Genomic DNA, 72,089 nt, shown 5'->3' with positions numbered 1-72,089 from the left:
AAGGCAAGGTGGGGATGTTTGAGAATTTCTATTCCTTGTTAAAATCCGAGTGTTGTTTCGGGTCGGAGGCGCGCGATGGTTAACTCCTCCCAACCCCCTCCCTCGGGGCATGCGAGCAGTGCTTTGATTTGTGATAGAACTAATGAAACTTTACAATAAGTATATGAGTTCTTCATGACTAATGTGAAACCATGGACATACGCAATCTCACCTCCTTATCTTTTGCTAGCCTCGTCGGTATCGTGCATTGACCATTCTCACCTCGAGGACCGGTGCAAACTTTGCCGGTGCGTCCAATTCCGGGGCATGATAAGCTCTGTCAAACATAAGACTTATTATATCTTCCTTTCCAAGAAAACAGCCATACCTACCTATTATGGAATTTCCATTTCCTTTCCAAGAAATATTGCCATGCAAATTCCATCGTTCATCACCATATTACTTTGCATTATCATACAGAGCTGACATAGTATTTGTGGCAAAGCCACTGTTCATCATATTGCTGATACATGTCATGCTAGATCATTGCACATCCTGGTACATGATACGTACATTTTGCATCATGTTTTCTTAGATATTTCCTCATTAGGAACTTTTCTTTTATTAGTGACAATATGTTTCATATACCTCGAGTACGGAGGCAACTTAATAGCATCGGTCAAAGGAATTTGAAGAAAAAGAGATTTCATCCATTCACAAATATTATTGTAATGCTCTTCTTCTTTGGTTTTGAAAGACGTACCTAGGAAGGGCATTGATTTTTGTACCCATGGTTCTCTTTCCTTCACATGTTTTCTTGCAACAAAATCTTCCCTAGTATACCTCTTGCGCTTGTCGGATGCTTCTTCTTCTCGAATCTCAGGAGGATCGATCTTCTCATTATCTTTATCAGGTTCAGCACCATCTTCAGTTTCAGCATCGAAAATAGATATACTATTAGGATCAACAATAGGTTCTTCCTCAGTTATGGGATCATTAGAGTTGTCAGCCTCCTTGTGTTTCTTCTTCTTCTTTGGGGAGCTCACAATGTCTTCTTTCTGCAATTGAGAATCTTGCTCGATCCTCTTTGGATGCCCCTCCGGATAAAGGGGGTCCTGGGTATGTGTACCTCCTCGGGTCTTTATACCATATGCCTACGTATCAACTTGTTTGGCATTGTTAGCAAGCAAATCTTTTTGCACATTAGAAATTTGTTCAAGCTGAGTTTGAACCATATGAAAGTGCTTAACAAGACCTTTAACATCATTAACAGTTCTAGTTAAAACATCAAGCAAACTTTTGATAGCAAGGGAATTATCATGCAATTGGCTTTGAATCCGCTCATTAAAGTGATTTTGCTTGACAATGAAATTATAAATCTCATCTAAACATCAGAGGCTTACCATGAGGGACGTCACTTGCATTGAATTCTAAAATAGAGTGTACCTCTACCATAGGTGGGTGAGTGGTAGGCTCACATAATTTCTCAATAGGAGGTAGATTCTTCACATCTTCAGTTTTAACACCTCTCTCTTTCATAGATTTCTTGGCTTCTTGCATAAGTTCTCAGCTCAAGAAAAGCATACCTCTCTTCTTGGGTGGTGGAGGTGGTTTAGGAACGGACCAATCATCATGATTCTTAGCTATCTTGCCCATGAATTCTTCGGCATCGTCCAGTGTTCTTTCCCCTGGAAACACAACTAGCAGAACTATCCAGATAGGTTCTAGATTCATCAGTTAGACCAGCATAAAATATATCAAGCAATTCATTCTTAGGAATTCCATGTACCGGTCTAGCCTTAATCAAAGTGCAATACCTCCCCCAAGCTTTAGGGAGGTGCTCATCCCGCAACTGTTTAAAGTTATAAATTCTTTGTAAACCAGCATGTTGCTTATGAGCAGGAAAATATTTAGCAACAAAAGATTGAGCTAAGTCTTGAGGAATCTTAATGGAACCACATGGTTAAATCTAAGAATGGTTTTATCTAAACCGGGTATTTTGGGTCAGTTTTGCCTCATAGTTTTGTTTGGTTCAGGTATAAATGGGTCCAGTTTGACAACAGGTGGGTTTAATTTGGTTTTTCATGAGAAACGGATGGTTATGGTCAGGTACGGGCACAAACAGGTACAATTCCATGTTAGTTAAACCTACAGTTCTCACCCAGTTGGGAAAATGATTCATAGGTCTCTCTCCCCAGATACTCCTATCTCTTAAAACAACCACAAGATGATAGGCCATGGTCTTGAGACCGCGACTGACGGCGCATGAGCATGCGGCCGCCGCCGGCCGGATCGGCCTGCTCCGGCCACCCATCGCGCCCGGATCCCCCCGGACTGCCGCGCCCGGATCTGCCCTGCTTCAACTCGTCCTTGGAGTCAGCACATGGGGCTCTCGTGGCGGTGCTGGTCACTATGTAGGCGGCGGCCGCTGGTCTCCGTGCTCCGGCTGCCTCCGGGGCCAACAAGCCCGGACCTAGCTCCCGCGTCGACTGCTATATCCTCTCTCTGGGTCTGCTGCTCTTGGATGGGCCCCATGCGTCGTAGCCCATGACGGATGGGTTCACGCCGCAGCCACTACGTTAGCTGGATCCCGGCGGCTCGCATCTCTCAGCACTATCCCGACGATGCCCGTCTCCCGGTGTCCCCTGCTGCCCCTCCCAGTGTTATCAGCTCAACCCAATGGGAGACCTGCCCGAGGCGTTGACCCATTGGAATGAATGGGCTTCTAGCCACTTCAGTAAATGGTTTAAACCCACCGATGGGCACTAGGTTTAGGTCGGTCTGGGTGCAAAGATTTGAGTGGTTTGGTTTTGGTTGGGGCGATGAAACTGTTGTATGGGTTTAGTTTGGGTTGGGCTGATAAAAATTTCATGCGGGTTCAGTTCGGTTATGGTGCATTTTATAAACCATTCTTAGGTTTACACATGGTAGTGCATCATGCCATGCTTTAGTGTCTTCCTTCAAAGAGAAAGGAAGTAGCTTAGTAACATAATAATTTATTTTCTTGTCCTCTGTAGTGAATAAGCCACTCAACTTGGTGAGTTTGGTAAGGTGTGTAATAGCATCATCATCTTCTTTGCCATGAAAAGGGTTAGCTTCAACTGTGGATATAAGTGAAAGATCAACAGAAAAATCGAAATCAGCATCCTCAATTCAAATAGGAGATGAAGCAAACTTAGGATCAGGAGTAAACTTGTTCTTCATAGAATGCTTTTCAAGCAGCTTCTTAACAGAAGCAGGGTCAGAGTCAGCACACTCTGTAAGTTCCCTGCGTAAATCATCATCAAGTTCAATATAATCATCATCAAGAATTCTTTCCTTGAGACCACTCAAGTGTGGGTAACCAAAAGATCTACCGATGGGGTAGCGTGTAACATGAAGTTCAATTCCAGACTGCTTAGCAGCCTTAGCAATCTAAGACTCGATAAAATAACCATGTAAACCAGGCTCATCAATAGAAGGGGAAGCATCATCAATAGTATCAGGCATAGTAACAGACTCAGTAGAAGCAGCATGTGGCGGTGTTGAAGCAAACTTACTTATAATGGAAGGTGAATGAAGTGTAGCGCTAGTGCTGAGAACAGTACCTTTTATCATAGTGGATGGTAAAATTGGAACCTTGGGGTCTCCTTTCTTACCCATAGTTAATAAATCGTAGGAAGCAAAAATAACTCCAAGTAGACTTGTAAATAAAGCTATGCTCCCCGGCAACGACGCCAGAAAAAGGTCTTGATAACCCACACGTGTAGGGGATCACAACAGTCTTCGCGGGTAAGTTAACCCAATTTATTGATTCGACACAAGGGGAGCCAAATAATATTTTTAAGCTTTAATAGTTGCGTTGTCAATTCAACCGCACCTGAAAGATACTTGCTTGGCAACGAAATATTAGTGGCAACGGTGATATGGAAGTGATGGTAGCAATGGAAATAATAGCGGCAAAGCAACAGAAGTAAAACAGCGAAATTAAAACTACTCGTGAACAGCAGGATTAAAACACTATAGGATAAGGGGATGGATGGTTGGTCATGGATGATCGATATCATGTATTTAACTTGGGGCAAGGCACATAGAGAAGTAATGATCATCTAGGAATATATCAAACATTAGGCATGTATCTCGAGGTAGTCGTACGTGCTTGCAATAAGAAATTGCACGACATCTTTTCTCCTACCATCCCGCTATCAAAGGGGGCAAACGGAACTGATGGATATTAAGGCGCTCCTATCAAAGAGCATCGGAACAAAGCATTAACAATCAATGGATACATGGAATCCTCAAACTATAGCCCATCCCCTTTGGTGTCCCAAGCTGCCACCATTGGGATCGCCGGTTCCGGACTATAATAGGTGCATACTACTGATAGGTAGGATCTAGAACACAAATATATTCATGAAAACATAAGGTATTCAGATCTGAAATCATGGCACTCGGGCCCAAAGTAACAAGCATTAAGAGTAACAAGTAGTAGCAAAGATGATAAACACCATAGTAGATGATAGACAACATGCCCTCAACAATCTGACGAACTATTACATGATCTAACTCATCCAATCTCTCCCATCCCCTTCACCTACAGCAGGGAATTACTTACACATGATGGGAGAAGCCATGGAAGGACGATGGAGTGGTGATGGTGATGACGATTTTCCCTCTCCAGAGGCCAAAACAGCCTCTAGATTACCTCTCCTGAAGAAGAACCGAGGGTGGCGGTGGCTCCGCATCGAGAACTTGCAAAACGACTTCTGTTCTGGAATTTCCTCATCACCGGTAAAAAGAGGAGCCAAAGTAGGGCACCATAGGGGATGGGACCCACCAAAGCAGCCTCCTGACGCGGCCAGGGGGCAGGCCGCGCCAGGAGGTCGTCTGGGGGCCCTGTGGCTCCCCTCTGGTCCATCTTCTGGCCCATGGTCCCTCCCGGTGCATGGATTTTCTCTATTTGTTATGGGAATTTTCCGGGACGTCTAAATATCCATTTTCCTGCACACAAGAAAACCATACACACAGCTATGCTGAAAACAGCGTCAGTTCGGGTTAGTTTCATTCAAATCATGCAAGAATGAGGCCAAAACAATAGCAAAAGTGTTTGGAAAAGTCGATACATTTGAGACGTATCAACCCTCCTCTGCCCCTCCTTCGTCCGTCTGGAGTCTTATGGAATGCTGATTTTTTATATATATTTTGTGGATTTTTTCAAGCACTGTAAATATGGGTATAAACCTGCAATTCACAGACATGAGCAGACAGAAACTTGCACTGGGTGCACTGAGTTACTAGGTTAGTCCAAATATGTTGAAGAAGGTATGAAAGTGTACAAAACACATAGCAATATCACCCAAAACTTACATCGAGCAAGCAGAAATTGTAGATACGTTTGGGAGGTATCAACAGGCGTCGAACGGCGCCGTCACTTGGTTTAATTATAGCGAGAGCGGCGACATCGCCCTCGGTAAAAACACATCAAAAAACATTTTTCTACCTGACATGTGGTCCCAATGGCCACATTTATTAGTAAAAGTATTACATTATTTGCTAAATATTTAAAATGAATAATATGATTATGTCTTTCCAAGAGCTGCTCTCGGTAATGCCCTCGGCACAAGGTGATCCAGGGTTGACTCTCTGAGCAACACTTAGAACAAGGTGGACCCTATATGTAGGATTTTACCTTTACCGAGAGCACCCCTTGGAAAATGTGAAGTTGAGATTTAGGGTTTTACCTTATCCGAGAGTCGCAGCAACAGACTCTCCGTAAAGGTATGCGGGATACTTAAGTTCCTTCCCCGTTGAGCTTTTCTCACTTTTGGTTCCATTTTCCACCGACCGACGACCTCCCTCCCCCCTCCCCGCCTGGTGACCTCCCTCCTCGCCGGCACCCCTACCCCCTCCGGGCGTTGCCATCATTTTTTTGGTTAGCTTGGATGAATTCTAGATATATATGTTAGATGTTATGAATGCTACATGTTGGATGAAATGTTTGATGAATGCTAGATGCATGTTAGATGAATATGCTAGATGAATGTATGCTACCAATCACCCAACTTTAGGAGAAGTGTAGTAAATGTACTTGTTGATGTGTAGCCTCGAAGTATAACTTGAATACAAATCATTAATGCTTATGTTGGCTATGTTTTGCTTGTGCTCTTCTAAACTTTTGTTGATTCTCCTGTTAAGCTTGTTCAAATCATATTCTTCTATTGGTAGATGAGGTGGTATGCGGTGTGTACAGGGAGGTCTCTTGGAGTGTACGATTCGTGGGAGAAATGTCGTGAACAGGTGAACGGTTACAAAAATACCGACTATAAAGGTTTTCCAACTAGGCTTCAGACAGAGGAATGTGAGCTTATATCCTGCTCGGCTTAGCCACACCACTAACTCACACGCGACCCATGACCCAACACAGTTCACACCAACTTAGACACTATGTTCTCCTTTGTCTTCATCTTGCGTCGACATGGCTCTGCAGCAACTAGCGATGGTGAGGTGTCGACAGTGTCCCCTCCTTGAGGAGCTTCTTGTCCCCATGCAACTGCTTAAGTAAATTGCTTTTGCAAGTCAGTATGATCCTCCCACAAAGCAAACTCAGCTGGTAATTCCCCCCACCTGACTAACACTTGTAACAGAGCTACATTTTCCTTCTTCACCAATCGTCTGTCTAAAATATCAGTGGGTTGCTGAAAGCATGATACGTCTCCAACGTATCTATAATTTTTGATGGTTTCATGCTATTATCTTGTCAAACTTTGGATGTTTTGTATGCCTTTTATATCTTTTTTGGGACTAACCTATTAACTCAGTGCCACGTGCCACTTCCTGTTTTTTCCGTGTTTTTAACCCTTTTTAGAGGAGGATTTTAAATGGAGTCCAAACGGAATAAAACTTCTGAAAAGATTTTTTCCGAAACAGAAGACGATCGGGAGACTTGAGAACTAAGGCAGAGGGTCACCAGGGACCCCACAAGCCCTCATGGCGCGTCCAGGGGGGCCCGCGCCTACCAGGTTTGTGGGCTCCCTGGGCCTCCTCTGCCCTAGGTCTTTCGCCTATATATTCCTTAAAATCCCAAAAAAAATCAGGAGAGCCACGAAAATACTTTTCCGCCGCCGCAAGCTTCTATCTCCACAAGATCCCATGTGGGGCACGTTCTGGTGCCCTGCCGGAGGGGGATTCAGATACAGAGGGCTTCTTCATCAGCACCATGACCTCTCCGATGATGCATGAGTAGTTCACCATAGACCTACGGGTCCATAGCTAGTAGCTAGATGGCTTCTTCTCTCTCTTGGATCTTCAATACAAAGTTCTCCATGATCTTCATGGAGATCTATCCGATGTAATCTTCTTTCGCGGTGCGTTTGTCGAGATCCAATGAATTGTGGATTTATGATCAGATTATCTATGAATCTTATTTGCGTTTCTTCTGATCTCTTATATGCATGATTTCATATCCTTGTAATTCTCTTCGAGTTGTGGGTTTTGTTTGGCGAGCTTGATCTATGATTCTTGCAATGGGAGAAGTGCTTGGTTTTGGGTTCATACCATGTGGTGACCTCACCCAGTGACAGAAGGGGTAGCAAGGCACGCATCGCGTTGTTGCCATCAAGGGTAAAAAGATGGGGTTTTCATCATTGGTTTGAGTTTATCCCTCTACATCATGTCATCTTGCTTAAGGTGTTACTCTGTTCTTCATGAACTCAATACACTAGATGCATGCTGGATAGCGGTCGATGTGTGGAGTAATAGTAGTAGATGCAGAAAGTACCGGTCTACTTGTCTCGGACGTGATGCCTATATTTATGATCATTGCCTTAGATATCGTCATGACTTTGCGCGGTTTTATCAATTGCTCGACAGTAATTTGTTCACCCACCGTAATATTTGCTATTTTGAGAGAAGACTCTAGTGAACAATATGGCCCCCGGGTCTACTTCACATCATATTTTCGGCCATATACTTTTACTTCGTTACACTTTCCGCCTTCAGATCTCACTTCGCAATCAATCTTCAAGGGATTGACAACCCCTTTATAGCGTTGGGTGCAAGCTCTTTTGTGTTTGCGCAGGTACTCTGGACTTGACGCGATTCTCCTACTCGATTGATACCTTGGTTCTCAAACTGAGGGAAATACTTACTGCTCCTGTGCTGCATCACCCTTTCCTCTTCAAGGGAAAAACCAGCGCAAGCCAAGTCTCCGTCAACGTGCCAATTTCTGGCGCTGTTGTGTGTTGCCGTAGCAGAAGAATTTCTGGCGCCGTTGCCGGGGAGGATCAAGTCAAGAACTCATCCAAGTAAGTGTCGCAAACTCATCTCTTGCATTTACTTTTTTGCCTCTCGTATTCCTCTCCCCCACTTCCGAAAAACAAAAATTTACAAAAATATTTGCCTTTTTCGTTTGCCTTTTTCATTTGCCTTTTTCGTTCGCTCTTTTCTCTCGCTTGCTTTCTGTTCACTTGTGTGCTTGCTTGTTTGCTGAAGTCACCATGACTGAAAACACTAAACTCTGTGACTTCTAGAATACTAATAATAATGATTTTATTAGTACTCCGATTGCTCCCGCCACTAGTGTGGAATCATACGAAATCAATGCTACTTTGTTGAATCTTGTTATGAAAGAGCAATACTCCAGCCTTCCTAGTGAAGATGACGCATCCCATCTTAATACCTTCATTGAGCTTTGCGATATGCAAAAGAAGAAAGATGTGGATAATGATGTGATTAAATTGAATCTTTTTCCTTTTTCGTTGCGAGATCGAGCAAAAACTTGGTTTTCATCTTTGCCCAAAAATATTATTGATTCTTGGAATAAGTGCAAAGATGCTTACATATCCAAGTATTTTCCACCGGCTCAGATTATCTCTCTCCGTAATGATATCATGAATTTTAAGCAACTTGATCATGAACATGTTGCACAATCTTGGGAGAGAATGAAATTGATGATTAGAAATTGTCCCGCTCATGGATTGAGTCTTTGGATGATTATACAAATCTTTTACGTTGGCTTCAATTTTTCTTCTAGAAATATCTTGGACTCCGCCTCAGGTGGAACGTTCATGGAAATCACGTTAGGATAAGCTACAAAACTCCTAGACAATATCATGACGAACTACTCTCAGTGGCACACTGAAAGGTCACCTACTAGTAAAAAGGTACACGCTATAGAAGAAATTAACTTGTTAAGTGCTAAGATGGATGAGTTAAAGAATTTGGTTGCTAGTAGAAGTGCTCCTTTAGATCCTAATGATATTACACCTTGTCTTCCTTGATTGAGAGTAGCAACGATAGCTTGGACGTTAATTTTGTTGGTAGGAATAATTTTGGCAACAACAATGCTTTTAGAGGAAACTATGTTCCTAGGCCTTTTCCTAGTAACCCCTTCAATAACTTTGGCAACTCCTACAACAATACTCATGGAAATTACAATAGATTACCCTTTGATCTAGAGAGTAATATCAAAGAGTTTATCAACTCGCAAAAGATTTTCAACGCGTCCATAGAGGAAAAACTACTCAAAATTGACGATTTGGCTAGGAGCGTTGATAGAATGTCTAGTGATATTGATGCTTTAAAAGTTAGATGTGCTCCTCCCAAGATCAATATGGATGAAACTTTGAAAGCTATGTGTGTTTCCATGAGTGAGAGCAAAGAAATAACCGCCCAAATTCATGCTAGACATGAATGGCTTAAAATGGCGTGTTCTCGTGATAAGAATCACGAAGATCTTAAAGTGCTTGGTGTGACTCCCATTGAATCTTTGTTTTCTTGTGTCAAACCTAATGATGACGGGGCTGGATATGAATCCAATTTGGTTGAAAAACGCCCCAATGATTCGGAGTCCATCTATCTTGATGCTAAAAGCATTGAAAGTGGAGTAGAAGATATTAAAACCTTGAGTAGTAATGAAATTACTACTTTGGATTTCAAGGAAGTCAATTATTATAGTTGCTCCTTGATTGAATGCATTTCCTTGATGCAATCCATGCTAAACTCTCCACATGCTTATAGCCAAAACAAGGCCTTTACCGATCACATCGTCGTCGAAGCTATGATAAAATCTCTTGAAGAGAAACATTAATTGGTAGTTTCTATCCCTAGAAAGATTCATGATGAGTGGGAACCAACTATGAAAATAAAAATCAAAATCAAAAACTATGAATGCAATTCTTTGTGTGATTTGGGTGCTAGTGTTTCCACGATTCCAAAGTCTTTATGTGATGTTCTGGGTTTTAATGAGATTGAGGAGTGTTCTCTTAATTTGCATCTTGCAGACTCTACTGTCAAGAAACCCATGGGAAGGATCAATGATGTTCTTATTATTGCAAATAGGAACTATGTACCCATGGATTTCATTGTGCTTGGCATTGATTGCAATCCTACATGCCCTATCATTCTTGGTAGACCTTTCCTAAGGACTATTGGTGCTATCATCGATATGAAGGAAGCGAATATTAGATTTCAATTTCCTTTAAAGAAGGGCATGGAGGACTTTCCTACAAAGAAAATAAGATTTCCTTATGAATCCATGATGAGGGCTACTTATGTTTTGAGCACCAAAGACGACGATGCGTGATTCTATCGCTTTATGCCTAGCTAAGGGCGTTAAACAATAGGGCTTGTTGGGCGGCAACCCAATGAATTTATCTTTTTCTTTCTATTTTGTAGCGTACACACCATCATAATTCTGTTATGATAGTGTCTTTTGTGTTTCTTTTTGTGTTTGAGCCAAGCAAAACCGTTATGACTAGTCTTGGTGATGGTTGTTTGATCCTGCTGGAAAAAGACAGAAAATTTTCGCTCATGATATTATTTTTCATTTTTATTCAGAAAGAGCTTTTGAGTTGATTCTTTTTGCTTCTGGTTGATATGCCTTTTGCCCAGGCAGTCGTAATTTGTTAGAATTTGTGAGGTAACATAAGTATACGAAGTATACAAATTGCTACAGAGTGGTCTGTTTTTGACAGATTCTGTTTTTGTTGAGTTGGTTGCTTGTTGTGATGAAACTGTGTATAGTATCGGGGGGTACTAGCCATGGGAAAGTGAGAATACAGTAATCTAACACCAATATAAATAGAAATCAAGATTGCTACAGTACCTAAAGAGGTGGTAGTTTGTTTTCTTGTCCTAATGATATCACGAGTTTCTGTTTAAGTTTTGTGTTGTGAAGTTTTCAAGTTTTGGGTGATGTTCTCATGGACAAAGTGATAAAGAGTGGAAAGAGCTCAAGCTTGGGGATGCCCAAGGCATTCCAAGTGAAATTCAAGGACACCAAAAAGCCTAAGCTTGGGTATGCCCCAGGAAGGCATCCCCTCTTTCGTCTTCAATCCATCGGTAACATTACTTGGAGCTATATTTTTATTCACCACATGATATGTGTTTTACTTGGAGCGTCTTGTATCGTAGGAGTCTTTTGTTTTGTGTCACAATCATCCTTGCTGCACACCTTTTGAGAGAGACATGCACTCATCGTGATTTTGCTAGAATGCTCATTGTGCTTCACTTATATCTTTTGAGCTAGATAATTTTGCTCTATGTGCTTCACTTAGATCTTTTAGAGCACGGCGGTGCGTAACTTGGTAGTTGGCTTGTGCTATGAAAGTAGTCCCAAAGGTGATAGGTACCCAAAGAGGATACAAAAACCTCCATCTTCATGTGCATTGAGTATAAAGAGAAGTTTGATTCCTCTCAATTAGTTTTGAGACGTGGATTTGGTAATACTAAGAGTTATGTTAGTAGGGTGTTGTGAATCTAGAAATACTTGTGTTGAAGTTAGTGATTCTCGTAACATGCATGTATGGTGAACCGGTATGTTAGCAGTCAGAGCATAATTGATCTATTGATTGTCATCCTTTGTGTTGCGGTCGGGATCGCGCAATGGTTAACACCTACCAACCCTTCCCCTAGGAGTACGCATTTAGCACTTTGTTTCGATTACTAATAAAAACTTTCGCAACATGTATGTGAGTTCTTCATGACTAATGTGAGTCCATGGTATAGATGCAACTTTCGCTGGTGCACAAACCCACCATATGCCTTCCTCAAAACAGCCACCATACCTACCTACAGTGGCATTTTCATAGCCATTCCGAGAATATTGCCATGCAACTCCCACCGTCCCGTCTCATGACTTGTGCCGTCACTCTATTCCATGATCGTAAGATAGATAGCGAGATATTTCCAACGTCATACGCAAAGCTAGATCGTTGCACATCCCGGTACACTGCCGGAGGCATTTCCTATAGAGTCATCATCGTTCTAAGCTTTGAGCTGTGAGTAAATAAAAGTGTGATGATCGTCATTATTAGAGCATTGTCCCATGTGAGGAAATAAAAAAAGGCCAAAGAGCCCAAATAAAAAAAAGAGAGAAAAAAGAGCCCAAATAAAAAAAAGAGAAAAAGAGAGAATGGATAATGCTACTATCTTTTTCCACACTTGTGCTTCATAATAGCACCATGTTCTTCATGATTGAGAGCTTCTTGCTTTGTCACCACCATATACTAGTGGTAATATTTATTATATAACTTGGCTTGTATATTCCAAGGATGGGCTTCCTCAAATTTCCCTAGGTCTTCGTGAGCAAGCAAGTTGGATGCACACCCACTAGTTCTCCTTTTTGAGCTTCCACATACTTATAGCTCTAGTGCATCCTTTGTATGGAAATCCCTACTCATTCACATTGATATGTATTAATGGGCATCTCCATAACCCTTTGATACGCCGAGTCAATGTGACCAACTCCTCCTTTTTTTGTCTCACAACCACCACCACACTCTATTCCACCTATAGTGCTATATCCATGGCTCACGCTCATGTATTACGTGATAGTTGAAAAAGGTTTGAGAAAGTAAGAGTGCGAAAACAATTACTTGGCCAATACCGGGGTTGTGCATGATTTAAATTAGTTGTGTGGGAATGATGGAGCATAGACAGACTATATGATTTTGTAGGGATAACTTTCTTTGGCCTTGTAATGTCAAAAGTTCATGATTACCTTGCTAGTTTGCTTGAAGTATTATTGTTTTCATGTCAATAGCAAACTATTGTTTTGAATCTTACGGATCTGAACATTCATGTCACATGAAAGAAGTTACAAAGGACAACTATGCTAGGTCGCATTCCACATCAAAAATTCAGTCTTTAACACTTCCCTACTCGAGGACGAGCATGAGTTAAGCTTGGGGATGCTTGATACGTCTCCAACATATATATAATTTTCGATGGTTTCATGTTATTATCTTGTCAAACTTTGGATGTTCTGTATGCCTTTTATATATTTTTTGGGACTAACCTATTAACTCAGTGCCAAGTGCTAGTTCCTAGTTTTTCCGTGTTTTTGACCCTTTTCAAAGGAGGATTTTAAACAGAGTCCAAATGGAATAAAACTTTCGAAAAGATTTTTTCGGAAACAGAAGACGATCGGGAGACTTGAGAACCAAGGCAGTGGGTCACCAATGACCCCACAAGCCCTCATGGTGCGGCCAGGGGGGCCCGCGCCTCCCAGGCTTGTGGGCTCCCTGGGCCTCCTCTGCCCTAGGTCTTTCACCTATATATTTCCTAAAATCCCAGAAAAATTAGGAGGGCCACGAAAATACTTTTCCGCCGCCGCAAGCTTCTGTCTCCGCAAGATCCCATCTGGGGCATGTTCTGGTGCCCTGCCGAAGGGAGATTCGGATACGGAGGGCTTCTTCATCAACACCATGACCTCTCTGATGATGCGTGAGTAGTTCACCATAGACCTACGGGTCCATAGCTAGTAGCTAGATGGCTTATTCTCTCTCTTGAATCTTCAATACAAAGTTCTCCATGACCTTCATGGAGATCTATCGGATGTAATCTTCTTTTGCGGTGTGTTTGTCGAGATCCAATGAATTGTGGATTTATGATCAGATTATCTATGAATCTTATTTGAGTTTCTTCTGATCTCTTATATGCATGATTTCATATTCTTGTAATTCTCTTCGAGTTGTGGGTTTTGTTTGGCCACCTTGATCTATGATTCTTGCAATGGGATAAGCGCTTCGTTTTGGGTTCATACCGTGTGGTGACCTCACCCAGTGACAGAAGGGGTAGCGAGGCATGCATCATGTTGTTGCCATCAAGGGTAAAAAGATGGGCTTTTCATCATTGGTTTAAGTTTATCCCTCTACATCATGTCATCTTGCTTAAGGCGTTACTCTGTTCGTGATGAACTCAGTACACTAGATGCATGCTGGATAGCGGTCGCTGTGTGGAGTAATAGTAGTAGATGTAGAAAGTATCAGTCTACTTGTCTCGGACGTGCTGCCTATATGTATGATCATTGCCTTAGATATCGTCATGACTTTGCGCGGTTCTATCAATTGCTCGACAGTAATTTGTTCACCCACTGTAATATTTGCTATTTTGAGAGAAGCCTCTAGTGAACACTATGGCCCCTGGGTCTACTTCACATCATATTTTCAGCCTTACACTTTTACTTCGTTGCACTTTCCGCCTTCAGATCTCACTTTGCAATCAATATTGAAGGGATTGAAAACCCCTTTATAGAGTTGGGTGCAAGCTCTTTTGTGTTTGCGCAGGTACTCTGGACTTGACGCGATTCTCCTACTAGATTGATACCTTGGTTCTAAAACTAAGGGAAAACCAGCGCAAGCCAAGTCTCCGTCAACGTGCCAATTTCTGGGGCTGTTGTCTGTTGCCATAGCAAAGCACAACTTCTTCCTAGGTGGTTTTGGTAATTAACAACAACATATAGTTCATTGAATTAATGAGACTATCAAATATATTTCAGGGAAGTTCAATGAGTGGATTGGCTAGAATTGTGAGAAGTATCCCCTGAGATGCAAATAACACCTATTGGCAAAAGCTTCAAGACTCTACATTTTGTTTTATTTGAGTGATAACCCACAAGTATAGGGGATCGCAACAGTTTTCGAGGGTAGAGTATTCAACCCAAATTTGTTGATTCGACACAAGGGGAAGCCAACGAATATTCTAGAGTATTAGCAGTTGAGTTGTCAATTGAACCACACCTGAAAGACTTAGTATCTGCAGCAAAGTATCAGTAGAAAAGTAGTGTGATAGCAACAGTGGAAACGGTAACAGTAGCAGCAGTGACAACAGTAGCGACAAAGTAACGGTAGCAAGGACTAGTAGGAAAAGACTCGTAGGCATTGGATCGGTGATGGATAATTATGCCGGATGACATTCATCATGCAACAGCTATAACATGGGGAGATATGTAACTAGCTCCAGTTCGTCAATGTAATGTAGGCATGCATTCCGTATATAGTCATACGTGCTTATGAAAATAACTTGCATGACATCTATTGTCCATCCCTCCCGTGGCAGCGGGGTCCTAGTGGAAACTAAGGGATATTAAGGTTCTCCTTTTAATAGAGAACCGGAACAAAGCATTAGCACTTAGTGAATACATGAACTCCTCATACTATGGTCATCTCCGGGAGTGGTTCCGGCTATTCTCACTCCGGGGTTGCCGGGTCATAACACATAGTAGGTGACTACAACTTGTAAGATAGGATCAAGAACACACATATATTGACGAGAACATAATATATTAAGATATGAAATCATGGCACTCGGGCCCTAGTGACAAGCATTAAGCATGGCAAAGTAGTAGCAACATCAATCTCAGAACATAGTTGATACTAGGGATCAATCCCCATCAAAACTAACTCGATTAAATGATAGATCTCATCCAACCCATCACCGTCCAGCAAGCCTACAATGAGATTACTCACGAATGATGAAGAGCATCATGGAATTGGCGATGAAGGAAGGTTGGTGATGACGATGGCGATGATCTCCCCTCTCTGGAGCCCAGAACGGACTCCAGATCTGGCCTCCAGAGGAAGAACAGGTGGTGGCGGTGCCTCCGTATCGTAAAACGCGATGAACTCTTCTCCTTGATTTTTTTCCGGACGAAAGGTACTAAATAAAGCTCGAGTTGGAGGCGGCGGAGCCCCGAGGGCCCCACAAGCCTGCTAGGCGCGGCCAGGTGGGGCCCGCGCCTTCTAGGCTTGTGGGATCCTCGCTCCACGCCTCCGGTTGATTCTTGCGCCAGTATATTTTATATATTCCACAAAAAATCCTCGTAAATTTCCAGGTCATTCCGAGAACTTTTATTTCTGCGCAAAAACAACACCATGGCAATTCTGCTCAAAACAGTGTTGGTCTAGGTTAGTTCCATTCAAATCATGCAAATTAGAGTACAAAACAAGGGCAAAAGAGTTTGGAAAAGTAGATACAACTCCCCCAAGCTTAAAGCCTTTCTTGTCCTCAAGCAATTCAGTTGACAAACTAAAAGAGACAAAAGAATAACTTTTACGAACTCTGTTTGATCTTGTTGTTGCAATTATGTCTAACTCATATTCAGATTTTCAGCAAGATCATAAGCTAACCACATAAGCAATGACATTTAGGTCTCATGGTAAACTCATATCAATGGCAAAATCAACTAGCGAGCAATAATAATGAGTTTCGAATGTCAACACTTCAATCAAAACAATCATGAAGCAATATGAACAGATGGTATCTCGCTAGCTCTTTCTAAGACCGCAAAACAGAAGTGCAGAGCACCTTCAAAGACCAAGGGCTGACTGAACATTGTAATTCATGGCAAAGAAGATCCAGTCACAGTCATACTCAATAACAATTAAAAGCAAAGCTTAAAACTGACGGAGGTGCTCTCTAATTGGTGCTTTTATAAGAAGAGGATGACTCAACAGAAACATAAATAGATAGGCCCTCCGCAGAGGGAAGCATTGATTTGGAGAGGTGACATATCTCAAGCTTTGAAAACAGAGATAAATAATTTTGGGTGGCATGCTTTCATTGTCAACGATGACCAAGAGTTTTCACCATCTTCCATGCTACACATACTATAGGCGGTTCCCAAGCAGAAAAGTAAAGTTTTGACTCCCCCACCACCGATGAATCACACTCCACGACTAGCTGAATCCTCGGGTGCCGTCCATACCAACAACAATCCAGGGGGAGTTTTGTTTGCAATTATTTTTTTGATTTGAGCATGGAACTGGGCATTCCAATTACCGGCCCCTTTCTCGTGAATGATAGTGAATAAACACATATCGAGGATAACACGCCTAGCATGGAAGATACTGACCGCCCCTTGTCACCACATGAGCGGTTTGGGCATGCAAAACAGATTATTTCTTGAAGGTTTAGAGAGTGGCACATGCAAATTTACTTGGAACGGCGGGTAGATACCGCATATAGGTAGGTATGGTGGACTCATGTGGAACAACTTTGGGTTTATGGAAGTGGATGCACAAGCAGTATTCCCGCTTAGTACAAGTGAAGGCTAGCAAAAGACTGGGAAGCGACCAACTAGAGAGCGACAACAGTCATCAATATGCATTGAGATTAACCAACATTGAGTGCAAGCATGAGTAGGACATAAATTACCGTAAACATGAATATCATAGAGGCTATGTTGATTTTGTTTCAACTACATGCGTAAACATGCGCCAAGTCAAGCCACTTGAGTCATTCAAAGGAGGATACCATCCTATCATACTACATCATAATCATGTTGAAATTCATGTTGGCATCCAAGACAAACCATTATAAGCTCCTAGCTAATTAAGCATGGCATCAGAAACTATGATATCTAAGTTGTCATTGCAAACATATTTCTCTCATAACAAAGCTGAATTAGGAACGATGAGCTAGTGATATTTACAAAAACAAAATAGATCGAGTTCATACCAGCTTTTCTAGGCTCAGTCACTTCATCATATATCGTCATTATTGCCTTTCACTTGCACGACCGAATGATGTGAACAATAATAAGAGTGTTCGTGCATTGGACTACGCTGGAATCTGCAAGCAACCACAAAGGAGAAGACAAAGTAATATGGCTCTTTGACAGATAAACAGATATGCATGTGCTACTACGACGACAGACCTTCCCTGGCAACGGCGCCAGGAATCCTGCTGCTACGGCTACGCCTTTAGGGACTTCCTTGGTAAATATGCAAAGGATTTCCCCGCGGCCTTGGAGCCTTGCGTTGGTGTTCCCTCGAAGAGGAAAGGGTGATGTAGCACAGCGGCGGTAAGTATTTCCCTCAGTTTTGAGAACCAAGGTATTGAACCAGTGGAAGATCTCGTCAAGTCACAAGTACCTGCACAAACACAAAGAGCTTGCACCCAACGCTATGAAGGGGTTGTCAATCCCTTATAGATTGTTTTCAAAGTGAGAACTGAAAGCAACAAAGTAAACAAGCAAATTAAAAGTGGTAGTGGAAACGATAGTTGTGAATAGACCCGGGGGCCGTAGTGTTCACTAGTGGCTTCTCTCATGAAAGCAAGAAGACGGTGGGTGAATGAATTACTGTCGAGCAATTGATAGAACCGCGCAAAGTCATGATGTTATCTAAGGCAATGATTATATCTATAGGCATCACGTCCAAAACAAGTAGACCGATACTTTCTGCATCTACTACTATTACTCCACACGTCGACCGCTATCCAGCATGGATCTAGTGTATTAAGTCCAAAATAACAGAGTAACGCCTTAAGCAAGATGACATGATGTAGATGGAAAATCTCATATCTACGATAAAAGCCCATCTTGTTACCCTTGATGGCAACAACATGATGTGTGCCTTGCTGCCCCTTCTGTCACTCGGAAAGGTCACCACTTGGTATGAACCCAAAACCAAGCACTTCTCCCATTGCAAGCATCATAGATCTAGTTGGCCAAACAAAACGCAAGACTCGGAGAGACTAACAAGGATATCAACTCATGCATATAAGAAATCAGCAAAGACTCGAATATAATTCATAGATAATCTGATCACAAATCCACAATTCATTGGATCTCGACAAACACACCGCCAAAGAGGATTACATCGGATAGATCTCCATGAAGATCATGGAGAACTTTGTATTGAAGATCCAAGAGAGAGAAGAAGCCATCTAGCTACTAACTACGGACCCGTAGGTCTGAAGTGGACTACTCACGAGTCATTGGAGAGGCGATGATGTTGATGTAGAAGCCCTCCAACTCCAAAGTCCCCTCCGGCAGGGCACCGGGAAGGGTCTCCAGATGAGATCTCACGGAAACGGAAGCTTGCGGCGGCGGAAAAGTGTTTTCATGGATGCCCTGATTTTTTCTGGAATTTTAGTGAATTTATAGGGCAAAGAGCTAGGGCAAGGGAGCGCCAGGGAGGCCACAAGCCTGGTTGCCGCAGGCCCCCTAGCCGCGGCAACAGGACTTGTCAGCTCCCTGTGAGCCCACTGCCTTGGCCCTCAAGCCTCCCGATCTTCTACCATTCTGGAAAAAAATATTTCGGGGATTTTATTCTGTTTGGACTCCATTCCAAAATCAGATCTGAAAAGAGTCAAAAACATAGAAAAACAGGAACTAGCGCTTGGCACTGAATTAATAAGTTAGTCCCAAAAAAGATATAAAAGGTAAACAAAACATCCAAAGATGACAAAATAACAGCGTGAAACCATCAAAAATTATAGATACGTTTGAGACGTATCAAGCATCCCCAAGCTTAACTCCTGGTCGTCCTCGAGTAGGGAAGTGATAAAGAATGAATTTTTGATGCTTTCATGCTACCTAGCATAGATATCCTTTGTAACTCCTCTTATGTGACGTGAATGTTCAGATCCATTAGATTCAAAACAATAGTTTGCTATTGACGTGGAGACAATAATAATTCAAGAAAACTAGAAAGGTAATCATGAACTTTCAAAATAACAAGGCCAAAAGAAAGTTATCCCTACAACATCATATAGTCTGGTTACGCTCTATCATCCTTGCACAACGAATTTAAATCATGCACAACCTCGGTATTGGCCAAGTAATTGTTTTCACACCTTTACTTTCTCAAACCTTTTCAACTCTCACGCAATACATGAGCGTGAGCCATGGTTTTAGCACTATAAGTGGTGTGTAGTGTGGTGGAGGTTGCAAGACAAACAAGGAGAAGATGGTCACATTGACTAGGCATATCAATGAGCTATGGAGATGCTCATCAATAGATATCAACGTGAATGAGTAGGGATTGCCATACAAATGATGCAGTAGAGCTAAGAGTATGTGAAAGATCTTAAAGAAAACTAGTGGGTGTGCATCCAAGTTGCTTGCTCACGAAGACCTAAGGCAAATTTGAGGAAGCCTATAATTGGAATATACAAGCCAAGTTATATAATGAAAATTTCCCACTAGGTATATGGTGGTGACAAAACGAGAGACTCTCAATCATGAAGATCATAGTGCTTAATATGCACAAGTGTGGAAAGGTGGTAGCATTGTCCCTTCTCTCTTTTTCTCTAATTTTTTGGTGGGCTCTTTGGCCTCATTTTTTTTATTAGTATTTTGTTGGGCATCTTTGGCCTCTTTTTTTTTGTAAATGGGCTTCGCTGGCCTCTTTTATTTCCTCACATGGGACAATGCTCCATCAATGATGATCATCACACTTACAACTCAAAACTTAGAGAAATGATGACTCTATATGGAATGCCTTCGGTAGCGTACCGTGACAATGATCTAGCATGGCATAGACATCAATGGAAACATCATGCTAGCTATCTTACGATCATGCAATGGCAATGTAGAAGTGGTGGCACATGTCATGGTGGTAGTCGTATGGCAATATATCTCGGAATAGCTTTGAAAAAGCCATAGTAGTTAGGTATGGTGGCTGTTTTGAGGGAGGCTAACACTAGTGGAAAACGGGCCTTTGGCTGGGACCCTTTAGTCCCGGCCTGCCTCTGGGCCGGGACTAAATGCCCGGCCACGTCGCCCCAATTCTCAATGCCTCCCTCGAGGCTTTAGTCCTGGCCCGTAAGGAGCCTTTAGTCCCGGTTCGTGTCCCAAACCGGGACTAAAGGGCTACGCGGTGGGCAGCCTGCATGTGCGCCACCTTTAGTCCCGGTTCGTGTCCCAAACCGGTACTAAAGGTCTGACACGTGGTGTTCCGTGGTGGTGGCAACCGTTCGTATCCCCCTTTAGTCCCGGTTGGTGGCTCAACCCGGGACTAAAGGTCTGACAAGTTGTGGGGACCCCGACTAGCAAGTCGAGTTCGCCGTGCCTAGTGACCCCAAGGATCAATGTTCACTAAACACAGATACTGAATAATAGAGTCTTACATCCAAGTACCAAATTATTACATCAAACGACCAGAAGGTCGGGTTCAAGATCAAGGCCTAAAGCCAAATAAAGGGATACATCGAGTAGCGGAAACTCGTAGGGGCTAAGCGGTGCCCATGCCATCAAGCCTACACTGACAGGCATTCTGACTCGGAAGCGTCCTAGATCGCAGGTCCATCTCCGACGGCGTACTCATCGCCAAACTCCGGTTCTTCCATGTCTGGTCAATAACATAACCAGTGGCAAGCCAATGAGTACTTTGAATGTACTCACAAACAGCCCATGACATAATTATGGTAATGAAACACAGTAACAGATATCTTGATTGGAATGCATTGTGGTGGTATGATCATGTATGTGCAGCAAGTTAAAGAACTACATTTGAAGAACAGGTTACAGATATTGACATATCTGTAAAGGGTTGAACACACCGGGTTCACCCTATATGCCAAGTCATCGGACTTGTCATAATCTCAAGGTATTAATGGGGGCTAAACCATCTGGGTTTACCCTATATGTCAAGTCACCGAACTTGATCATATTATTGCGATTATCATGATTATAATAACACCTTTTTTACACCACACACACACACGCTTGGTTTATGCGGAAACTCAGGACGTAGTTTAAGCAGCACCACCCAACTGTCCTTGACCGTGGACACGGCTATTCGAATAGTTTACACTCTACAGAGGTAGTACGCTGGACCCACGAGAAACGGAATACTTCCGTGTCATCCACGACTCGCGGTATATCACATATACCCGAGGTAAGTATCCGATCATCATCTTTCCCCTGACGATACTAGACAAAGAGATCCACTCGATTGGTACCCAGCCCACATGTTGTACGTCTTACGAGCACCGACTCTGGACTGTAACAATCATGCAGGGACCAACGGTGTGCCTGGAACTCATAATAATGGCATAGTCGTCCTACCTGGCACGACCCCATCACGAGAGTGACACCGATCACTCCCGCCACTAGTAATGTGGCTCTTTGCTAGCACCGACCAGAGTAATCAACAAAGCCCCGTCCCATAAAGGGGTATCGTGGTCGTACTGGGTAAGGTTGGGACGGTCGACACATCATAAATCTAATCCATTTCCGAAACCATACTCACACCAAAATCACCGGTGCATCACTTTACCAAAAGTGATCACCAACTCATTATCACCCTCGGGTATTAGTGGCACCCGAAGGGGTTTTCATAAACTCGTTATTTAACTCAACATCATGCTCATGATAAAATGCTCTATTATTACTTGTCAACATGATAAAGTCATGACCCTCACGGGGTAGGGTCCAGCTCAATGCAGTGATTCTACTCTACTAGCCAACATGACAGTAGCATCATCCTCGTAGGTGGTAGGATTAAGCTCATCATGTTTGTGCTCCGAGGAGCCATGTGAATATCACTACTATAAATGCAAGTGCTTCGAAGAAGCCTTCGGTACCATCACATCGTGATGAACCGGCATCGTGATCACATGCAACGGAAAAATACTTGCTATTATAGCATGCATCATTTTATTTACTTAAGTCATGGCAAAAGGGCATGCTTGCCTTGGTGAGCTAGGTATCCGGGGTCTTTGAGGTCTTCCCCTACGGATCCTCCGTCACTCGGTAATTCTACCGTCGAGAAAGGAATAAATAAATACTAGCTTTTACTAAAACAATCCACAAAGTGCTTTTAAAAATGTTGCAAGGCTTGAATAAATTCAGGTTATTAATTTGAAAAATGTTCCCTACTGTTTTATTAGCTAACCATATTTATTTAAAAGCAAACAGAAGCAAACAAGTGCTTTTTAATATCATTTTATTATACCAAAATAGTTTCTGTTATTGATAAATGTCAACTATTACAGAATCAAATACTACTCATTTTTAGAAAAATACTGGTGGAAGAATTATATTTTTCTACTCACTAAATCTTTTTATAAAAATCATTAAGTTTGCTGGATTAAAAACAAAAGGAAAAGGCCAGGGAAACAGATCCAGCCGGCCCAGCCAGCAGGCCTGGCCACCAGGCGCGCGCGGGCCAGGTTCAAACTTGACCTGCGGGCCCCTAGGTCAGCGTCAGCAGCTGCACGCGCTGGTTGCCGCAGGACACCGACAGGTGGGCTCCACCTGTCGGGTCCTTCTCGTACCTCTGGCCAGACAGGTGGAGATGGACGCCGGCGAGGCTGCCGTTGTCCTCAGGCCTAGCTAGGAACGGGAACGGGTTCCTCGTGCCTCCGCCTACCTGCTCGTGGTTGGGACGTCACCGGAGGTGGTCAGGGTCGCCGGCGATGAGGTGCTCGTGCCGGAAGGGTTTCGGGTTCGTGTTGAACTAGGGGCTAGAGGTATGGATTTGCTCGGGGGAGTTAGGGGAAACGTTCCTGGTGTCGAGGGGAGTGTAATGAGAGGTCGGGCAGCGCAGGACCCGACGTGTAGCCGGAGATCGACCGGAGCTCCGAGGCGGAGGGGCCTCGGTCGATCTTGAGCACCGGGGCTCTGCGAGCTCGATTGGGTGGCTAGGGAGTGTCTACTGGTTGTGCTGAAGCTGCTTGGAGGGTGCTGGAGTGCCGGGGGGTCTATTTATAGGCCAAAGACGGCACGCATGCAAGCACAGTGAGGTGCTGGCCGCGAAACCACGGGTTCGGGGCGTGGTTTAGGGCCTCCTGATGCAACGGCCGTAGAGGGAAAGTGAGTGGGGACGAACTGCAGTGACCGTGCATGCTCGGCCGCGTCGGGCGCGCACGGGCACGCGTCGCCTGAGCTCTTGCGCGAGGGGGAGAGGGTCCCTGGGGTAGCTTTGCACTGAGGGGCTGCCGGGGGAGTGCTTGGACAATACTGGGGAGGCTGCGACCGGCCGGAGCGTCGTCCCCTTGCGGGTGGCTCTCTGCAGCGCCCAGAGCACAGTTTTGGCATGCCACGGCATGCTGGCTCGCTCTGGGGCACTTAGGACGTGTCCTCCATGTCCTGAGTGTTGCTGGGAGTGTGCCTAGCTGCTGTGGTTTAGTGGGAGCTCGAGCTGGTCAAGGGAGCAAGGAACACTAGTGTAGCCAGTACTGTCCTGCAGCTTAGATTGGAGTTCTTGTCACTTGTGCTTGGAATTAGGGAGGGGCTGGTTGACTGGGTGCTCAGGGTGTTCTGGTGCTCTAACCCACCAAGTTTGGGGCCTTGACATTGGGTAAAACAGTGGCTAGGAAGGTTTTTACCTTCCTGTCAGAAGGTGTTCGACAGTGACTTGGGGTGCTTCCACTCCACCACTGTAGATGAAACTTAACAGGTTTGGTCTTGGGGTAAAAACATGGGGTTCCACCAAATATGAGCTCCATTGAACAAGTTTGGCTTTGCAAACTTGAAAATGTCTCAAAGTGACCAGTACCATCCCTTACAAAGGAAGTGTGATCAAACAGAGTCTCACAAATCCCATTTTTGGTGTGGAGTCCTCATTTGGGGTGTTAAACACCTCTGCAAAGTTCCAGCTCCATTGGATAAACTTTGCAATGTAGAGTTGTTCCAACTCTACTCTGGACAGAGAGGGTTTTGGGCTCTCTAAGTGCACTTACCCACCTTGGATCAAGGTGAGATTTTAGGTGAGCACCTAATATGGATTGGGAGGGCTCCTGTAATTTTATGGGAATTTACTGAGATAATTTCCTTTGGAAACATCTCTAAAAGCTAAAACAAACAGAAATGCTTTTCAGGGTTTTACTCAAATAATATTAATATAAAATAGGGTTGAAAAATCTTATGTATGGAAAATATATGTCCTTCTGAGCTCCCATGAATTTACTCAGAATTTTCTAAGGCAGGAAAGAAATTTTCCTTTTGGAATTATCATTACTGGCCTTAGAAATAGACATAGATATAAAATAGGAAAATAATATTTTAAATCACCAAATAATGTTTTTAATGAGTGAAAATGATATTAGAATCAGATCATCAACTTTAGTTGGAAGTGCCACTTGGCTTAATGAGCTAGTAGTGTATCCCAACATGAGGAGGATGATCTTGAGGCAAGAGAAAAAGGGTTTTTGATGAAAGCAAAATAATGAGTTTTCATGGGTTTGAGTCATCACACAAGCAAGCATACACTCAAACAAGGGTTGACATTGCACTCACAACATTACTTGAAAAAGTTTTAACAAGCTCTAATTTTTGCAACACAAAAAACTAGGGATGAAAAACAGGGTGTGACAGACCTATCCCCCTTACAAGAATCTCGTCCCCGAGATTCCTAAGCTAAGCGTTAAACAGCTCGGGAAACTCTGATCGGAGATAGTCTTCACGCTCCCATGTGGCTTCTGCTTCGGTATGGTTGCTCCACTGGACCTTGAAAAACTTGATGGTGCGGCTTCTGGTGCAACGCTCTGCTTCGTCCAAAATGCGGATCGGTCTCTCGCGGTACGTAAGATCCGGTTGAAGGTCAATAGCTTGATGGTCAATGTCCTTGTAAAGATCGGGACGGTTCGGCACCTACAAACACTTCGTGAGCCGTGACATGTGAAACACGTTGTGCACACCCGAAAGTTCAGGAGGTAGCTCTAACTGATAAGGTACTTCCCCGCGCCTTGCCGTGATCTTGAAGGGTCCAATGAACCTTGGAGCTAGCTTCCCCTTGACGTGGAAACGCTTGGTCCCCTTGAGAGGCGTGACTCGCAAGTATACTTGGTCTCCGGAAACAAACTCCACGTTTCGGCGGCGAGGGTCCGCATAGCTCTTCTGCCTTGACTTAGCTGCCTCCAAGTTCTCTCGGACAAGCTGAACCTTGTTCCCTGCTTCCTGCAGTGCTTCTGGCCCGAAAACTAGCCCTTCACCGGTTTCGGACCAATTGAGCGGGGTGCAGCATTTCCGCCCAATGGGGCCATTTGAAGACTGGACTAGTAGCTGTTGTTGTAAGAGAACTCAGCAAATGGTAGGCAGTCTTCCCAGTTGACACCATGGGCCAAAACACAAGCGCGGAGCATGTCCTCAAGTATCTGATTTACCCTCTCGGTCTGTCCGCCCGTCTGCGGGTGGAAAGCCGTACTGAAGGAGAGTTTGGTTCCGAGAGCTTCTTGAAACTTCTTCCAGAATCTTGAGGTGAACTCCGTGCCGCGGTCGGACAGAATCTCTTTGGGGACTCCATGGAGACTCACCACTCGATGAATGTACAGACTGGCCAGCTGCCTGCCATCGTAAGTGGTGTTAACGGGGATGAAATGGGCCACCTTGGTCAAATGATCAACTATAACCCAAATGGAGTTATGTCCCTTACTTGACCGGGGAAAACCGGTGATGAAGTCCATGCCGACTTTATCCCACTTCCATTCTGGCACTTGAAGAGGTTGTAGCAATCCAGCGGGTCGTTGGTGTTCAGCCTTGACTCGCTGACATACATCGCATTTAGCGACATAGGAGCCAATTTCCCTCTTCATGCCATGCCACCAGAATCGTTCTCGGATGTCTTGGTACATCTTGGTACCACCTGGATGTATAGAGTACGGTGTGTCATGTGCCTCTTGCAGGATCAAGTCCTTAAGTTTGGCCTTATTAGGTACGCATAAGCGTTTCCCATACCACAGTACTCCTTGCTCATCAATCGAGAATCCTGGGGCTTTGCCTTCTCGCACCTTCCTCTTGAGGCCTTCGATACTCGTGTGCCCCTTCTGGGCTTCCTTGATGTCGTCTGCCAGAGTAGGCTTGACTTCGAGGTTGGCCAGGTACCCTGGTTCGACTATCTCAAGTCCTAAGCCCTCCATCTCTTCATACAAGGCGGATAACCTTTCCTTGAGCGCGACGTTCAAGGAGCCTGCCTTCTGGCTCAGGGCATCGGCTACGACGTTCTCCTTACCGGGATGGTACTGAATGCTGAGGTCATAATCCTTGATTAACTCAAGCCATCTCCACTGTCTCATGTTCCGCTCTCTCTGGGTGAAGATATACTTCAGACTTTTGTGGTCTGTATATATCTCGCATCGCTTTCCCAGAAGGTAATGTCGCCACGTCTTCAGAGCATGCACTACTGCTGCTAGCTCGAGATCATGGGTGGCGTAGTTCTCCTCATGCGGTCGGAGTTGCCGTGACAAGTATGCCACGACCCTGCCATCTTGCATCAGGACTCCACTGAGCCCGGTTCCCGAGGCATCACAATATATCACGAACTCCTTATTGATGTCTGGGGTAGCCAATATCGGAGCGGTAGTTAGCCTCTTCTTCAACTCCTGGAAGCTTGCTTCACGCGCCGGGGTCCACTCGAACTTCCAGCCTTTCTTCAAGAGTTGAGTCATAGGTCGAGCGATGCTGGAGAATCCCTCGACAAACTTGCGATAGTATCCCGCGAGCCCGAGGAAACTCCTGACATCCTTCACGTCCTTAGGTGATTCCCAGTTGGTCACTGTAGAAATCTTGGACTGATCCACAGCTAACCCGCGTGCCGTCAGGGTATGACCCAGAAATCCAACTTCGTTCAGCCAGAACTGACACTTGCTGAATTTGGCGTAAAGTTGGTGCTCTCGAAGCTTTCCCAGAACTAGCCTCAGGTGTTGCTCATGCTCTTCTTCGGACTTGGAGAAGATTAGTTTGTCATCGATGAACACGACAACAAACTTGTCCAAATATTCCATGAAGACCTTGTTCATGAGGTACATGAAGTAGGCTGGGGCATTTGTCAAACCGAAGGGCATGACCGTGTATTCATACACACCGTACCGGGTCACGAATGCAGTCTTGGGTATATCTTCTGGTCAGATCTTCAACTGGTAGTATCCCGATCGGAGATCGATCTTGGAAAATACCCTGGCCCCGTTTAACTGGTCAAACAGATCTTCGATCTTGGGAAGCGGGTACTTGTTCTTAATTGTTACTTCATTAAGGGAACGGTAGTCGATGCAGAGTCGAATGGTACCATCCTTCTTTGAAACAAACAGAACAGGTGATCCCCAAGGTGACGCACTCGGACAAATGAACCCTTTCCTGAGTTGCTCATCCAGCTGTTTCTTCAGCTCTGTCAACTCCTCGGAACCCATCCTGTAAGGCTTTTTATAAATAGGCCTCGATCCGGGCATAATCTCAATGATGAACTCAATGTCTCGGTCAGGAGGCATTCCAGGTAGCTCATCAGGAAAGACATCCGGGTATTCACAGACTATAGGCACTCGATCAAGCTCTACCTCGGAGAGATTGTTGATTCGAGGTGCGTGAGCCGATACTGGTTTGGAGACGAACTTGACCTTGACCCCTTGGTTGCTTATCATGGTGATGGCTCTGTTGGTACAGTCCAAGAGACTCTGGTGCTTGGACAACCAATCCATACCAAGGATTACTTCCACACCTTGTGATTTAAGCACAATGAGGTCTGCCAAGAAACTCATCCCATTGATAACTATCTCGACCCTTCTACACCCTAGGTTGGTCCTTAAAACTGCTCCCGGGGTTTGAATTGCCATCTGTCCGCGGAGTAAAGTGGGTTTTAAACCGCATTTCTCCGCAAACCCTTGAGTAACAAAAGAATGCGAAGCACCACAATCAAACAACACTGTTGCTGGAGTTGAGTTGATGAGGAACGTACCCAGAATGCAGTCCGGGTCTGTGCTTCTTCTGCAGTGATGTGATGGATCCGGCCCCTACCATTGAACTGTTGGTTGCGGGGGGCCTGGTTCCTCCCTGGTGCACCTTGACCGGGGTTGGGTGCATTGGGACGCAGCGCGTCGGACTTCTTGTTGGGGCACTGCCTGGAATAGTGCCCAGTCTGACCACACCCAAAGCAGGTGACTGGCCCTGGAGGGTTGATCTTAACCCCACCGTTGTTTGGTGGTTTGACTACTGGCTTGACTTGCTGTTGAGGCTGATAATTCTGGCGGAACACCGGGTACTTGTACTATTGCTGCTGAAAGATGGGTCTTGCAGGTGTGGCCTGCCACGGTCTTGGTCTTGCGTTACCGGGTCCTCCACTGCCTATCAGCTTGCGCTTGCGGGTGTCGTCCATTACACGACGGTTCTCTTCCAGCATAAGCCCTTTGTTAACCAACTCGCTGAAAGTCTGGCAGTCGCAAACCACCAGCTGATATTGCAGGGACTGTTGTAACCCTTCCATGAAGTTCCACCTTAGCGGCCTCAGTGTTAACATCTTCAGGTGCGTACCTTGACAAGAGATTAAACTTCTGCAGGTACTCCTTAACAGTTCCACTTCCCTGCCTCAAGGCTCGGAATTCCCGCTTCTTAATGGTCATCAGTCCAGGCGGAATGTGAGCCGCACGAAATCCTTCCTTGAACATCTCCCATGTGATGACTTTCCCTGCCCGCATGATCTGGAATCCATCCCACCATGCCCTGGCGGTGCCTCCGAGATAGTGAGAAGCATAAAGGACCTTCTCATGATCATCGGTGCACTTGACCAGCACAAGGAGGTCTTCAATGGTGCGAATCCAGTCATCAGCGTCCAGGGCTTCAGTCGATTCCGTGAATATGGGGGCGTAGTCCGCATGAACTCTGAAAGAGTAGAGCGACCACCGCCATACTCATTCCGCGGCGGTTGTCCACCAGGACTTGGGTCAGCTGCTGGATAGGAGCATTGCTGGCTTGACGCTCCTCTCGAAGATCTTGAAGGAATTGAGCCATCGACAAGTTCTCAGGAGGAGGTGGTGGCGGAAGGTCTCTACGTTGCTCGTGGTGACCTCCAGCGTGAGCTTCCCCTTCGGTTCCCTGCGGCGTTCCTGAGGAGCCGGCGCCGGGGTTGCCTAAGGTGCTATTGTGGGTTGCGTTCACCATCCTGTCATAGAAACAGACAGGTCAATATGCCACCTTGCTCGGGAGTACAAGGATTTGCTCCTAGTAAGAGGGGGGGGTCCAATACGTGCATGTGCCAAGTTTTTAAAACCAAAGTTTTTGACAAACTGGAAATTGCATTCATGACAACTAGGTGACGTAGTCACTTACAGACTGCTCAAGGCAATAGGTGACTTACATCAAGCACACATACGCAAATTAAAATGGATACAAGAATACCCCAAACTTGGGTACTCTGATTGCCTACGCTAAAACCTACGCGGCGGACTGCTCGGTCTCAAAGGCGGACTCAACAGGATCCTCATCTTCATCAACATCCTCTTCCTTTATAGGAGCGGAAGAAAGAATCCGCACGTCTCGGCGTCCCTTGGGCGAGGCGGCGAAGATCTCAGTGTACTCTTCCGCTGTCAGGCGGCGACTCTGAAGAGGGACTGCCCGGATGGGTAACACACCACCCCTAGTGGCAACAGCTGCCCTCCCTTCAGGTGCGCTTGCCTTCTTTACTTTGTGGTTCTGCATCTTCTCAGTGTGGAGCAGGCCTTTGACTAGGTGCAGCTCTTGGCGAAGCTTGACTGACTCCTTAACCAGGAAGTGTGTCAGGGTGTCTGACGAGAGACTGAAGTAGGTCTGAAACCTCAGTGGCATCCCATCCTCCGTGGTGGGGGTGAGTGTCCAACTCCCATCCACTCCTTCCTTAATGAAGGGTAGATGACGAGTGACAGGTTCATTAGCCATCTCAGGGAGGATGCTGCGGAGTTGCACGAGCGCCTCTCGTGCAGCCGTCTCCACTGCCAACATCAGCTCTCCCATCTGTGGTCCTTCAAAGAACCAACTAGACGGGGAGTCATTAGCCTTCACTATCACGTCCACGTGATATTCCTTGGTGTCGGCGTTGACCCAATGCTCGTGGTAGAGGAAGATGGGCGTGCGTCGTACATGACACTTCTCGAGACAATCCACCAGAAGTAGTGGAAAGCCGGTCTCCAGAAGCGTCTCAGGTACAGCAGCCATCTGCAAGGCATAGGAGAGAAGTCAGGAGGTTGTATGTGCAAGAGTCTTGTGCAAGGCTGACGTCCTAACGTTCTTGGTTAACGTCCATAATATCTAAGGCTTCCTATAGTCAGGATGGCTCTGATACCAGTTTTGTGGGGACCCCGACTAGCAAGTCGAGTTCGCCGTGCCCAGTGACCCCAAGGATCAATGTTCACTGAACACAGATACTGAATAATAGAGTCTTACATCCAAGTACCAAATTATTACATCAAACGACCAGAAGGTCGGGTTCAAGAGCAAGGCCTAAAGCCAAATAAAGGGATACATGGAGTAGCGGAAACTCGTAGGGGCTAAGGGGTGCCCATGCCATCAAGCCTACACCGACAGGCATTCTGACTCGGAAGCGTCCTAGATCGCAGATCCGTCTCCGACGACGTACTCATCGCCATACTCCGGTTCTTCCTTGTCTGGTCAATAACATAACCAGTGGCAAGCGAATGAGTACTTTGAATGTACTCGCAAACAGCCCATGACATATTTATGGTAATGAAACACAGTAACAGATATCTTGATTGGAATGCATTGTGGTGGTATGATCATGTATGTGTAGCAAGTTAAAGAACTACTTTTCAAGAACAGGTTACAGATATTGACATATCTGTAAAGGGTTGAACACACCAGGTTCACCCTATATGCCAAGTCATAGGACTTGTCATAATCTCAAGGTATTAATGGGGGCTAAACCATCCGGGTTTACCCTATATGTCAAGTCACCGAACTTGATCATATTATTGCGATTATCATGATTATAATAACACCTTTTTTACACCACACACACCCACGCTTGGTTTATGCGGAAACTCAGGACGTAGTTTAAGAAGCACCACCCAACTGTCCTTGACCGTGGACACGGCTATTCGAATAGTTTACACTCTACAGAGGTAGTACGCTGGACCCACGAGAAACGGAATACTTCCGTGTCATCCACGACTCGCGGTATATCACATATACCCGAGGTAAGTATCCGATCATCATCTTTCCCCTGACGATACTAGACAAAGAGATCCACTCGATTGGTACCCATCCCACATGTTGTACGTCTTACGAGCACCGACTCTGGACTGTAACAACCATGCAGGGACCAACGGTGTGCCTGGAACTCATAATAATGGCATAGTCGTCCTACCTGGCACGACCGCCACTAGTAATGTGGCTCTTTGCTAGCACCGACCAGAGTAATCAACAAAGCCCCGTCCCATAAAGGGGTATCGTGGTCGTACTGGGTAAGGTTGGGACGGTCGACACATCATAAATCTAATCCATTTCCGAAACCATACTCACACCAAAATCACCGGTGCATCACTTCACCAAAAGTGATCACCAACTCATTATCACCCTCGGGCATTAGTGGCACCCGACGAGGTTTTCATAAACTCGTTATTTAACTCAACATCATGCTCATGATAAAATGCTCTATTGTTACTTGTCAACATGATAAAGTCATGACCCTCACGGGTTAGGGTCTAGCTCAATGTAGTGATTCTACTCTACTAGCCAACATGACAGTAGCATGATCCTTGTAGGTGGTAGGATTAAGCTCATCATGTTTGTGCTCCGAGGAGCCATGTGAATATCACTACTATAAATGCAAGTGCTTCGAAGAAGCCTTCGGTACCATCACATCGGTGATGAACCGGCATCGTGATCACATGCAACGGAAAAATACTTGCTATTCTAGCATGCATCATTTTATTTACTTAAGTCATGGCAAAAGGGCATGCTTGGCTTGGTCAGCTAGGTATCCGGGGTCTTCGAGGTCTTCCGCTCCGGATCCTCCGTCACTCGGTAATTCTACCGTCGAGAAAGGAATAGATAAATACTAGCTTTTACTAAAACAGTCCACAAAGTGCTTTTAAAAATGTTGCAAGGCTTGAATAAATTCAGGTTATGAATTTGAAAAATGTTCCCTACTGTTTTATTAGCTAAGCATATTTATTTAAAAGCAAACAGAAGCAAACAAGTGCTTTTTAATATCATTTTATTATACCAAAATAGTTTCTGTTATTGATAAATGTCAACTATTACAGAATCAAATACTCCTCATTTTTAGAAAAATACTCGTGGAAGAATTATATTTTCTACTGGCTAAATCTTTTTTATAAAAATCATTAAGTTTGCTGGATTAAAAACAAAAGGAAAAGGCCAGGGAAACTGATCCAGCCGGCCCAGCCAGCAGGCCTGGCCACCAGGCGCGCGCGGGCCAGGTTCAAACCTCACCTGCGGGCCCCTGGGGTCAGCATCAGCGGCTACGCGCGCTGGCTATCCCAGGACACCAACAGGTGGGCTCCACCTGTCGGGTCCTTCTCCTACCTCTGGCCAGAGAGGTGGAGATGGACGCCGGCGAGGCTGCCGTTGTCCTCAGGCCTAGCTAGGAACGGGAACGGGTTCCTCGTGCCTCCGCCTACCTGCTCGTGGTTGGGACGTCACCGGAGGTGGTCAGGGTCGCCGGCGACGAGGTGCTCGTGGCGGAAGGGTTTCGGGTTCGTGTTGAACTAGGGGCTAGAGGTATGGATTTGCTCGGGGGAGTTAGGGGAAACGTTCCTGGTGTCGAGGGGAGTGTAATGAGAGGTCGGGCAGCGCAGGAGCCGACGTGTAGCCGGAGATCGACCGGAGCTCCGAGGCGGAGGGGCCTCGGTCGATCTCGAGCACCGGGGCTCTACGAGCTCTATTGGGTGGCTAGGGAGTGTCTACTGGTTGTGCTGAAGCTGCTTGGAGGGCGTTGGAGTGCCGGGGGGGTCTATTTATAGGCCAACGACGGTGACCCGACTCGGGCACGCCGGTGACTCACCGTGGCATGCGTGCAAGCACAGTGAGGTGCTGGCCGCGAAACCACGGGTTCGGGACGAGGTTTAGGGCCTCCTGATGCAAAGGCCGCAGAGGGAAAGTGAGTGGGGACGAACTGCAGCGACCGTGCATGCTCGGCCGCATCGGGCGCGCACGGGCACGCGTCGCCTGAGCTCTTGCGCAAGGGGGAGAGGGTCCCTGGGGTAGCTTTGCACTGAGGGGCTGTCGGGGGAGTGCTTGGACACTACTGGGGAGGCTGGGATTGGCCGGAACGTCGGCCCCTTGCGGGTGGCTCTCTGCAGCGCGCCCAGAGCACAGTTTTGGCATGCCACGGCATGCTGGCTCGCTCTAGGGGAACTTGGGACGTGTCCTCCATATCCTGAGTGTTGCTGGGAGTGTGCCTAGTTGTTGTGGTTTAGTGGGAGCTCGAACTGGTCAAGGGAGCAAGGAACACTAGTGTAGCCAGTACTGTCCTACAGCTTAGATTGGAGTTCTTGTCACTTGTGCTTGGAATTGGGGAGGGGCTGGTTGACTGGGTGCTCAGGGTGTTCTGGTGCTCTAACCCACCATGTTTGGGGCCTTGACATTGGGTAAAACAGTGGCTAGGAAGGTTTTTACCTTCCTGTCAGTAGGTGTTCGACAGTGACTTGGGGTGCTTCCACTCCACCACTGTAGATGAAACTTAACAGGTTTGGTCTTGGGGTAAAAACATGGGGTTCCACCAAATATGAGCTCCATTGAACAAGTTTGGCTTTGCAAACTTGGAAATGTCTCAAAGTGACCAGTACTGTCCCTTACAAAGGAAGTGTGATCAAACAGAGTCTCACAAATCCCATTTTTGGTGTGGAGTCCTCATTTGGCGTGTTAAACACCTCTGCAAAGTTTCAGCTCCATTGGAGAAACTTTGCAATGTAGAGTTGTTCCAACTCTACTCTGGACAGAGAGGGTTTTGGGCTCTCTAAGTGCACTTACCCACCATGGATCAAGGTGAGATTTTAGGTGAGCACCTAATATGGATTGGGAGGGCTCCTCTAATTTTATGGGAATTTACTGAGATACTTTCCTTTGGAAACATCTCAAAAAGCTAAAACAGACAGAAATGGTTTACAGGGTTTTACTCAAATAATATTAATATAAAATAGGGTTGAAAATCTTATGTATGGAAAATATGTCCTTCTGAGCTCCCATGAATTTACTCAGAATTTTCTGAGGCAGGAAAGAAATTTTCCTTGTGGAATTATCATTACTGGCCTTAGAAATAGACATAGATATAAAATAGGAAAATAATATTTTAAATCACCAAATAATGTTTTTAATAAGTGAAAATGATATTAGGATCAGATCATGAGCTAGTAGTGTATCCCAACATGAGGAGGATGATCTTGAGGCAAGAGAAAAAGGGTTTTGATGAGAGCAAAATAATGAGTTTTCATGGGTTTGAGTCATCACACAAGCAAGCATACACTCAAACAAGGGTTGACATTGCACTCACAACATTACTTGAAAAAGTTTTAACAAGCTCTAATTTTTCCAACACAGAAAACTGGGGATGAAAAACGGGGTGTGACACACGTGGCCTGCCGTAGTGGTGGCAACCGTTGGTATCCCTCTTTAGTCCCGGTTGGTGGCTCAACCAGGGACTAAAGGCCCAAACGGTTTGCATCCCGCTGCACAAAACCACAACCGAAGTAGAGTCTCTGTCGCGTCGCCATTTCTCTGTTCTTCTCCCTCTCTCGCTCTCGCTCTGTTCTTCCCCTCTCTTCTTACACCATGCCAACTCGCTTTGGAGATGTGCTCGCACATGGCAAGACCAAGCTCGATGTCGTGTACACGAACGAGAGCAGGGAGGTGCCGCATTTTCTTAGACAGTTGAAGGAATGGCTTGACGCCGCAGTGGATCATGAGAAGTTCTTGGGGCTTGATCTGGAGTACACGGCCGATCAACGCGGTGTTGCCTTCATCCAACTATGTTTCAAACACCATGTCTTGATCTTCCAATGGGCGAGGTAAGTTTTGAGGCTTTCTTTGATCCAAGGTAATGACATTGTAAGTTTATTTGTTTCAATCATAGTTGGTTCCCTTCAAATAGTTGTAGTGAAACAATTTTGATTAGTTGAAGGGGAACACAATCTGATTGGAATAGTGTTCCATAATCTGAAAAATCGTATTAGAATCGACTAGTGTTTAATATGTTCCATTGGAATCATAGTTGGTTCGCTTCAAATAGTTGTAGTGAAACAATTTTGATTAGTTGAAGGGAACACAATCTGATTGGAATAGTGTTCCACAATCTGAAAAATCTGATTGATTCAATATGTTCCATTGAAATCATAGTTGTAGTGATACAATTTTATGCGGTGTTCTTTGATCCAAGGTTATGAAAATTGCATATAGCTAGTGATCTCTCTAGGTCCCATTGGATAGCAATATGATATGTCATAGTCATGAAAATTGCATATAGCTAGTGATCCCTCTAGGTTCCATTGGATAGCTATAGTCATCTCTCTAGGTTCCATTGGATAGCAATATGCAATATGTCTAGCTTATTGAATATTTGCAAAACCGTGGGAGAATATATATATATATATATATATATATATGTCATAGTTAATTTACGGTTTCTTGATCAATTCATAGGATATGAAAATTGCATAGGATAGCAATATGTTCTATTTGAATCCTAAAGATAATTTTCTCTTTAGTTGTAGTGAAACATGTTTCCTTATTGCAGCAGTATGTAACATTTGTTCCATTTTAATTTGTTTCTGTTGCAGTAGTGACAACCATTGTCCAGAACTCACGGACTTCCTTCGCAGCGGCATCACTTTTGCTACCGTTGACATAACGAACGACAAGCTGAATATGAGGTACAACTTCAGTATTGATATACCAACTGGTTGCCTCATTGATCTCAAAACGGTATTCAGGCTTCGACATGTCAGGACTTCGATGGCTCATATGGCAGTTGCCTTGATCGACGAGGAGTATGGTAATACAAGACCAATTTCCCAAAGTCTCAGCACAAACTTTGGGAGAAGGCCCCACTTGATCGTATCAACATTGAGTATGCAGCAAAAGATGCATACGTTTCATACGAGTTGTACCACAAGATTCGAGTCGTCAACTATAGCCAGCGTCACCTCGAATAAGGTGGACATTCTGATTCAGACGATTCAGACGAGTAGTGTTCTCAACGTCGAACACTTGTATATATATATCTATGATAGCTATTATTATGTACTGTTTGGACTAGTATCATGTACTGCTTGGACCAATTTATATATGTCTAGTTTCTGTTTGTGCCATTATAGTTTCCAAATTTGAATGGTTTAGCCCTTTCTAACTTCATTTGCTACTTTTGAATGGTTTAGCCCTTTCTAACTTCATGGTATCATGCATTTCGACCACATATATATACAAGAAGTCTTCAGTTCAAATAAGTTCAAAAAATGAAATCCCTTTTGTAACAGATCTGTTTTTGATTAAAACAGTCATTTAAAAATGAAACACCATTAGTCCCACGTGGCGTGCAGCGGAACCACGTGGCGTGGAGCGGAACCACTTTTGTTGTGGGGGTCGCTTTTCCTTCTTCTCCTTGTGCTAGATATTTGTTATGCATTAGGGAAAGAAGGAATAGCGACCATCATCGACTGTCAAAAAATCAGGTGAGGGAGTGTCCACCATACATGAGAGAAGAAGAATGCCGACTGTTGTTGTGGGGGGTCGTTTCTCCTTCTTCTCCTTGTGCTAGATATTGGTTATGCACTAGGGGAAGTAGGAGTAGCGACCATCATCGATGGTTGAAAAATCAGGTGAGCTAGTGTCCACCATATATGAGAGAAGAAGAATGTCGTCTCTTATTGTGGGGGTCGCTTCTACTTCCAAAGAGATTGTCCATTTTGTACACGAAGTGCATCCACTTTTTAACGTAACCCTCTCAACTTTCTCGCATATTCTATGTGGGTGAAATGATGATAGCATGCCAACATTCAACATTTTCAGAGTTCATTTGTAGTGCTTTTCAATTTCAGGGTCAACTAACTCAAAAAAAATAAGTAAATGCACGAAGAATACCAAATGAAGTCAGAAATTGTTGAAATTTTGTGATGTGACTTTGAATGGTGCATTTTGAACACACAAAAAGTATGGAGTTCAAATAAGTTCAAAAAATGAAATCCCTTTGTAAGAGATGAGTTCTCGTTCGAAACGCTGATACTTCGAGAGAGATTGTCCGTTTTGTACACGAAGTGCATCCAGTTTTTGTCACAGCCCTCTCAACTTTTTAACACATGCTATGTGGGTGAAATGATGATAGCATGCCAACTTTCAACATTTTCAGAGTTCATTTGTAGTGCTTTTCAATTTCAGGGTCAACTAGCTCAAAAAATAATAAGTAAATGCACGAAGAATACCAAATGAAGTCAGAAATTGTTGAAATTTTGTGATGTGCCTTTGAATGGTGCATTTTGAACACATAAAAATTATGGAGTTCAAATAAGTTCAAAAAAATGAAATCCTTTTGTAAGAGATGAGTTCTCGTTCGAAACGCTGATACTTCGAGAGAGATTGTCCGTTTTGTACACGAAGTGCATCCAGTTTTTGTCGTAGCCCTCTCAACTTTCTCGCACATACTATGTGGGTGAAATGATGATAGCAGGCCAACTTTCAACATTTGCAGAGTTCATTTGTAGTGCTTTTCAATTTCAGGGTCAACTAGCTCAAAAAAAAATAAGTAAATGCACGAAGAATATCAAATGAAGTCAGAAATTGTTGAAATTCTGTGATGTGCCTTTGAATGGTGAATTTTGAACACACAAAAAGTATGGAGTTCAAATAAGTTCAAAAAAATGAAATCCCTTTGTAAGAGATGAGTTCTCGTTCGAAACACTGATACTTCGAGAGAGATTGTCCGTTTTGTACACGAAGTGCATCCAGTTTTTGTCGTAGCCCTCTCAACTTTTTAACACATGCTATATGGGTGAAATGATGATAGCATGCCAACTTTCAACATTTTCAGAGTTCATTTGTAGTGCTTTTCAATTTCAGGGTCAACTAGCTCAAAAAATAATAAGTAAATGCACGAAGAATACCAAATGAAGTCAGAAATTGTTGAAATTTTGTGATGTGCCTTTGAATGGTGCATTTTGAACACACAAAAAGTATGGAGTTCAAATAAGTTCAAAAAATGAAATCCCTTTGTAAGAGATGAGTTCTCATTCGAAACGCTGATACTTCGAGAGATATTGTCCGTTTTGTACACGAAGTGCATCCAGTTTTTGTCGTAGCCCTCTCAACTTTTTAACACATGCTATGTGGGTGAAATGATGATAGCATGCCAACTTTCAACATTTTCAGAGTTCATTTGTAGTGCTTTTCAATTTCAGGGTCAACTAGCTCAAAAAAAATAAGTTAATAGTTTGGATAGTCAAAATAATTACTTTTGAAAATACAAAATAGTTTTGCATTATTTATTCAATTTCAAACACTTTCCATTATCATAGTTTTGTCAAATTCTCAAATATGCAAAAAGAATTTTAATAAACATAGTTTTTAATTGAAAATAACAAAATAGTTAATAGTTTGGATAGTCAAAATAATTACTTTTGAAAATAGAAAATAGTTTTAAATTATTTATTCAATTTCAAACACTTTCCATTATCATAGTTTTGTCAAATTCTCAAATATGCAAAAAGAATTTTAATAAACATAGTTTTTAATTGAAAATAACAAAATAGTTAATAGTTTGGATAGTCAAAATAATTACTTTTGAAAATAGAAAATAGTTTTGAATTATTTATTCAATTTCAAACACTTTTCATTATCATAGTTTTGTCAAATTCTCAAATATGCAAAAAGAATTTTAATAAACATAGTTTTCAATTGAAAATAACAAAATAGTTAATAGTTTGGATAGTCAAAATATTTACTTTTGAAAATAGAAAATAGTTTTGAATTATTTATTCAATTTCGAACACTTTTCATTATCATAGTTTTGTCAAATTCTCAAATATGCAAAAAGAATTTTTAATAAACATAGTTTTTAATTGAAAATAACAAAATAGATAATAGTTTGGATAGTCAAAATAATTAATTTTGAAAATAGAAAAAAATTGAAACTATATGAGAATTTATAGAGAAAATTCAACCTAAATTCAAAGTGAACTCACTTTGAATTCAGGTTGAATTTTCTCCATAATTTCGAATATAGTTTCAATTTTCAGTGAGTTTAGGCCCGTAAGCCTGCTTTAGAGAGGAGCTCGATGGAGAAGCTACGACGGGGCTTATAAACAAGTGTTTGTCCCCCTCGCTGCGCGAGGTGGGACTAAACTTATCATGCAGCCGAGGAGGGGATTTAGTCCCGGGTGGAGCCACACCCCGGGACTAAAGCCCCTCGCCTGCCGCCTGCCGAGGAGGGGCTCCAACCGGGACTAAAGGCCCCTGCTTCCCGTCTTCTGGTCTGCCCGAAAAGAGGCCTTTAGTCCCGGGTCGTGGCTCCACCCGGGACTAAAGGGGGTCTTTAGTCCCGGTTCGAGCCACGAACCGGGACTAAAGATCCACCTATATAAGCGGGGAGTTAGAAAAATTCCAACCCAAATCGTTCGTTTCTCTTCTTCTTCCTCTCGTTCTCCTGCCCGGCGCGGCACACCGACGACCTCGACGATGCCGTCAGGCTGCCCGCCATCCTCCTCGCCGCCGCCTGCCGTCGTCGTCGTCCTCCTCGCCGCGCGCCGCCCTCCTCGCCACGTGTCGCCGTCCTCCTCGCCGCGCGCCGTCGACACCTCCGGCCGGTAAGCCCCCCACCCCCTCCTCCCCAACACTCCGACCAGTAGAAGAAAAGAAGAAAAGGAGAAGAAAAAAAGAAAAAGGAGAAGAAAAGGAGAAGAAAGGAAGAAAAAGGAGAAGAAAGGAAGAAAAAGGAAAGGAGAAGAAAAGAAGAAAAAGGACAAGAAAAGAAGAAAAAGGAGAAGAAAAGAAGAAAAAGGACAAGAAAATAAGAAAAAGGAGAAGAAAAGAAGAAAAAGGGAAGAAAGGAAGAAAAAGGAGAAGAAAGGAAGAAAAAGGAGAAGAAAGGAAGAAAAAGGGAAGAAAAGAAGAAAAAGATTCTTTTTGTCATTTAATTCCTATTGTTATTAGGTTTGTGCTAGATTATTAGGGTTAGTAATATTTAGAATTAGGAAAAAGGAAAATAAGAAGAGGAGGAGAAGAAAAGAAGAAAAAGGAGAATAAGAAGAGGAGGAGAGGAGAAGAAGAGGAAAAATAGAAGAAGAGGAGAAGTAGAAGAAGAGAAAAAATTAGAAGAGGAGGAGAGGAGAAGTAGAAGAAGAGAAGAGGTGAAGTAGTAGAAGAAGAGGAGAACTAGAAGTAGGAGAAGAAGTAGAAGAAGTGGAGAAATAGAAGAAGAGGAAAAATTAGTTTAGGGTTACAAGAAGAAGAAATATTTTTTTTGTCATTTAATTTTGCTATTGTATAGTGTATATGCTTAAGTGTTAATAGTGTTTCTCAGATTATTGCTTAATTTTGCTATTGTATATGCTTAAGTGTTAATAGTTTAATTTTGCTATTGTATATGCTTAAGTGTTAATGGTTTATTTTTAGCAAGAAAATTAATAGAACTAGTTTATTTTTTTAGTTCATTTTTACGATGCCTATCCCGCATCCTCGTCGTCGACTCGGCGGAGGACACCTGCTTGATCAGAGGGGCCCTGTCCGAGACTGGGCTCCACCCGGCTGGTATTGGGAGGTGCTACCTTCCGGGGGGCGTAGGTTGGTGCGGAGCCAGCCCGTCGTTGACCCGATCCTTGTTTGGTGGCGGTCGCGTGGGCTAGTGAGGGTGCCGAGGCTTCCGGACACCGCGGAGGTGGTACGTCACCGTGTCAGCGAGGAGGATGAGCACGTCCGTCGCTACATGGTTGCGTTGGAGGGCAGGTTCGAGCATACCTGGCAGGCTCTTCGGGGATCTCACTGGAGCTATGATCCTGTGATGGTTCCTTCTCTTTGGGTTTCCACCGCCCGCGCCGATACCCGTCAGGCGCTACGGTTCTAGATGTATCAGTGATGCTATATGTATGATAGTATTCGAGGAGTATTAGTGATAATATTCGACGATGTACGAACAAAAGAGATGATGTATGTGCTTATAATTGAATGCATGCTAATTTGAATTCTACTTTATTTTACGATTTGGTTTTGCTTATTGAATGCTCAAATTGGAAAAGTACTCCTACTTTGAATACTATGCAGAAATCTAGGAGTCCCGGGTGGAGCCACGACCCGGAACTAAAGTTATTTTGGAACGGAGTTCCTGATAGAATAATTCTTTTTTGGTACAAAGGTTAAGAGAGTCCATTAGACATATTTTAGAGTTTAGGTTCTAGCCAAGACCCGGGACTAAAGGTCCTCCTATATAAAACGACACTTCAAAGTTTCCAACCCCTCTTATATAGTTTGTTAGTTTATTAGTTAATCAAATGACAGTTTTTTGCAGAACTATGGATCCACATATCAGGAACCTCGAAGAGGAAGAACTTCTCGAAGATATAATCAAAGACGGCCCCGACGTTGAACCAGCTGAATCTCCGTCGTCATATCTAAACCCCTCCGGATATGGAATGGAGGTCGACCGACACGAAGATGAAGCCAATGGGGCAGGAGATAGGTCCAATGACGGAGAAGGTGATAGCTCCACTGGTGGAGAAGCCGGTGAAGAAATAATAAAGTCCGGCGAGGTATACATATGAAGTTCGACAATCACTTGTAATATGTGAAAAATATTGGAGATAGCTCTATATTGTATACATATACATTCATTTGACGAATGTTTCTCCCTCTTAGGCCTCCACATCGAGCAAAGCTACGAAACGAGGCCCGACTAGAAAGTTGGATGCACGGACGCATTACACCTTTGAGGTGATATTGCCTACGGGCGAACCCAAGCTTCCTAAGCATGCTGCTGACACATTCAAGAAGCAATGTGGAGTTCTCGTCAGGGATCACGTCCCGATCAGCATTCGGGAGTGCAACAAGCGCAAAGGGGCAGCCGATAGTGACTATGTCGCCGAAAGGTACAAAGATAATCTTTGGAATGATCTCATGTCACATTTCAACCTGCCAGAATGTGAGAATGAAGACGCCGCAGACAAACTGAGGGCCAAAGTCAAGCAGTGGACTCTAAAGAAGATGGCCGAACTGTTCCGTAGCTGGAAGAAGAGGCTATGGAAAAACTATCTGAAGACAAAGAAAGTGCCAGTTTTCGAGGGGTATCTAGCCAAGCAGGCGAATCACTGGAAGGCATTTCAAGAGTACAAGGAGTCAGAAGATGCCCAGGCATTATCAGAAAAGAACAAGATAAATGCCGACAAGAAGAAATATCACCACAAGCTGGGGCCAGGGGGCTATGAGACTGCCATCCCAAAGTGGGATAAGAAAGAGCAAGATCTGCTAGCTAAAGGCATCGTACCTGAACCACTCCGTGATGAGTGGGAATTGAGAGCAAGAAATTGGTTCCTTGCGCATGGTGGTTCGTGCGACGAAGAAACAGGGGACCTCATCTGTAGTGACGGTCTTAGGATACCCAGGGAGAATTGGAAAAGGATAGTGAAAGAAATTAAGAAGGGAAAAAGAAAGTTCACTGCAGATAGAGAGAAAGATTTGCTCACACTGGTCCTCGGCAATGACGAACATGGAGGACGAACGCGAGGCTTCGGTCCTTCTTACCCGTGGTGGCTTGGGTTTTCCAGAGACCAAGACACTTACAGAAGCCGAGAGAGAGCAAAGAAGCGGCAGCAGGATGAGGAGAATGACAAGTTCAACCAGTTTCTTGCCAGGATTAACGAGCAACAGAAGCAGATTGATGAGCTTAGAGGAGTAGCACGCCAGGAAGATCCTGCATTTGATATTACCGGCGCCCCATCTAAGCGGAAAAGCAGCGTGGCTGAATCTGAGGCCCCGCCCGACGATGCACGAAGAATGATAGAGGGCGGTCCCGGCTACCCCGTGGATGGAATCAAGGAGTCAACATCATGTGAACTCCATCAGAAATTCAAGAACATATCCATGAAGGTCGCCGTCGTACAAGCTTTACCTTCTGGCCCTGATGCATGCTGGCATGGCCATGAGATTCGAACTGGCTTTGCTAAAGTCGGGGTGGATGAAATCATGGCGGGGTTTCATGATATGGAGCTCGACATAGCTGGACCCGAAGATGAGAGGACACTCGGAGAAGTACTGGGTGGAGTCATCCTATGGGACAAGAACTACATCAAGCCTGCAGGCTCGGTCCCAAGGACAACACCGCCTCCGAGTCGTCGCAGGTCACCTACACCTCCATTACCTCCAAGCCCTCCACATGACGTCGGCCAGCATAACACGAGTCCATCTCGATCACCGTCGCCGGACTTGGGTCGTCTGTCTCTGCCGCCGCCCGCTCCGGATACTAAGCGGAAACGTGCCAGCAAGAACGCTCCGCTGATGATTTCATGCTAATCTTCCTATCATACCTTATGATCGTACCCCCGAGGAAAACTCCAGGATAGCAAAGGAACATCATGATGCGCAGATGAAAAAGAAGGAACTCGAGCCCCGCCCGGAATACACCGAGAAGCAAATAGCATTTGCAAAATACTTCACGACCCTTCCATCACAGTATGACTTACACCATAAGCCTGATGACTATACACGCACATTGCAGAAGGAAGTGAAAAAGAGCAGATCACGTGCAAGTGCAAGTGGGAGAAAATCAAGATCAACTACAAGCAAGAAAAAATCAGACATTCCTCAGCTTGGACAACAGGCCAAACAGTCGATCCCACCCCTCAGGGTGTTAACCAAGAATGTCCCCCCTCCGGTGCAGGGGCAAGATTTCGAATTAGCAAAGAAGTGGACGACTGAATGGGGTATCCCGGTTGAAGACATTCTGGCTTCCCAAGACGACAGGTTACCCAAGGCTGTGGTAGCCCCTAAGCCACAGTTTGTCATGGGAGCGCCTTTGGTCAGCAAAGATGATCTCCCAACAAATATGCGTTACTTGCATACATGGTACTTAAGTGAATCAAAGAATGGGAGAACGATGATCGTGGTGAGTGTCCCACGGGAGTACTACGGCCGCCCTGAAGAAATCCATATCGACTTTGATGAACTCTTCCAGATGTACAATGGCGACGCCTCGACAAATCGCTTATGAGTTGCTAATGTCTATAAGTTTTTCAATTCGTTGTCTACATATAACTTGTTTACTTATTTCAATTCATTGTCTATATATAACTTGTACTCTATTATGCAGAATGAAGATTCTGGATTGTAAAAGTAGGAACATCCTAAATATTGGGTTTATTGACCCAGATAAAATACATATAGCGACGCTAACTGATAAACCCAAGGAGATGGAGGAAAACCTTCTAAGGTTTCTAACAGATCAAAATTTCTGTGACCACATACTGTTTCCATACAACTTCAGGTGAGGGTCTTTACTCTGTTGTGTCCATTCACTTATAAGTGTAATTGATAAGTTACTCACACACACACACACACACACACACACACACACACACACACATATATATATATATACATGTGCAGCTTCCATTGGATTCTGTTGGACATTCAAATTGATAAGGGAAGAGTTGATGCCTTCGACCCATTATTGAGACCCTTGGAACAGTTCCAAAGCCTGCAGGACATGCTCCAAGGGTAATTTCAATCATTCTTGCGCTCTATCGGTCTCTTTCGATGATTTTCTGATATATCAATTAATGAAAAACTTAGCAAATCATTATCCTTGTGGCGCAGGGTTTGGAAGCGGTTCAAGTGCGTGACTCCCGGTATCGAGCCTGAGAAGCTGACCTTTAGAGCGGCTCAGGTAAGTAGTAGTATGATATACTTCTATTTTCAATACATTTATGATGCTAGATTATTATTTTGATTATATATATTCTATTCTCGTAAAGTGCGAGCAGGAGCCACGGGGAACGTATCTATGCGGATACTATGTTTGCGAGACCATTCGCACGTTTACCTCTGAGCACAAGGATCACAGTTTCGACGTAAGCAATGAACATTCACACCTCTATTTTTACCCGTCATTCTTTGTTATCATGATTGATATTCATATTCATCTCCTCTTCTTATATAGTACACGGCCATGAGGACGAAGGTCCTACCAGAGCAACGCATGATTGCTGTTGCAGAGGAGCTTGCGACCTTTCTGAGGAAGGAAGCTATAGATGACAAAGGACAATTTAGTGTAGCTAGGAGCCATTACTGATGTTCGTCCATGTAATCGAATAGACGGGCTCTAGTCCCGATAATTCAGATCTCCATATAATTGTATATATATGCTCGCTTGTAAGATAAGTTAATCTTATATATATGCATAATTATTTCTATTTAAATTATATGAAAACTAATTCACGAACACCAAACGAGGCATCACGTTAATCTCCCGAACACCTAAACCCTAAAACCCTAAAACCCAAAAATAATTTCATTCAAAAAAACCCAAAAATAAACAAAATCCGAAACTCTTTAGTCCCGGTCCGTGTAACGAACCGGGACTAAAGGGCCTGCCCCTCGGGCGCTATGAGGCGCCCACGTGGAGCACCTTTAGTCCTAGCTTGGAACAGGGCTGGGACTAAAGGTTAGGCCTTTAGTCCCGCCCCTTTAGTCCCGGTTGGTGAACCGGGACTAAAGCCCCTTACGGGCCGGGGCTAAAGGCCCCGTCCCCACTAGTGTAATGGTGGGTTTCGTGCACCGGTGAAAATTGCACGGCACTAAAGAAGATAGTGATGGTGGAAGGTGAAAGTGCATCTAAACCATGGACTCAACATTAGTCAAGAAGAACTCATATACTTGTTGCAAAAGTTTTAGTAGTAATCGAAACAAAGCATTCAACGCATACTCCTAGGGGAAGGGTTGGTAGGTATAAACCATCGCACGATCCCGACCGCCACACAAAGGATGACAATCGATAGACTAATCATGCTCAGACTTCATCACATAGAGGTTCACCATACATGCATGCTACGGGAATCACTAACTTCAACACAAGTATTTCTAGATCCACTACACCTCACTAATATAACTTCAATATTACCATAACCACAACTCAAAACTAATTGAGATGAATCAAACTTCTCTAACTTATTCAATGCACATGAAGGTGGAACTTTTCATATCCCTTTGGATAATTACCCCTTTTGAGACTACTTTCATAGCATACATCAACTACCAAGCCACGCACCGCCGTGCTCTAAAAGATATAAGTGAAGCACATAGAGCAAAAGCAACTAGCTCAAAAGATATAAGTGAAGCACATGTGAGCTGAATTGTCTAACCAAAGGATATAAGTGAAGCTCGACAAAATCACAGTGAGTGCATGTCTCTCTCTCTAGGTGTGCAGCAAGGATGATTGTGACAAAACAAAAATAAAAGACTCCTCCGATACAGGACGCTCCAAGCAAAAGACATAACATCTGGTGAATAAAAATATAGCCCCAAGTAACGTTACCGATGGATTGAAGACGAAAGAGGGGATGCCTTCCCGGGGCATCCCCAAGCTTAGGATTTTACGGCATCCTTGAATCAACCTGGGGTTCCTTGGGCATCCCCAAGCTTGAGCTCTTGCCACTCTTTATCTTTTTGTCCATAAGAACTTCACCCAAAACTTCAAAACTTCACAACACGAAACTTAAACAGAAACTCGTGATAACATTAGTATAAGAAAGCAAACCACCACTTCCTTAGGTACTGTAGCAAACTTAAATTCTACTTATGTTGATGTTGGGTTACTATATTTTCAATCTTCCATGGCTAATACCTCCCGATATTGTCCATAGTTTCATCAAAATAAGCAACCAACTCAACAAAAACAGAATCTGTTAACAGCAGACCAGTCTGTAGCAATCTGTATACTTCATATACTTATAGTATTTCACAAATTCTGAAACATACGACAGTCTTAAGAATTTGTGTAGCAATCAGCATAAAAAAGAATCAACTCAAAAGCTCTTACAGAAAAAAAAACTAAAATTCTTTTCGTGAGCAGAAAATTTCTGTTTTTTCCAGCATGACCAAACGATCATCCCCAAGACTAATCATAATGGTTTTTCTTGGCACAAACGCAAAAAAAACACAAAAAACAAAATCATAACAGAATTATGAAAGTGTGGAAAACATAAAACAGAAAGAAAAAGGATAGATTCGTTGGGTTGCCTCCCAACAAGTGCTATTGTTTAACGCCCTTAGCTAGGCATAAGGTGATGGAATCACGTATAGTCATCCTTGGTGCTCAAACCATAAGTAGCCCTCATCATAGATTCATAAGGCAGTCTTATTTTATTTCTAGGAAAATTCTCCATGCCCTTATTTAGGGGAAATTTAAATCTAATATTCCCTTCCTTCATATCGATGATAGCACCAATAGTCCTCAGGAAAGGTCTACCAAGAATAATGGGACATGAAGGATTGCAATCTATGTCAAGTACAATGAAATCCACGGGTACATAGTTCTTATTTGGAACAATAAGAACATCACCGATCCTTCCCATGGGTTTCTTGACAGTAGAATCCGCAAGATGCAAATTAAGAGAACACTCTTCAATCTCATGAAAACCAAGAATATCACATAAAGACTTTGGAATCGCGGAATCACTAGCACCCAAATCACACAAAGCATTGCATTCATAGTTTTTGATTTGATTTTGATAGTAGGTTCCCACTCATCATGAAGTTTTCTAGGTATAGAGACTTCTAATTCGAGCTTCTCTTCAAGAGATTTCATCATAGCATCTACGATATGAGCGGTAAAGGCTTTGCTTTGGTTATAAGCATGTGGAGAGTTTGCAATGGATTGCATCAAGGAAATGCATTCAAACAAGGAGCAACTATCATAATTGCATTCCTTGAAATCCAAAGTGGTAGTTTCATTACTACCCAAAATTTTGATTTCTTCTACTCCACTCTCCACACCTTTATCATCAAGACAGGTGGGCTCTGAATCATTGGGGCATTTTTCAACCAAAGTGGATTCATATCCAGCCCCTTCATCAACAGGTTTGACACGTGAAAACAAATATTCAAGAGGAGTCACACCAAGCACTTTAAGATCTTCGTGATTTGCATCACTAGAACGCACCCTTTTAAACCCTTCATGCCTAGCGCGAATTTGGGCGGTTCTTTCTTTGCTCTCATTCATGGAGACACACATAGCTTTTAAAGTTTTATCCAAGTTGACCTTGGGAGAAGCACATCTAACTTTCAAAGCATCAATATCACAAGACATCCTATCAACGCTCTTATCCAAATCGTCAATTTTGAGTAGTTTTTCCTCTATGGACGCATTGAAAATCTTTTGAGAGTTGATGAACTCTTTGATATTACTCTCTAAATCATAGGGTAATTTGTTATGATTTCCATAAGTGTTGTTGTAGAAATTTCCATAATTTTTAGAGGAGTTACTAGGAAAAGGCCAAGGAACATAGTTTCCTCTAAAAGCATTGTTGTTGCCAAAGTTGTTCCAACCAACAAAATTAACGTCCAAACTAGCGTTGCTACTCTCAATCAAGGAAGATAGTGGCATGTCATTAGGATCTAAAGGAGCATTTCTACTAGCACCCAAATTCATCAACTCGTCCATCTTAGCACTAAGCGAGTTAATTTCTTCTATAGCGTGTACCTTTTTGCTAGCAGGTGCCTTTCAGTGTGCCACTGAGAGTAGTTGGTCATGATATTGTCTAGGAGTTTTGTAGCTTCTCCTAACCTGATTTCCATGAACGTTCCACGTGAGGCGGAGTCCAAGATATTGCAAGAAGCGAAATTCAAACCAGCATAAAAGATTTGTATAATCATCCACAAACTCAAGCCATGAGCGGGACAATTTCTAATCCTTAACTTCATCCTCTCCCAAGATTGTGCAACGTGTTCATGATCAAGTTGCTTGAAATTCATGATACCGTTACGTAAGGAGATAATCTTAGCCGGCGGAAAATACTTGGATATGTAAGCATCTTTGCACTTATCCCAAGAATCGATACTATTTTTAGGCAAAGAAGAAAACCAAGTTTTTGCGCGATCTCGCAACGAGAAAGGAAAAAAGCTTCAACTTAATCACGTCATTATACACATCTATTTTCTTTTGCATATCGCAAAGCTCAATGAAGGTATTGAGATGGGATGCGACATCTTCACTAGGAAGGTCAAAGAATTGCACTTTCATTACAAGATTCAGCAAAGCTGCGTTGATTTCATACGATTCCGCACTAGTGGCGGGAGCAATCGGAGTACTAATAAAATCATTATTATTGGTACTCGAGAAGTCACAAAGTTTGGTGTTTTCAGCCATGACGACTTCAACAAAAAAACAAGCACACAAGCAAGCAAGAAAACCGGCAAAGGAAAACGACAAAGGGCAAAAGAAAACGGCAAAGGAAAAACGGCAAAAAGGAAAATGAAAACGGGAAAGGATAAAGGCAAATGAAAATGGCAATGTGAAGTGGGGGAGAGGAAAACGAGAGACAACTGACAAAAAAGGTAAATGCAAGAGATGAGTTTGTTACACCTACTTGGATAGATCTCCTCCCCGCGCCAGAAATCAGCACGTTGACGAGAGACTATTCTTGACTTGATCCTCCCCGGGAACGGTGCCAGAAATCCTTCTGCTACTGCGACAACAGACCTTCCCTGGCAACGGCGCCAGGAATCCTGCTGCTACGGCTATACCTTTAGGGACTTCCTTGGCAAATATGCAAAGGATTTCCCCACGGCCTTGGAGCCTTGCGTTGGTGTTCCCTTGAAGAGGAAAGGGTGATGTAGCACAGCGGCGGTAAGTATTTCCCTCAGTTTTGAGAACCAAGGTATCGAACCAGTGGAAGATCTCATCAAGTCACAAGTACCTACACAAACACAAAGAGCTTGCACCCAACGCTATGAAGGGGTTGTCAATCCCTTATAGATTGTTTGCAAAGTGAGAACTGAAAGCAACAAAGTAAACAAGCAAAGTAAAAGTGAAAGTGGAAACGGTAGTTGTCAATAGACCCGGGGGCTGTAGTGTTCACTAGTGGCTTCTCTCATGAAATCAAGTAGACGGTGGGTGAACGAATTACTGTCGAGCAATTGATAGAACCACGCAAAGTCGTGATGTTATCTAAGGCAATGATTATATCTATAGGCATCACGTCCAAAATAAGTAGACCAATACTTTCTGCATCTACTACTATTACTCCACACGTCGACCGCTATCCAGCATGCATCTAGTGTATTAAGTCCAAAAGAACAGAGTAACGCCTTAAGCAAGATGACATGATGTAGATGGACAATCTCATATATATGATAAAAGCCCATCTTGTTACCCTTGATGGCAACAACATGATGTGTGCCTTGTTGCCCCTTCTGTCACTCGAAAAGGTCACCACACGGTATGAACCCAAAACCAAGCACTTCTCCCATTGAAAGAATCATAGATCTAGTTGGCCAAACAAAACCCAAGACTCGGGGAGACTTACAAGGATATCAAATCATGCATATAAGAAATCAGCAAAGACTCAAATATAATTCATAGATAATCTAATCAAAAATCCACAATATATCGGATCTCGACAAACACACCGCCAAAGAGTATTACATCGGATAGATCTCCATGAAGATCATGGAGAACTTTGTATTGAAGATCCAAGAGAGAGAAGAAGCCATCTAGCTACTAACTACGGACCCGTAGGTCTGAAGTGGACTACTCATGAGTCATTGGAGAGGCGATGATGTTGATGTAGAAGCCCTCCAACTCCAAAGTCCCCTCCGGCAGGGCACCGGGAAGGGTCTCTAGATGAGATCTCACGGAAACGGAAGCTTGCGGCGGCGGAAAAGTGTTTTCGTGGATGCCCTGGTTTTTTCTAGAATTTTAGGGAATTTATAGGCCAAAGAGCTAGGGCAGGGGAGCGCCAGGGAGGCCACAAGCCTGGTTGCCGCGGGCCCCCCTAGCCGCGGCAACTGGGCTTGTGTGCTCCCTGTGAGCCCACTGCCTTGGCCCTCAAGCCTCCCTATCTTTTTCTGTTCTGGAAAAATTTATTTTGGGGATTTTATTCCGTTTGGACTCTGTTCCAAAATCATATCTGAAAAGAGTCAAAAACACAGAAAAAACAGGAACTAGCGCTTGGCACTGAATTAATAAGTTAGTCCCAAAAAAGATATAAAAGGTAAACAAAACATCCAAAGATGACAAGATAACAGCATGAAACCATCAAAAAATACAGATACGTTTGAGACGTATCAGCATGCGAGAGCCACTAAACATTGTAACCATGGTCTTCTACCTTGACCCAAAGAAAAAGAAAACAATTTACACGGGAAAACTCCCAACAAGCAAAAGAAGAACGATAAATCTTTTTGGTTTTCTAAATCTAAACAAACACACGAGAAGAAAGCAAGAAAAAGAAACAAACTAGCATGGACGATATAGTGGCAAGGTGTGAACACCGACTATCAAAGTGAAAGTGTAAGCATGAATATAAAGTCGGTGAGAAACACGTACTCCCCCAAGCTTAGGCTTTTGGCCTAAGTTGGTCTACTCCCTCAAGTGCCTAGAGGCCAAATCATGCATCAAAACTACTTGGGACCACCTAAAATTAACATGCAAAGCTCAAGAACAGGGTCACGAAGGCAGCAATAATATGCAACGAATAAAGCACTAGAGCAAAAACTAATTGGACCAATGGAGGAGTCACATACCAAGGAATAATTCCCCCAAAATAGTTTGGTGAATGGGGCTTTGCACAAGGAGATCGAGAATCGCAGCAAGAAGAGCAAAAACACGGGTTTGAGCTGTTCTGGAGGTAGGAGAAGGAGATGGGAGCTGGAATAAGTGGAGGGGGCACACGTGGGCCCCACAAGCCTGGTAGGCGCGACCAGGGGAGGTGCCCGCGCCTCCTGGGCTTGTGGCCCACTAGTGCATCCCCTTGACTAGCTCTCCGTCTCAGAATTTTCCAAAAATTCCAGAAAAAATCATACTTGATTTTCAGGGCATTTGAAGAACTTTTATTTTCGGGACACTTTTCTACGGGACGCAAAAAAGCAGAAAACATGAGAAACTAAAGCTAAATCTATCATTTTTCTTCTAAACAACCGAAAGTAAAAGATTGGGACACAGGGTTGTCACTCCTAGATTCATCCATCTCATGGTCATCAAAAGAAATCCTTCAATGAGGTTGATCAAGTCTCCTTGACAAACTTTTTTCAAATAGCATAAAACCGGAGAATTTTCGAATTGTCACTAGGTTACCTCAATGGGGATGTGCATATCCCCAACAAGCAAATCATACTTCATCTTAACAATAGGTATATGGCATTCAAAGCTCCTAATAAGAATCGATGAAGTTTTTTCAATAGCATTGATGCAATGTACTCGATATTGTTTCTTCGGAAAGTGCACCATATGCTCATTACCATTGACATGGAAAGTGACATTGCCTTCGTTGCAATCAATAACAGCCCCTGCAGTGTTTAAAAAGGGTCTTCCATGGATGACCGCCATGGCATCATCCTCGGGAATATCCAGAATAACAAAATCCGTTAAGATAGTAATGTTAGCAACCACAACAGGCACATCCTCGCAAATGCTGATAGGGAAAGAAGTTGATTTGTCAGCCATTTGCACGAAGATTTCAGTGGGTGTCAACTTGTCCAATTCAAGTCTACGATAAACAGAGAGCGGCATAACACTAACACCGGCTCCAAGATCGCATAAAGAAGTTCTAACATAGTTGCCTTTAATGGAGCAAGGTATAGTGGGCACTCCGGGATCACCTAGTTTCTTAGGAGTTCCACCCTTGAAGGTGTAATTTGTTGGAAATATGCCCTAGAGGCAATAATAAAATGGTTATTATCATATTTCCTTGTTCATGATAATCGTCTATCGTTCATGCTATAATTGTATTAACAGGAAACAGTAATACATGTGTGAATGAATAGATCACAATGTGTCCCTAGCAAGCCTCTAGTTAGCTAGCTCGTTAGTCAATAGATGATCATGATTTCCTGATCATGGACATTGGATGTCATTGATAACGGGATCACATCATTGGGAGAATGATGTGGTGGACAAGACCCAATCCTAAGCCTAGCACTAGATCGTATTGTTCGTATGCTAATGCTTTTCTAATGTCAAGTATCTTTTCCTTCGACCGTGAGATTGTGCAACTCCCGGATACCGTAGGAGTGCTTTGGGTGTATCAAACGTCACAACGTAACTGGGTGACTATAAAGGTGCACTACGGGTACCTCCAAAAGTGTATGTTGGGTTGGCACGAATCGAGATCGGGATTTGTCACTCCGTGTGACGGAGAGGTATCTCTGGGCCCACTCGGTAGAACATCATCATGAGCTCAATGTGACTAAGGAGTTAGTCACATGATGACGTGCTACGGAACGAGTAAAGAGACTTACCAGTAACGAGATTGAACAAGGTATAGGTATACCGACGATCGAATCTCAGGCAAGTTCTATACCGACAGACAAAGGGAATCGTATACGGGATTGATTGAATCCTTGACATCATGGTTCATCCGATGAGATCATCGTGGAGCTAGTGGGAGCCACCATGGGTATCCAGACCCCGCTGATGGTTATTGGCCAGAGAGGTATCTCGGTCATGTCTGCCTGTCTCCCGAACCCGTAGGGTCTACACACTTAAGGTTCGATGACGCTAGGGTTATAGGGAATTGTTATACGAGATTACCGAAAGTTGTTCGGACTCCCGGATGAGATCCAGGACGTCACGAGGAGCTCCGGAATGGTCCGGAGGTAAAGATTGATATATAGGACGGATGGTTTCGGAGACCGGAAGTGTTTCGGGCATCACCGGTAACGTACCGGGACCACCGGGACCACCGGAGGTGGTCCCGGGGGACCACCGAAGGGGGGCTGCGACCCCAAGAGGTAAGATGGGCTAAGTGGGGGTGGGAACCAGCCCCTAGTTGGGCTGGTGCACCTCCCCACTCAGCCCATGGCGCAGGGGAAAGGAAAAGAGGGGGGGGAACCCTAACTCAGGTGGGCCTTAGGCCCACCAGAGGGGTGCGCCACCCCTCCCCCTTGCCCTGGCCGCCACCCCTTCCCCATCTGAGGGCTGCCGCACCCCTTAGGGGTGGGAACCCTAAGGGCTGCGCCCCCTCCCTCTCCCCCTATATATAGATGAGGTTCGGGGCTGTTTGAGACACGGTTTAATCTCTCTCTCTCGCAGCCCTGCTCCTCTCCCTCCTCCTCTCTGCCAGCGCTTTGGCGAAGCCTTGCCGGGAGACCTCGTCTCTCCACCAACACCATGCCGTCGTGTTGCTGGTCTTCTTCCCCAACCTCTCCCTCCTCCTTGTTGGATCAAGGTGCGGGAGACGTCACCGGGCTGCACGTGTGTTGAACGCGGAGGTGCCGTTGTTCGGCACTAGATCGGAATCGCTGCGAGTACGACTCCATCAACCGCGTTCTAGCAAACGCTTACGCTTAGCAATCTTCAAAGGTATGAAGATGCTCTTACCCCTCTCTCGTTGCTGGTCTCTCCATAGGAAGATCTGAATAAGCGTAGGAAAATTTTTGAATTTATGCTACGTTACCCAAAAGTGGCATCCGAGCCAGGTTTTCTATGCGTAGATTCCATGCACGAGTAGAACACAAAAGTTGTGGGCGATGGTTTGTCAATTTGCTTGCCGTTACTAGTCTTATTCTTTTTCAGCGGTATTGTGGGATGAAGCGGCCCGGACCGACCTTACACGTACGCTTACGTGAGACTGGTTCCACCGACAGACATGCACATCGTGCATAAAGGTGGCTAGCGGGTGTCTGTCTCTCCTACTCTAGTCGGATTGGATTTGATGAAAAGGGTCCTTATGAGGGTAAATAGCTTTGGCATATCATCGTTGTGGCTGTCACGTAGGTAAGAAGGCGTTCTTGCTAGAAACCCAAATCAGCCACGTAAAACTTGCAACAACAATTAGAGGACGTCTAACTTGTTTTTGCAGGGTTTGACATGTGATGTGATATGGCCAAAGTTGTGATGTTGCATGTATGATGTATGAGATGATCATGTTATTGTAATAGGTTTCACGACTTGCATGTCGATGAGTATGACAACCGGCAGGAGCCATAGGAGTTGTCTTAATTTATTGTATGAGATGCAACGCCATGTGCTTGCTACTTTTACTTCATTGCTAACGGTTAGCCATAGTAGTAGTGATAGTAGTAGTTGGCGTGACGACTTCACGGAGACACGATGATGGAGATCATGGTGTCACGCCGGTGACGATGATGATCATGCGATGCCTGAAGATGGAGATCGAATGAGCAAAGATGATAATGGACATATCATGTCACTATATGATTGCATTGTGATGTTTATCATGTTTTACATCTTATTGCTTAGAACGACGGTAGCATAATAAGATGATCCCTCCTAAAATTTCGAGAACGTATTCCCCTAAGTGTGCACCGTTGCGAAGGTTCGTTGTCTCGAAGCACCACGTGATGATCGGGTGTGATAGATTCTAACGTTCGCATACAACGGGTGTAAGCCAGATTTACACACGCAAAACACCTAGGTTGACTCGACGAGCTTAGCATGTACAGACATGACCTCGAATACAAGAGACCGAAAGGTCGAACATGAGTCGTATGGTTGAATACGATCAGCATGAGTTGCTCACCATGGTGACTAGTCCGTCTCACGTGATGATCGGACACGGGTTAGTCAACATGGATCATGTAACACTTAGATGACTAGAGGGATGTCGATTTAAGTGGGAGTTCATACTTAATTTGATTAAATGAACTTAATTGTCATGAACCTAGTCTAAAAGTTGTCTTTATAAATATTGTAGATGTCCAACGTCAACCTCAACTTCAACGCATTCCTAGAGAAAAACAAGCTGAAAGATGATGGTAGCAACTATGCGGACTGGGTTCGCAACCTGAAGCTCATCCTTGAAGCAGCTAAAAAGGCTTATGTCCTTAATGCGCCGCTAGGTGACCCTCCCGCTCCCGCAGCAGCGCAGGACGTTCTAAACGTCTGGCAAGCGCGAAGTGATGACTACTCTCTGGTCAGGTGTGGCATGTTATACAGTCTAGAAACGGGGCTCCAAAGACGTTTTGAGCAACACGGGGCATATGAGATGTTCCAAGAGCTGAAGCTAGTTTTTCAAGCTCATGCCCGTGTCGAGAGATATGAAGTCTCCGACAAGTTCTTCAGCTATAAGATGGAGGAGAACAGTTCTGTCAGTGAGCACATACTCAAAATGTCTGGGTTACACGGTCGTCTGACTTCACTTGGAGTCGAACTTCCGGATGATGCTATCATTGACAGAATCCTCCAGTCTCTCCCACCAAGCTACAAAGGCTTTGTGCTTAACTACAACATGCAAGGGATGGAGAAAACCATTCCCGAGTTGTACTCGATGCTCAAGTCTGCAGAAGTAGAAATCAAGAAGGAGCATCAAGTGTTGATGGTCAACAAGACCACTAGTTTCAAGAAAGGCAGGGGTAAGAAGAACTTCAAGAAAGACGGCAAAGTTGTTGCCGCGCCCGGTAAACCAGATGCTGGGAAGAAGAAAAAGAACGGACCCAAGCCTGAGACTGAGTGCTTCTACTGCAAGGGAAAAGGTCACTGGAAGCGCAACTACCCCAAATACTTAGCGGACAAGAAGGCCGGCAACGTTAAAGCTATATGTGATATACATGTTATTGATGTGTACCTTACCAGTGCTCGTAGTAGCTCCTGGGTATTTGATACCGGTGTTGTTGCTCACATTTGCAACTCAAAGCAGGAACTGCGGAATAAGCGGAGACTGGCCAAGGACGAGGTGACGATGCGCGTCGGGAATGGTTCAAAGGTCGATGTGATCGCCGTCGGCACGCTACCTCTACATCTACCGTCGGGATTAGTTTTAAACCTTAATAATTGTTATTTAGTACCAGCTTTAAGCATGAACATTGTATGAGGGTCTTGCTTAATGCGAGACGGCTACTCATTTAAGTCAGAGAATAATGGTTGTTCTATTTATATGAGTGACATGTTTTATGGTCATGCTCCGCTGGTGAATGGTTTATTCTTGATGAATCTCGATCGTGATGTTACACATATTCATAGTGTGAGTACCAAAAGATGCAAAGTTGATAAGATAGTCCCACATACTTGTGGCACTGCCGCCTTGGTCATATCGGCGTTAAGCGCATGAAGAAGCTCCATACTGATGGACTGCTAGAGTCTCTTGACTTTGAATCATTTGACACATGCGAACCGTGTCTCATGGGCAAGATGACTAAGACTCCATTCTTAGGAATAATGGAGAGAGCCACCGACTTATTGGAAATAATACATACTAATGTGTGTGGTCCAATGAACGTTGAAGCTCGCGGTGGTTATTGTTATGTTCTCACTCTCACCGATGATTTGAGTAGGTATGGGTATATTTACTTGATGAAGCACAAATCTGAGACGTTTGAAAGGTTCAAGGAATTTCAGAGTGAGGTTGAGAATCAACGTGACAGAAAAATAAAATGTCTACGATCTGATCGTGGAGGAGAATATTTGAGTCACGAATTTGGCACACACCTAACAAAGTGTGGAATCGTTTCACAACTAACGCCGCCTGGCACACCGCAATGCAACGGAGTGTCTGAACGTCGTAATCGCACCTTATTAGATATGGTACGATCTATGATGTCTCTCACCGACTTACCGCTATCATTTTGGGGATACGCATTAGAAACTGCAGCATTCACTTTAAATAGGGCACCGTCTAAATCCGTTGAGACGACACCGTATGAACTGTGGTTTGGCAAGAAACCTAAGTTGTCGTTTCTTAAAGTTTGGGGCTGCGATGCTTATGTGAAGAAACTTCAACCAGAAAAGCTCGAACCCAAAGCGGAGAAATGCGTATTCATAGGATACCCTAAGGAAACTATTGGGTATACCTTCTATCTTAGATCCGAAGGTAAAACCTTTGTTGCCAAGAACGGATCCTTTCTAGAGAAAGAGTTTCTCTCGAAAGAAGTAAGTGGGAGGAAGGTAGAACTTGATGAGGTAATTACACCCCCTCTCGAACAGGAAAGTAGCGCAGCGCAAGAAGTTGTTCCTGTGATGCCTATACCAACTGAAGAGGAAGTTAATGATGATGATCATGAAGCTTCGGATCAAGTTACTACTGAACCACGAAGGTCCACAAGGGTACGCTCCGCACCAGAGTGGTATGGCAACCCTGTGATGGAAATCATGTTGTTAGACAACGGTGAACCTTCGAACTATGAAGAAGCGATGGCGGGCCCGGATTCCAACAAATGGCTTGAGGCCATGAAATCCGAGATAGGATCCATGTATGAGAACAAAGTATGGACTTTGGTGGACTTGCCCGATGACCGGCGAGCCATAGAAAATAAATGGATCTTCAAGAAGAAGACTGATGCAAACGGTAATGTAACCGTTTACAAAGCTCGACTTGTCGCAAAGGGTTTTCGACAAATTCAAGGAGTTGACTACGAAGAGACTTTCTCTCCCGTAGCGAAGCTGAAATCAGTCCGAATCATGTTAGCAATTGCCGCCTTTTATGATTATGAAATTTGGCAAATGGACGTCAAAACAGCGTTCCTTAACGGGAATCTTAAGGAAGAGTTGTATATGATGCAACCAGAAGGTTTTGTCGATCCTAAAGGTGCTAACAAAGTATGCAAGCTCCAGTGCTCCATCTATGGGCTGGTGCAAGCATCTCGGAGTTGGAACATTCGCTTTAATGAGGTGATTAAGGCGTTTGGGTTCATACAGGTTTACGGAGAAGCCTGTCTGTACAAGAAAGTGAGTGGGAGCTCTGTAGCTTTCCTCGTACTATATGTGGATGACATATTATTGATGGGGAATGATATAGAGATGTTGGAGAGCATAAAGGCCTACTTGAACAAGAGTTTTTCAATGAAGGACCTTGGAGAAGCTGCATACATATTAGGCATCAAGATCTATAGAGATAGATCGAGACGCCTCATAGGTCTTTCGCAAAGTACATACCTTGACAAGATATTGAAGAAATTCAATATGGAAAACTCAAAGAAAGGGTTCTTGCCAGTTTTGCAAGGTATGAGATTGAGTAAGACTCAGTCGCCGACCACGGCAGCAGATAGAGAGAAGATGAGTTGTGTCCCCTACGCTTCAGCCGTGGGCTCTCTAATGTATGCCATGCTGTGTACCAGACCTGATATAAACCTTGCGATAAGCTTGGTAGGGAGGTACCAAAGTAATCCCGGTGCGGATCACTGGACAGCGGTCAAGAATATCCTTAAGTACCTGAAAAGGACTAAGGAAATGTTTCTCGTTTATGGAGGTGACGAAGAGCTCGTCGTAAAGGGTTACGTCGATGCTAGCTTCGACACAGATCCGGATGACTCTAAGTCACAAATCGGATACGTATATGTGTCGAATGGTGGGGCAGTGAGCTGGTGCAGCAGCAAGCAAGAAGTCGTGGCAGCATCTACATGTGAAGCGGAGTACATAGCTGCTTCAGAAGCGGCTCATGAAGGAATTTGGATGAAGGAGCTCATCACCGACCTTGGAGTGGTTCCAAGCGCGTCGGGTCCTATGACACTCTTCTGTGATAACACTGGAGCCATTGCCATAGCCAAAGAGCCCAGGTTTCACCGGAAGACGAAGCACATCAAGCGCCGCTACAACTCCATCCAGGACCATGTCCAAACTGGAGTGATAGATATTTGTAAAGTACACACGGATCTGAATATTGCAGACCCGTTGACTAAACCTCTTCCACGAGCAAAACATGATCAGCACCATAATGCTATGGGTGTTCGATACATCACAATGTAACTAGATTATTGTCTCTAGTGCAAGTGGGAGACTGTTGGAAATATGCCCTAGAGGCAATAATAAAATGATTATTATCATATTTCCTTGTTCATGATAATCGTCTATCGTTCATGCTATAACTGTATTAACAGGAAACAGTAATACATGTGTGAATGAATAGATCACAATGTGTCCCTAGCAAGCCTCTAGTTAGCTAGCTCGTTAGTCAATAGATGATCATGATTTCCTGATCATGGACATTGGATGTCATTGATAACGGGATCACATCATTGGGAGAATGATGTGGTGGACAAGACCCAATCCTAAGCCTAGCACTAGATCGTATTGTTCGTATGCTAATGCTTTTCTAATGTCAAGTATCTTTTCCTTCGACCGTGAGATTGTGCAACTCCCGGATACCGTAGGAGTGCTTTGGGTGTATCAAACGTCACAACGTAACTGGGTGACTATAAAGGTGCACTACGGGTACCTCCGAAAGTGTCTGTTGGGTTGGCACGAATCGAGATGGGGATTTGTCACTCCGTGTGACGGAGAGGTATCTCTGGGCCCACTCGGTAGAACATCATCATGAGCTCAATGTGACTAAGGAGTTAGTCACACGATGACGTGCTACGGAACGAGTAAAGAGACTTACCAGTAACGAGATTGAACAAGGTATAGGTATACCGACGATCGAATCTCAGGCAAGTTCTATACCGACAGACAAAGGGAATCGTATACGGGATTGATTGAATCCTTGACATCGTGGTTCATCCGATGAGATCATCGTGGAGCTAGTGGGAGCCACCATGGGTATCCAGACCCCGCTGATGGTTATTGGCCAGAGAGGTGTCTCGGTCATGTCTGCCTGTCTCCCGAACCCGTAGGGTCTACACACTTAAGGTTCGATGACGCTAGGGTTATAGGGAATTGTTATACGAGATTACCGAAAGTTGTTCGGAGTCCCGGATGAGATCCAGGACGTCACGAGGAGCTCCGGAATGGTCCGGAGGTAAAGATTGATATATAGGACGGATGGTTTTGGAGACCGGAAGTGTTTCGGGCATCACCGGTAACGTACCGGGACCACCGGGACCACCGGAGGTGGTCCCGGGGGACCACCGAAGGGGGGCTGCGACCCCAAGAGGTAAGATGGGCTAAGTGGGGGTGGGAACCAGCCCCTAGTTGGGCTGGTGCGCCTCCCCACTCAGCCCATGGCGCAGGGGAAAGGAAAAGAGGGGGGGGAACCCTAACTCAGGTGGGCCTTAGGCCCACCAGAGGGGTGCGCCACCCCTCCCCCTTGCCCTGGCCGCCACCCCTTCCCCATCTGAGGGCTGCCGCACCCCTTAGGGGTGGGAACCCTAAGGGCTGCGCCCCCTCCCTCTCCCCCTATATATAGATGAGGTTCGGGGCTGTTTCAGACACGGTTTAATCTCTCTCTCTCGCAGCCCTGCTCCTCTCCCTCCTCCTCTCTGCCGGCGCTTTGGCGAAGCCTTGCCGGGAGACCTCGTCTCTCCACCAACACCACGCCGTCGTGTTGCTGGTCTTCTTCCCCAACCTCTCCCTCCTCCTTGCTGGATCAAGGTGCGGGAGACGTCACCGGGCTGCACGTGTGTTGAACGCGGAGGTGCCGTTGTTCGGCACTAGATCGGAATCGCTGCGAGTACGACTCCATCAACCGCGTTCTAGCAAACGCTTCCGCTTAGCGATCTTCAAAGGTATGAAGATGCTCTTACCCCTCTCTCGTTGCTGTTCTCTCCATAGGAAGATCTGAATAAGCGTAGGAAATTTTTTGAATTTATGCTACGTTACCCAACATAATTAGCTAGCATGGTGGAAATCTCAACCTTAGGTATCCTCCTCTTATTAGTCACAATATCCTTCATGTACTTACATAAGGAGACATTTTGAGCATATCTGTCAAACGCATTTGTAGAAAGACAAGTCTAATCATTTCAACAAAGCGCTCAAAATCCTCATCATCCTTTTTCTTGGATGGTTTGGGAGGAAAGTAAATGGGTTTCTGAACCGATGGTTCCCTTTCTTTACCATGCTTCCTAGCAATGAAGTCGTTCTTATCGTATCTCCTATTCTTAGGTTGTGGGTTATCAAGATCAACACTAGGTTCAGTCTCCACATCCTTATCATTGCTAGGTTGAGCATCAACATGAACATCACTATCGATATTATCATTAGGCTCTTGTTCATCACCAGATTGTGTTTCGGCATCAGGAACAGAGACATCATTTGGATTCTCGGGTGTAACAGCGTCAGGGTTGCTAGCATGCAAGTTCCTATCATCTTTCTTTTTCTTCCTAAGATGACTAGGTGCATCAGTGCTAACTCCTTGAGAATCTTGTTCAATTCTCTTAGGATGACCCTGAGGATACAAAGGTTCCTGGGTCATTCTACCACCTCTAGTGACGACTCTGACAGAATTGTCAGCCAACTCATTGAGCAAGTCATTTTGAGCCTTAAGTACATGTTCTACCTGAGTGGTGACCAAAGAGGCATGTTTACTCAAAAGCTTAAATTCATTGACATTTCTATCCACACAAGCACTTAAAGACTAAGCATACGCGCATTTTGTTCCAATTGTCTGCTAACATAATGCTACGGCAACAAAAATTCTTCCCCGGCAATGGCGCTAGAAATCCTTTTGCTACTTCCCAAACAACAGCGCCAGAAGTTGACACGTTGACGGAGACTTGCTTGCGTTGGTTTTTTCCCTTGAAGAGGAAAGGCTGATGCAGCACAGGAGCAGTAAGTAATTCCCTCAGTTTGAGAACCAAGGTATCAATCCAGTAGGAGAATCTCGTCAAGTCCAGAGTACCTGCACAAACACAAAAGGGCTTGCACCCAATGCTGTAAAGGGGTTGTCAATCCCTTCAAGATTGTTTAGAAAGTGAGATCTTAAGGCGGAAAGTGAAACGAAGTAAAACGTCTAAGGCTGAAAATACAGTGTGGAGTAGACCCTGGGGGGCATGGTGTTCACTAGAGGCTTCTCTCAAAATAGCAAGTATTACGGTGGGTGAACAAATTACTATCAAGCAATTGATAGAACCACGCAAAGTCATGACGATATATAAGGCAATGATCATACTTATAGGCATCACGTCCGAGACAAGTAGACCGATACTTTCTGCATCTACAACTATTACTCCACACATCGACCGCTATCCAACATGCATCTAGTGTATTGAGTTCATGCCGAACAGAGTAACGCCTTAAGCAAGATGACATGATGTAGAGGGATAATCTCAAACCAATTATGAAAACCCCATCTTTTTACCCTTGATGGCAACAACACGATACGTGCCTCGCTACCCCTTCTGTCACTGGGTGAGGTCACACACGGTGTGAACCCAAAACCAAGCACTTCTCCCATTGCGAGAATCATAGATCTAGTTGGCCAGACAAAACCCACAACTCGAAGAGAATTACAAGGATATGAAATCATGCATAAGAGAGATCAGAAGAAACTCAAATAAGATTCATAGATAATATGATCATAAATCCACAATTCATCGGATGTCGACAAACACACCGCAAAAGAAGATTACATCGGATAGATCTCCATGAAGGTCATGGAGAACTTTGTATTGAAGATCCAAGAGAGAGAAGAAGCCATCTAGTTACTAGTTATGGACCCGGAGGTCTATGGTGAACTACTCATGCATCATCGGAGAGGTCATGGTGTTGATGAAGAAGCCCTCCGTGTACGAATCCCCCCTCCGGCAGGGCACCAGAATGTGCCCCAGATGGGATCTTGCAGAGACAGAATCTTGCGGCGGCGGAAAAGTACTTTCGATGATCTCCTGGTTTTTTGTGGAATTTTTGGGGATATATAGGCGCAAACCCAAGGGCAAAGGAGGTCCAGGGGGCCCACAAGCCTGTGGGCCGCGGCCTCCCCCTGGCCGCGGGGTGAGGGATTGTGGGTCCCCTGGGGCCCCCTGCCTTGGCTCTCAAGTCTCCTGATCTTCTTCCGTTACGAAAAAATTCTTTTCGGGGATTTTATTCCGTTTGGACTCCGTTTCAAAATATCCTCTGAAAGTGGTCAAAAACATGGAAAAAACAGGAACTGGCACTTGGCACTGAGTAAATAAGTTAGTCCCAAAAAATATATAAAAGGCATGCAAAACATCCAAAGTTTGAAAGATAATAGCATGAAACCATCAAAAATTATAGATATGTTGGAGACGTATCAAGCATCCCCAAGCTTAACTCCTGCTCGTCCTTGAGTAGGGAAGTGATAAAGAATGAATTTTTGATGTGGAATGCTACCTAGCATAGTTGTCCTTTGCAACCTCTTTCACGTGACATGAATGTTTAGATCCGTAAGATTCAAAAAAATAGTTTGCTATTGACATGAAAACAAGAATACTTCAAGCAAACTAGCAAAGTAATCATGAACTTTCAAAATAACAAGGCCAAGGAATGTTAGCCCTACAAAATCATATAGTCTGGCTATGCTCCATCATCCTCACACAACTAATGTAAATCATGCACAACCCCGGTATTGGCCAAGTAATTGTTTTCGCACTCTTACTTTCTCAAACTTTTTATAACTATCACGCAATACATGAGCGTGAGCCATGGATATAGCACTATAGGTGGAATAGAGTGTGGTGGTGATGGTGAGACAAAAAGGAGGAGATGGTCACATTGACTCGGCGTATCAAAAGGCTATGGAGATGCGCATTAATAGATATCAATGTGAATGAGTAGGGATTGCCATACAAGAGATGCACTAGAGCTATAAGTATGTGAAATCTCAAAAGGAAAACTAGTGGGTGTGTATCCAACTTGCTTGCTCACGAAGACCTAGGGCAATTTTGAGGAAGACCATCATTGGAATATACAAGCCAAGTTATATAATGAAGATTCCCACTAGCATATGGTAGTGACAAAGCAAGAAGCTCTCAATCATGAAGAACATGGTGCTATTATGAAACATAAGTGTGGAAAAAGATAGTAGCATTGTCCCTTCTCCCTTTTTCCCTCTTTTTTATTTTATTTTATTTTTTTTATTTGGGCTCTTAGGCCTATTTTTTTTCTTTTCTCTCTTTTTTATTTTTGGGCTCTTTGGCCTCTTTTTTTTATTTCCTCACATCGGACAATGCTCTAATAATGATGATCATCACACTTTTATTTACTCACAGCTCAAAATGATGATGACTCTATAAGAAATGCCTCCGGCAGTGTACCGGGATGTGCAACGATCTAGCATGGCGTATGACGTTGAAACATCTCGCTAGCTATCTTACGATCATGCAATGGCAATATGAGAGTGACGACACAAGTCATGAGACGGAACGATGGGAGTTGCATGGCAATATATCTCGGAATGGCTATGAAAATGCCATAGTAGGTAGGTATGGTGGCTGTTTTGAGGAAGGCATATGGTGGGTTTGTGCACCGGCGAGAATTGCACGGCACTAGAGAGGCTAGCAATGGTGGAAGGTGAAAGTGCATCTATACCATGGACTCACATTAGTCATGAAGAACTCACATAGTTGTTGCGAAAGTTTTTATTAGTAATCAAAACAAAGTGCTAAACGCATACTCCTAGGGGAAGGGTTGGTAGGTGTTAACCATCGCGCGATCCCGACCTCAACACAAAGGATGACAATCAATAGATCAATTATGCTCCGACTTCCTAACATAGCGGTTCACCATACGTGCATGCTACGGGAATCACTAACTTCAACACAAGTATTTCTAGATTCACAACACCCTACTAACATAACTCTTAATATTACCAAATCCACGTCTCAAAACTAATTGAGAGGAATCAAGACTTCTCTTTCTACTCAATGCACATGAAGATGGAGGTTTTTGCATCCCCTTTGGGTACATATCACCTTTGGGACTACTTTCATAGCATAAGCCAACTACCAAGTCACGCACCGTCGTGCTCTAAAAGATATAAGTGAAGCACATAGAGCAAAAGTATCTATCTCAAAAGGTATAAGTGAAGCACTATGAGCAAAAGTATCTAGCTCAAAAGATATAAGTGAAGCACTATGAGCATTCTAGCAAAAATCACGATGAGTACATGTCTCTCTCTCTCAAAAAGGTTTGCAGCAAGGATGATTGTGTCACAACAAAAAGAAAAGACTCCTAATATACAAGATGCTCCAAGCAAAACACATATCATGTGGTGAATAAAAATATAGCTCCAAGTAATGTTACCGATGGATTGAAGACGAAAGAGGGGATGCCTTCCCGGGGCATCCCCAAGCTCAGGCTTTTTGGTGTCCTTGAATTTGGCTTGGGATGCCCTAGGCATCCCCAAGCTTGAGCTCTTTCCATTCCTTATCTCTTTGTCCATGAGAACATCACCCAAAACTTGAGAACTTCACAACACAAAACTTAATCAGAAACTCGTGATAACATTAGGACAAGAAAACAAACTACCACTTCTTTTGGTACTGTAGCAAACTTTAATTCTATCTATATTGGTGTTGGGCTACTGTATTCTCACTTTTCCATGGCTAGTACCCCCAATACTAACCATTGTTTCATCAAAACAAGCAACCAACTCAACAAAAATAGAATCTCTCAAAAACAGACCAGTCTGTAGCAATCTGTATACTTCGTATACTTCTGGTACATCAAAAAATCTGAAAAAATACGAAGGCCTGGGAAAAAGGCATGTCAACCAGCAGCAAAAAGAATCAACTCAAAATCTGTTTCTGAATAAAAACGAAAAATCATCTCATGAGCAAAAAGTTTCTGTCTTTTCCAGCAGGATCAAACAACCATTACCAAGACTAGTCATAAAGTTTTTGCTTGGCTCAAACACAAAAAGAAACACAAAAACACAATCGAAGCAGAATAGTGATGGTGTGGATGCAACAAAACATAAAGAAAAAGATAAATTCATTGGGTTGCCTCCCAACAAGCGCTATTGTTTAGCGCCCTTAGCTAGGCATAAAAGCGATAGAATCACGTATCGTCGTCTTTGGTGCTCAAACCATAAGTGGCCCTCATCATGGATTCATAAGGCAATCTTATTTTCTTTCTAGGAAAGTGTTACATGCCCTTCCTTAAAGGAAATTGAAATCTAATATTCCCTTCCTTCATATCAATGATAGCACTGATAGTCCTTAGGAAAGGTCTACCAAGAATAATAGGGCATGTAGGATTGCAAACAATGTCAAGCACAACAAAATCCACGGGTACATAGTTCCTATTTGCAATAATAAGAACATCATTGATCCTTCCCATGGGTTTCTTGACAGTAGAATCAGCAAGATGCAAATTAAGAGAATACTCTTCAATCTCATTAAAACCCAGGACATCACATAAAGTCTTTGGAATCGCAGAAACAATAGCACCCAAATCACACAAAGCATTGCATTCATAGTTTTTTATTTTGATTTTGATGGTAGGTTCCCACTCATCATGAAGCTTTCTAGGGATAGAGACTTCCAATTCAAGTTTCTCTTCAGGAGATTTTATCATAGCTTCGACGTTATGATCGGTAAAGGCCTTGTTTTGGCTATAAGTGTGTGCAGAGTTTAACATGGATTGCATCAAAGAAATGCATTCAATCAAGGAGCAACTATCATAATTGAATTCCTTAAATCCACAGTAGTAATTTCATTACTACTCAAAGTTTTAACATCTTCTACTCCACTTTCAATGCTTTTAGCATCAAGATAGATGGACTCCGAATCATTGGGGCACTTTTCAACCAAAGTGGATTCATATCCACCCCATAATCATTAGGTTTGACAAAAGAAAACAAAGATTCAATGGGAGTCACACCAAGCACTTTAAGATCTTCGTGATTCTCATCACGAGAACACGCCTTTTTAAGCCATTCATGTCTAGCAGGAATTTGGGCGGTTCTTTCTTGGCTCTCAATCATGGAAACACGCATAGCTCTCAAAGTCTCATCCATGTTGATCTTGGGAGGAGCATATCTAATTTTCAAAGCATCAACACCACTAGACATTCTATCAACGCTCTTAGCCAAATCGTCAACTTTGAGTAGTTTTTCCTCTATGGACGCATTGAAAAAATTTTGTGAGTTGATAAACTCTTTATATTACTATCTAAATCAGAGGGTAATCTATTGTAATTTCGATGAGTATTGTTGTAGGAGTTGCCAAAGTTATTAGAGGAGTTACTAGGAAAAGGCCTAGGAACATAGTTCCTCTAAAAGCATTGTTGTTGCCAAAGTTATTCCTACCAACAAAATTAACGTCCAAGCTAGCGTTGCTACTCTCAATCAAAGAAGACAAGGGCATATCAATAGGACCTAAAGGAGCACTTCTACTAGCAACCAAATTCATTAACTCATCCATCTTAGCACTCAACGAGTTAATTTCTTCTATAGCGTGTACCTTCCTACCAGTAGGTGACCTTTCAGTGTGCCACTGAGAGTAGTTCGTCAAGATGTTGTCTAGGAGCTTTGTAGCCTCCCCTAATGTGATTTCCATGAACGTTCCACCTGAGGCGGAGTCCAAGATATTTCTAGAAGCGAAATTCAAGCCAGCGTAAAAGATTTGTATAATCATCCAAAGACTCAAGTCATGAGCGGGACAATTTCTAATCATTAATTTCATTCTCTCCCAAGATTGTGCAACATGTTCATGATCAAGTTGCTTGAAATTCATGATATCATTACGGAGAGAGATAATCTTAGCTGGCGGAAAATACTTGGATATATAAGCATCTTTGCACTTATCCCAAGAATCGATACTATTTTTGGGCAAAGAAGAAAACCAAGTTTTTGCACGATCTCGCAATGAGAAAGGAAAAAACTTCAATTTAATCACGTCATTATCCACATCTCTCTTCTTTTGCATATCGCAAAGCTCAATGAAGGTATTGAGATGGGATGTGGCATCTTCACTAGGAAGGTCGGAGAATTGCTCTTTCATAACAAGATTCAGCAAAGCGGCATTGATTTCGTATGACTCCGCACTAGTGGCGGGAGCAATCGGAGTACTAATAAAATCATTATTATTAGTATTTGAGAAGTCACAAAGTTTGGTGTTTTAATTCATGTTGACTTCGGCAAGCAAGCTAGCACACAAGCAAACAAAGAGCAAGCGAGAAAAGGGCGAAAAAAGGCAAACGAAAAGGCAAACGAAAAAGGCAAATTGATGAAGTGGGGTTGAGGAAAACGAGAGGCAACTCGCAAACAAAGTAAATGCAAGAGATGAGTTTGCGACACCTACTTGGATGAATTCTTGACTTGATCCTCCCCGGCAATGGCGCCAGAAATTCTTCTGCTACGGCAACAAAAATTCTTCCCCGGCAACGGCGCCAGAAATCCTTCTACTACTTCTCATACAACAGCGCCAGAAGTTGACACGTTGATGGAGACTTGCGTGCGTTGGTTTTTTCCCTTGAAGAGGAAAGGGTGATGCAGCACAGGAGCAGTAAGTATTTCCTTCAGTTTGAGAACCAAGGTATCAATCCAGTAGGAGAATCTCGTCAAGTCCAGAGTACCTGCACAAACACAAAAGAGCTTGCACCCAACGCTGTAAAGGGGTTGTCAATCCCTTCAAGATTGTTTGCAAAGTGAGCTCTGAAGGCGGAAAGTGCAACGAAGTAAAAAGTGTAAGGCTGAAAATATGGTGTGGAGTAGACCCTGGGGGCCATAGTGTTCACTAGACGCTTCTCTCAAAATAGCAAGTATTACGGTAGGTGAAAAAATTACTATCTAGCAATTGATAGAGCCATGCAAAGTCATGATGATATCTAAGGCAATGATCATACATATAGGCATCACGTCCGAGACAAGTAGACCGATACTTTCTGCATCTACTACTATTACTCCACACATCGACCGCTATCCAGCATGCATCTAGTGTATTGAGTTCATGACGAATAGAGTGACGTCTTAAGCAAGATGACATGATGTAGAGGGATAATCTCAAACCAATAATGTAAACCCTATCTTTTTACCCTTGATGGCAACAACACGATATGTGCCTCGCTACCCCTTCTATCACTGGGTGAGGTCACCGCACGGTATGAACCCAAAACCAAGCACTTCTCCCATTGCAAGAATCATAGATCTAGTTGTCCAGACAAAACCCACAACTCGAAGAGAATTACAAGGATATGAAATCATGCATAAGAGAGATCAGAAGAAATTCAAATAAGATTCATAGATAATCTGATCATAAAACCACAATTCATCGGATCTCGACAAACACACCGCAAAAGAAGATTACATCGGATAGATCTCCATGAAGATCATGGAGAACTTTGTATTGAAGATCCAAGAGAGAGAAGAAGCCATCTAGTTACTAGCTATGGACCCGGAGGTCTATGCTAAACTACTCACAAATCATCGGAGAGGTCATGGTGTTGATGAAGAAGCCCTCCGTGTCCGAATCCCCCCTCCGGCAGGGCACCAGAACGTGCCCCAGATGGGATCTTGCGGAGACAGAAGCTTGCGGCGGCGGAAAAGTACTTTCGATGATCTCCTACTTTTTTGTGGAATTTTTGGGGATATATAGGCGCAAACCCTAGGGCAAAGGAGGACCAGGGGGCCCACAAGCATGTGGGTCGCAGCCTCACCCCTTGCCGCGGAGTGAGGGCTTGTGGGGCCCCTGCCTTGGCTCTCAAGTCTCCTGATCTTCTTCCGTTACGGAAAAATTCTTTTCGGGGATTTTATTCCATTTGGACTCCGTTTCAAAATCTCCTCTGAAAGGGGTCAAAAACATGGAAAAAACAGGAACTAGCACTTGGCACTGAGTTAATAAGTTAGTGCCAAAAAATATATAAAAGACATGCAAAACATCCAAAGTTTGACAAGATAATAGCATGAAACCATCAAAAATTATAGATACGTTGGAGACGTATCACATAATCATTGAAACTTTGTTGTTTGGCAACAAAGTTATCAAATTCATCCAGGCATAAGCTAGCAGGTTTATCAAAAGGAATATCACTCTCATTGAATCTACGAAGATCATTTACCTCTACTGCCTGTGTCGGGTTATCAAGATCATGGATCTCTTCGATAGGTGGTAGATTTTTGACATCTTCAGATTTAATGCCTTTCTCTTTCATAGATTTCTTAGCTTCTTGCATATCTTCAGGACTGAGGAATAGGATACCTCTTTTCTTACGAGTTGGCTTCGGAGGTGGTTCGGGAATAGTCCAAGCATTCTCATTGCACAAGGTATTATTCATTAGGATCTCAGCTTGTTCCTCAGTTCGTTCCCTGAAAACACAACCAACACAACTATCTAGGTGGTCTCTAGAAGAATCTGTTAGTCCATTATAGAAGATATCAAGTATTTCATTCTTTTCAAGAGGATGATCAGGCAAAGCATTCAGCAGCTGGACAAGCCTCCCCCAAGCTTGTGGGGGACTCTCTTCTTCAACTTGCGCAAAGTTATATATTTCCTGCAAGGCATCTTGTTTCTTATGGATAGGAAAATATTTCTCAGAGAAGTAGTAGATCATATCCTAGGGACTACGCACACAACGAGGAGCAAGAGAAGTGAACCAAGTCTTAGCATCATCCTTTAGCGTGAAAGGAAACAACTTAAGGATATAGTAGTGACGGATCTTTTCCTCACTCGTGAATATGGTGGCTATATCGTGCAGCTTAGT

Source organism: Hordeum vulgare, chromosome 6H, assembly GCF_904849725.1.
Source record: "Hordeum vulgare subsp. vulgare chromosome 6H, MorexV3_pseudomolecules_assembly, whole genome shotgun sequence".
Classification (NCBI taxonomy): domain Eukaryota; kingdom Viridiplantae; phylum Streptophyta; class Magnoliopsida; order Poales; family Poaceae; genus Hordeum; species Hordeum vulgare.
Note: the sequence above shows the minus strand (reverse complement) of the source record.